The sequence below is a fragment of the Tinamus guttatus genome, unplaced genomic scaffold, assembly GCF_059628265.1.
Source record: "Tinamus guttatus ecotype Peru unplaced genomic scaffold, ASM5962826v1 Tinamus_guttatus_pri_ptg000376l, whole genome shotgun sequence".
In the NCBI taxonomy this organism is placed as follows: Eukaryota; Metazoa; Chordata; class Aves; order Tinamiformes; family Tinamidae; genus Tinamus; species Tinamus guttatus.
Genome location: NW_028288910.1, coordinates 399329 through 469916, shown reverse-complemented (window position 1 = coordinate 469916; position 70588 = coordinate 399329). Strand labels below are relative to the sequence as shown.

At 40.1% G+C, this 70588-nt stretch overlaps 4 protein-coding genes and 1 non-coding gene across 7 annotated transcripts in view; 1 reads left to right on the top strand and 4 right to left on the bottom strand.

Moving 5' to 3' along the window:
• The window catches only part of TRIM59 (tripartite motif containing 59), a 7562-nt gene extending 5594 nt beyond the window's left edge, over positions 1-1968 (bottom strand). The window contains exon 1 of the mRNA XM_088530450.1: positions 1869-1968. The gene's annotated coding sequence lies outside the window, so the exon portion shown is untranslated. The remainder of the gene's footprint in view (positions 1-1868) is intronic.
• Positions 1969-10020: 8052 nt separating this feature from the next.
• KPNA4 (karyopherin subunit alpha 4) lies at positions 10021-37121 on the bottom strand. Of its 2 annotated transcripts, XM_088530468.1 has the most exons (17): positions 36964-37121; positions 28554-28598; positions 27638-27727; positions 27524-27553; positions 27389-27441; positions 25423-25518; positions 25217-25302; positions 22413-22499; positions 21011-21180; positions 20869-20913; positions 19372-19503; positions 18990-19118; positions 17354-17458; positions 15746-15817; positions 14909-15071; positions 14006-14100; positions 10021-11951 (listed from the first exon to the last, which is right to left on the bottom strand). In XM_088530468.1, exons 2-17 carry the CDS (start codon positions 28593-28595, stop codon positions 11853-11855), a joined length of 1494 nt encoding a protein of 497 aa, XP_088386594.1. In that variant the 5' UTR covers positions 28596-28598; positions 36964-37121; the 3' UTR covers positions 10021-11852. The 2 variants fall into 2 exon arrangements, with proteins under 2 accessions (XP_088386594.1, XP_088386593.1); XM_088530467.1 differs by lacking the exon at positions 36964-37121.
• On the bottom strand, positions 18365-18682 carry LOC148593562 (small Cajal body-specific RNA 7). Its single transcript, XR_015913694.1, has one exon.
• Positions 37122-54342: 17221 nt separating the features above from the next.
• On the bottom strand, positions 54343-54942 carry ARL14 (ARF like GTPase 14). The gene has a single exon (XM_010211942.2). It carries the CDS (start codon positions 54925-54927, stop codon positions 54343-54345), a length of 585 nt encoding a protein of 194 aa, XP_010210244.2. The 5' UTR covers positions 54928-54942.
• A 3331-nt stretch (positions 54943-58273) lies between these two features.
• Positions 58274-63919, top strand: B3GALNT1 (beta-1,3-N-acetylgalactosaminyltransferase 1 (Globoside blood group)). Of its 2 annotated transcripts, none has more exons than XM_088530449.1 (2): positions 58274-58310; positions 62586-63919. In XM_088530449.1, the coding sequence occupies exon 2, from the start codon at positions 62678-62680 to the stop codon at positions 63638-63640; it is 963 nt and encodes a 320-aa protein (XP_088386575.1). In that variant the 5' UTR covers positions 58274-58310; positions 62586-62677; the 3' UTR covers positions 63641-63919. The 2 variants fall into 2 exon arrangements, with proteins under 2 accessions (XP_088386575.1, XP_010210243.1); XM_010211941.2 differs by lacking the exon at positions 58274-58310 and adding an exon at positions 60822-60860.
• Positions 63920-70588: the final 6669 nt, after the last annotated feature.

The window sequence follows — 70588 nt, the reverse complement described above, 5'->3', positions numbered from 1 at the left end:
TGCAGACTAGTTCAAAACATGTAACGTATCAAGTACGTACGGCTTCTGCAGCAAAAATTTCAAAAATTACCTTTTTTCTTTGCATACATTTCACAAGTCTGAATTTAAAAATAATACTTTAATCAGCTCAATGTCACATAGTATAATCAATGACAGTGCATTCCACACCTAGAGATCCAACCACTGTCCTCCTGACTAATTATGTTGTTTATAACTGGAATACAATGCTCAATTTAGGTGAGCAAACATCTATCTACTTTATTACAAAATCATCTCTAACAGGGTGATACAACACCGTTCTACACTGAAGGATATTAAAAACTACTACTTTTTTTTTGCTTTTGCTTGACTATCACAAAATGACATCTGTTTTCCCCTGAAATAAGCTCTATTTTTATTCTTAAAACATTTGACGCTGATCCTTTTATGTATTTATACCTAACCCCACTTAAATATTAACTCCCTGTAACACAGAAGTCTCTGAACGTCCTCCTGTACATTCACTAGCACAGGCATCCAGGTTCATGCTGTGAAAAATAAGAGATCAAATGACATGGACAGTGTTTTCTATTTACAGGTCACCTTCGTGGTGAAGGGTGACAACTTGCTCTCAAAAAAAGTGGCCGAGCTGCAGCTCCAGCCTCTGTCAGCTATTCAAAAGGGCGGGAACGTCCTGCACAGCTCTGAGTTATGACAGCTGTAACAAGATACCAGGCACCAGAAGTTAGAAATAACAGCCACAATTTAAAATGCTGTTTTCAAGTCCATTTCAGCTGGGTCGCTTATTCCACGCCACAAACATCCCACACTCGGGTCACAGTGACTCTCAGTCAGGAATGTTCTAGTCTTGATCTTGTTCTGTCTTAACAGTCAAACTTCATCAGTAGCCCCCATTCCTACCACAGCTCCTGTAAATCACCCCAGACTTTTATGCTGTGTTTTTCATGAAATGAGAAGGGATGGACACTTTCAAGGAGTCTGTCTAGCTCATCAGGCTGACCAGGCAGCTCCCTGCTTGACGTGGTTCCTACGGCTCCTCGGCTGCTACTACAAACTTGCACGAGTTACCGCATTCAAAAAAAGCTCCACTGCTCGGCCCAGGCCGCACTTTCCAGCCCTCATATCTCGCGCTCTGCCGAAGCTCTGTCACCATCCCGTATCACGCAAAGGGGCTACAGGGAGGGACATCCAACACCTCAACCTGTCACCTACCTGCCCAAGTCCCCTTTTGGCTCTGACACACCCGTGGAAAGCAGGGAGACGCGTGCCGGCACCTCCCTGCCCTCCAGCACATGACATCCCCCCGCACAGGAACGTCTCCATCAGTTTCTCGACTATTTTCGGCACAAAAACAACCCCAAACTATTGCATGCCCTGAAGACGAGTTTATGAGTCGCGTTAAGAATTGTGACTGTATTAATGGCCAGAAAAAAAGGGATAACAGCAGCTCTGAGGTTACAAAGCAGGAGAATGAGGAATATGGAATAAGCTTTTTGCTGTGTGACACTAAAGCATCGTTCATGGACACGCACGTCCCCTAAGCCCAGGTTACTGCCACTGGACCCTGCTTTACAACAGACAGCACCACGGATGAGGCACGTCAGGGCTGCGGCAGCAGGTCAAGCACTTCTAAAACACCCTTTTATGCCCCAAAACAAAGTACGACGCTCAAGGCACAGCTTTATGCGACTTAACAAGCGCGAGAGGGCAATGAGCGGCACCGACACCCAACGCCGTCCCCACAGGGGCTCCGCAGAACGGGAAGCGAGGAGGCGATCCCCGCTCAGTCCCGGCCCGGCCCACGCCTCGCTCGCCCGGGAGAACCGCCACCCCCGGGCCGCCCGCCCGCTCCCTCCTCCCTCACTCACCGGTCCCGCAGCGCCGAGCGGAGCGGAGCGGCCGCAGCCACCGGCGCCCCCCGCAGCGGCCCCGGCGCGCGGACACGCCGCGGCGCCCGCCTCAGCGCCCCGGCCGCGCACGCGCATGCGCCGCCAACGGCCACTTCCACCGGCTCCCTTCGAAAGTCAACGGGCGGGGCGGGGCGGGGCGCGCGCCGCCGATTTCAAATCCGCGCGCGCGCGCGGCCGGCGACCGTTAACGGCTGCGTGCGGCCGGCGCGGGAAGCGCCTGCGCCCCCGCGGGGTTCTTAGAGCTCCCGCTCCGCCGAGGGCACCAGAAACGGCCTCCCCGGCGCGCAAGGCCCATCCTCGGGCCCGGCCGGGACCAGGGCTGGCAGCTCTGCTCTCCCCCCTGACTTCCCCACAAGCTACTTGGGCTTTTTTTTTTTTTTCCCCCCAACAAGACACAGGTGGATTAAATATATTTGAGAGGACCCCTGCACAGTGAAGATTATAATGCACTTCCAAGGCAGGGCTCTGAGGAGGTATGAAGAGCCCCAGGAGGGGAGTATAAAGAAATCTGCATCACTGTTCTGCTTAGGGCTAGCACAGGTAAAGGTAGGCATAGCTGAATAGTAAGTCAGGTACCTGCTTCATTTACTGTAAATGCAGATGATCATACAAATCCAGAGGAGCCCCCAGGAACCCACAGGAGAAGCTTCCCAGGACAGCAGTTGCATAGACTGACTGTCCAGGTGGTGACATAAGCAGGAGAGCAGCTTTTGCCAATAACGTCTGAGTGTTTTGAAATGAATGAGCTGTAGCCCTTGAGAAACACATACTTTGAATAGGCAAGAGCACAGATGTGTTTGACTGCCCCAGCCTAACATGGACAACCCTCACTTGGTGGAGCTGAACATGCTGCTGTCAAAGGGGTTCTCATCAGGCATTTCCTACAGCTGCTGCAGGGTAGATAGTCCTCTTACACAAATCCCCAGCAAAGGTATACATCTAAAATGGTAAAATTAAGTTATATTGACAGTTATGCAAACACTGCTGATACTTACTCTTTAAAATAACACAGGAAGTAATCCATAAAACCCCAGGGCCTTTAGTGATTTTGCATTTAATTTGCAAGCTGTGAATTAGAGGAGCACATAGAGTGTCACTTCAAGTACCTACTCACTGAAATGATGCATATTTTGCCTGGAGTTTAAACTAAATATGATGTTTTTAAGCTGAATTTTCATGCTAGACAAAGAAGAAAACAAATGGTAAGAACCAGGAAAATTGCTAATGAGGAATGATTCACTTGCTGTCACCACCATCAGTAATGAAATGCAGTGCAAACAAAAGTGAAAATACCTTGGCATAATCTGTGTTTTTCTTTTGTACTGCTTCGTGTAGTTGTAGTCAACATTTTACCAGACAGATTTTTCTCTGCATTATGGAAGAAATTCAACCTGAGGCTAGAAACCAGGAGGCAGGAAGAGGCATCTACTTCAGTGGGAGAACAAACTTTGTCAGTTACTAATTACAGAAGTTCAAAAAAACGTAAGTAATAATGTTCAGTTCCCACTTACGCATATTTACCTAGTTTGGTTACAGAAGATAGTTAAGGTTGAGAAGCAAAATTGTCTTAAAAATAATTTAAAACTGGGTGGTTATAATAAAGACTATAGAGCATCTCATCCCCTTGCTAAGCAAAAAGAGAGAGTGAAAGTAATAGAAAGTGAACATTAGGATTATTCTTACTGATAGTGTGTTACTGATAGGTTACACTTGAAAATCTCAACATTTTATGTGTCAAAGTATATTTTTTGTAAAATTTTCACCTATTTCAGATTGTGTACTTATTAATTGAACTGCACTGGCTGGTTCTGCATTATAAAAGCAAATCTATGAGCAAGTATGAAGCAGTATCAATAACTTGGCAAATAGACAATAACACTATTTACATTCAGAAGCCTGCCAAGGAAAAGCACAAAATACGGATGTTTAACCTGCTACTTTTGGTAATAACAGAGCTTCAGTAATTCACACACGGAATCCTTCACCCAAGGAGCGCATCTGCGGTGACAAGGGCCGGGCGCCATGGAAGCAGCCGGCAGCTCCGCGAAGGGCCCCAGGGACCTGCAGAGCGTCTGCTCGGCGCGAGGCAGGAGGCGGCAGGGCAGCCTGGCAGCCGCCGTGGCGCAGTGCCTGTCCCTCAGCATCATGTGCACGGCCGGCGCCTACCCCAGCTGGGTCGTGGTGCAGAGCGACTCCATCCAGATCGTGCTCGGGGCTGCCTGGGCCCTTAACCCCAGGTACCTCTCGTCTCTCCCGCTGCTGCTGGGCAGGACGGAGCTCGCCCTGCTGCACCTCATAGCTCTGAGCTGCCTGCTCACCATCCTGAGCGGCTGCGGCGCCCTGCTGCTCGACTTCGTGGGGCCGCCGCGGGGCAGAGCGGCCGCCCCGCTGCTGCACGGCCTAGCTGCCCTCTTCTCTGGCGCCGCCGTGGCCATGAGCACCAGCCTCGTGACACTGATAAGGAAAAACCTCCGCATTAAGCCGGAGCTGCAGCCTTGGGGCTTCTCCTCGGACCTTGGGCCGAGCATCATCTTCTGCATCGTTGCTTTTGTCCTCGCAGTCACTGCGACGGGCTGCAGCTGCAAGGCCGTGGTGCAGGTGGATTCTGCTGCGTCCCTCTGCCATGCTGGGGTCAAGCAGAGCAGCTCGTGCCCTACTCCTGAGGGAGATGGGGATAGCAACATGTGCTGCTTTTCTTCCTCACTGCAACAAGAGACCACACTACCCATGGCTGTGAGCAGGCACTTCATCCAGGGGGAAGCTGAGCTCAAGGCAGAGCAAGGTCCCCGCTTCAAGCAAGGAGAAATTAAACTCCAAGTGGAGGAAGGCATCAGCTTCATCCACAAGGAAACTGACTTCCAAGCAGAGGAAAGTCTGTCTCCCAAGCAGGTAGAGATACAAGCCCAGATGTGACAGTATCCTTAGCATTCACAGGAATTTACCCCAGAACTGAACAGCCTTCCGAGAAGGAAAGAATGAATGTGAAGTTGAGAGAAACTCCCATTAATGAAGAAAAAGGACCCCCCGACAGTCAAAGGAAAGACTTTTTCTCTTCCTGGAGATGCCAACTACATTGCCCCATAAAGCCTGCTCAAATCAGCTACACAGACACCGAGCAGTAAGATTTTTCAAGCAAGCAGTATAAATTAAAATTTGAGCCATGGAAGATATTATGATAAATCACATCTTACCTAAAAATAAATTGTTCAAAGAAACATTGGGTCCTTCCTTACCCGAGAACAGGACTTAACATGTCTTCCAGAAGAAAATAATATATTTTCTGGAAGAGATGCAACAGTAACATGAGGAGAAAAAAAAATGCAAGTCCAAATACTTAAGTTTCTTAAAGTTAGTCTCAAAATAAGGAATATGGGTCTTTAAATAACCAGTTCAGTTTAGGTCTTAGGTTTGTATTAAAACAGTTAAAGATCAAAACAGCATGGATTTCTTATTCTGGCTGTGTTTCTATAGTGAGGCAGGTCTACATATTGGTAATGTTGCAGTAGGATTGGGAAATTTTATTTTATGTATTATTGAGAGATATGTGTGAGAGATGTTTTATGTATTTATTTTGCAAACATATATATATGTGGGCCTTTTTTTAAAAAAAACAAAATACACAGTGTATTTATTTCTCAAGCTGTGCTGCTTCATTTTATATTTTCTCAGACCATTCCATATGTCTTAAAGTAAAAATGTTCCTAACAGCTTCCATTTCACATTCCCCACCTATTGTCAAGAAGAGGTTGAAGAAGATGCTACAAGACTGCAAGTGCAAGGAGTTCTTTTGTTTGTGTCATACTTGGCCTGTAATAAAATACAAGCCATCCAGAGCTAGTGCTGTTCATTATTTTTGTACTTTGCTATGTATCAATAGAAACATAAGATCAGTTCATCTCATGCTGTTAAGTTTTATAGCATTTTAGGGTAAATAGTCAAAATTCTTTGAACTTATCCCATAGAGGAGGGCAGATCCCTACCATTTTTACTTACCTTGGCTTATAACAGTACATCCTCCATACCCTTGTATCCGATGCAGAAAGATTATTTCTTTTTCTTGTCTGGTTAGTTACCTTAGCTCTGACCTAGGCCAGAGAAGCTCCAGCATTCCCCAGCCACTCCAGGAAGGATCCAAGAATTCACAGCTGCAGAGAGAGAGAGGTCAGGACCATGAAGGCCTAACTTAGACTCTGGTGCTGAGGAATCTCAGCCTCAGGACAGAGTGAAACTAGGTTTATCCAAAGACAATTCAAGTGAAGCATTTAAGCAATTTCAGCAAATTAGTACCTTGTACATGGAGAGGCAAAGGATGTTATCACTGGGAGAAGCAATGAGGCTATTAGTCTATATGGGACACATGAAATAACTGTGGGATTACCTTGGGAAGGGCTCTGGAAAACTATGATGCATGATCAAAAAAATACTACTTGCTACCATGTCTATGATTTTTCCATGGTTTAGCAGGATTGCAAGTTCTCAGGCTCATGTTTGAAAGGTTTTCTCAGGATTCCCTTAAGGCCAAGCCTGAAAATTAAAGGTAGAAGTAACAGTAATCTTTTAGAAATATTTCACCCATTTTTCTGTCAAAAACTCTTAACCCTCAGAAAGTATTCTTGCACAACTGTTGGTATCTACGCAGAAACATCCAACTTGGGAGCCCAGACACTGACATATTCACTGCAACAGCTGCATCTTTGAGGGCTGCAGCTCCCTGCAGCATCTAAGCTGACAGTAAAGGGCTGCAGTGTATTCAAACTACTCCAATCCCTGTCTGCAGACATCCTTAACCCACCACGATCTTACTGAAACAGGTCCAACCAGCAGCATCTCAGGTGTAACTAAAAGGGGAAATGCACACTACAAACAATAGCAGTAAACATAGTGGAAATGTTAACAACCTCAAAGACAATGTGTAGCTTTCTGCATCCAGAAAGATTAGTCATGAACTCTCTAGAAGCACAGCAAGAAACTGGAACCAAAGTCCTTGAGCTTTAGTCTGTGCTCCCAGGCTGAATAGGAAGCATAGAGATTCAAAAAGTTCATCCAATCTGTCTGCTGATGCACATCAAACCAGTATAGGAGCTAAGAAACATATGTGCAGCAGTCATTATATTTAAAAATAACCCTATTTTCCAGGCCAGAGGCTGTAGCTGTCCATGGTGTTGGAATAGTCCCCCAGCCCCAAGCTTAAGGTTTAAATCAGTTTCATGTTTCTTGGAAGATGTTTCTCCCGCTCATCAATACCCCTCATTTTCGTGGTGGTGATGGGAATGCATTGCTATGTTACTCAAGGATCTAAATACACTGTAATAGAGGATCCCTACTAGTAAACACCAGTCCCTGAAAGAGAGCCCAAATAACATGGATGCACAACTTGGGAATGCTTTTGATACCCACGCTATACAAAACACAACATAAAGTGGTGTTCATAGCTTCCCCCCCACACACACAAAACCATCCTCCACCAACACGAAGGTCTTGAAGAATAAGCTACAAAAGCAGAACAAACAAGGGAGTTTTTGTCCATATTTTACAATATTAGTAACTGGGGTTCACAGGAAGAACATAAGCCATCTTTTTTTGTTGTTTGGTTTGTTTTGGGTTTTTTTTGTCCTTAAATGCATGCAAGAGTTCTCAAGATGAAGCAACATTTAATTTGAAGAAAAATGCCATTTTTGGAGTGACATTCTTGCCTCATACCACAATCCATTAACGATAGAAGTCTGATTACAGACCACCACCTACCTCTCTAGGTACAAAACTTCTGAAAAGCATTTACAAAGAGCTGGCATCTTAAAGCTTCCCACATTTGCCACTTCCTAGTTAAGTTCCAATGCTTTTTTCCAAAATTCTAATATTTCAGTTTATCAAAGGTATTTACACACAGCAGTGTCGATAGCTTGACAAAAACAAAGCTTAGCTTTCAAACACACCAAACCAGCAGAACAAATACAGGATCCCCTTTTTTCATGAGATTTACAAGCGGAAGTAGGATTTCTTTAAGCAAACTAGGATTTCAGCCACATTTGTGGATATTGAGGTTGTATTAACTCTTTCAAAGCACATTGTGTGCCTTCTGAGACTTAATTCTCGCAGCAGCTAAAGCTTATTGACTACTAGGCAAGAGTTTGTAAACTTTACACGTTTTCTGCTACTCAATTTCCTTTCATAAAGTCTATTTGATCCAGATGCATGACTTCTGTAATTGCTTCCAGCCTTGTTGACCAGCCTTCCTGCCAGTAATTTGGTGACACCCAGAATTGAGGAAACACAGTCAGAAGCTGCAAAAAGTCTAGTAGTATTGATGCAAACAGATTAATTATAAAGCAGCAGAACTAATCTAGCAATTTATACAGTATAGTATATCTAGCTAGGAGGAATTCTTAAAATACACATTTTTTTTCAATTTAGTTTGGAAAGAGAAGCACTCTATCCATCGTTTTCAGCAGGCTTTCATATCCCTTGAGGGGAGCCCTGGTTACAAAGCAATCATGTTCCCTTGCTCAAGACTTGTTTAATTGCCATTTTGTTTTCAAATTCTTGCAGGTTGTTTGTTAGCTTAACAGAAAATCCAGATTTTTTTTTAATATAGCGGGACTAGCCCTTTCACCACCAAAGCAGCAGGAGCAAACAACTTACTGCGAATGCTGGTCACCTGCCAGAAAATACATTTCTGTGAAGAGGTATTTTTCTGCTCAAATCTCCATTTATCCTGCAAATGGCAAAAAGACATGATTCAGAGAATCAGGAATTATTCCACTTACAGCCAGTAGTGGAAAAGAAAAAATGGGGCAGGAGGGAGATGTCAACTTCTCCTGTCCTTTCCTTTGGATTCAGCACCACATTCTTCCCTCTGCAGGACAACTTGCTTCCTCTAAGCCTGGTCAGGGAGTCCAGCCCTAAAATCCCAGCACAGCTGCTACGTGAACTCCAACAGCTTCTAAGAGGAAGGAATTAGACAGGAAACAGTTTACACTATGGATTAACTTTTGCCCTTTAGCATTTTAAATGTCTTTCCAGAACTCTGTTACCCAAAGTCCAGCTGAAAAGGGAGCTTTTTCCTTCCCAGACACTGAAAGGCCAGATTAACAGGCTGCCTCACTCCTAATGCTGTTCAGTGGGGATGAAATCAGCTGACAAAAGATTTATGTCTCCACTCCTAGATGAAAATCTGCTCCAAGCCTTAGAGGGAAACCCTGGGAGGGGGTGAGGAGGGAAGTGGGCAGGCAGCCTTTCCCAAAACCTGTTTTTAGGTGAAGCTGGTTGTGATTTTTATCCCATACTCTTTCCAATATAACCATAGCTTTCAAATAACAAAATATTAGACAAACTCACCTCAATTTTACTTCATAGCTCTGCTCCTGGAGAGCTATGAATGCTGCCACCCTGTGGAGGCCAAAATATTTAAGCCTCCTATGCACTGGGAGAGTAACCAAACAGAGAAGGGACCTGCTCTGAAGCAGGTGAGAGAGGGGAGGGAAAAAAGAAAAAAAAAAAAAAAAAAAAGTGCCTGGATGGCAATATGGAACAGCACAGGTTGCAGGTAATGAGAATGGGGCTAAAAAAACAAATTGCCTTAAATCTACTAGAGCAGAGGAATCACCAGGAGGAGACACTTCCTACAGGCAGCAGGGGTGCTGCACAAGCTCACCCTCCAGGGGCTTTTTTTCTTCTCAAATATACACATTTATGCAAATACATTTCTTTTGCCCATCCCCATAGCAAGCAATTGGAACAATGCAACAATTTCCTACTGCACATCCTTCACACAGATCTTTTAGGGCCTTCAAAGTTAAAAATAATTCCACTCATGGCATGTCAGCTACTGTAAAAACACCCATTTAAGCACGTTAGCTCCTTCAGAGGATACTTAGGCTTTGCATGAATAAAGCTCTAGTTTGTTTAGTGAATATGCACTAGATAATCAGGTAACGGAGTAAATATTTCATAATATTTACATCAAAATATCCTTCTCAAGCTTGCATAGCATATTGCAGTACACACAGGTACGTGGTAGGCAGCCTCAACCAAAAGACTTAGCAGACGCACAAGGAATGCAGCCTTCTTCAGAAGTTTGTGTTGGTACAGAAAGACACACTGGATACAATACTGTTGCAAGTTTTAATGTTTATTTCCCCAAGACAGCCTAGCCTGCACTCTACTTGGATAAATTTCACAAGCTAGTTTCCGCTGCTTCTAGTTTTAAACTTTAACCATGTTTCTGATGACAAGGAATGCTGCAAAAATACTCTAGTCCAACAAAGAGTTATGATCACAAAATAATCTTTATCCATTCTACAGTGTTTCAGAATTACCAGTTGATTTTAAAACACAAGGTAGATATAGATGCTAATGGTGGCTAATCTGGTATGTTTTATTATAGCAAACTGTTGTTCATGCAACACTTGTGCTCAAAGGGGAAGGCACAGCATTTCCTACAATGAGCCACCTTATAAAGAGTTCATTTTGTACAAATTTGTAACGTCACCTTTAATTTAGTGTGCAGAACCTCAAAACTGAGGCATTACTCCAATTATAAAAACACTTGCATCCATTTTATGCAAGTTTTAAAAATACAAAGTTGTCTCTCTAAAGTGGCTCAAAATAGATTGTTCATGGCTGCCTACATCTAAGATAAAAAGAGTCTAAAACAATTGGATTAGGCATATTAAAGGTGTTCAAACCATGACTTGATTTGTACATCTATTCACACCTCTTTCGGTCTTTATTCGGCAGTACATATGCACCAAATTTCATTTTTAGAAGTTTCCATATCATTTTCATAGAAAACAAAGTTTGAAAACAAGTAACATTGAAACACAGCACGGTATTCTACCACAACGGAAACATTTGATTACAGGACTCAACAAAATCTAAAAATGAACTATGCTGTAGATTACCACATGCAAAGGTCTTTATGTTGTCTTTGAAAATGAAAAGGATGAGATTTTTATTACCACATTTTACTGCTTTCTACTATTATGGCAAATTGTGTACTGCAACACAGTCTATTTGAAGGGAAATGTATGATTTTTCATGCAAAAATCTACAAATTAGTTTTGATGATATGGAAAGCTTTTCATAACATCAAACATTCATCTGGTGCAAATGCACAGGGAAGCCTTCCTGAAAATTCTGACTTTACGAACAACTAATAAGCCATACAGGAAAGAAATTAAAAATAACTAAAAGAAAAAAATAAAAAGGGAAATAAAAACAAGAAGAAACACAGGCTGCAGGAGTAAACCAGAGTCTGCTGCTAAACCGGTCTTTTTTTTTCTTTTTTTTTTTTGTCCAGTGTAAGTTAACACTTATGAACTCATTTTGATGATCTACTAGGTTTGTTATCAGCCCCCTGAAGGTGAATCAAGCTTGCATGCGTTCACATACAGCATCACAACCATTCTCTCGTACACACGCCACGCCAGGACTAGGAGGCTGCTTCATGACTGAAGAGCCCCGCGGTGGAAACGCCAGCCTGGCTCCCCAGCATCGAGTCCAGACATTCACTCAACGTTGTCCATTCACACGGTGCTTCATAGCAAGGCCTGGGCTCATTCTCCTTGGGCTTATATGGGCATCCTATTCTCTTATGCTTACAAGGCTTGATGATGATAGTACTGCATATCCCCCCCATTGCTCTAGTAAGTCATTGTTCCTTCTCAGGCACTGAAGATCTTTGACCTGTAGCCCTTTTTCTTTGAACAATCTAAATAAGCATTCAGTGTGAAGTTTTTCATTACATTTTGCCACTCATTCTCACTCGCACCCACTCGCCATCTTGACTTCATTTGGGCTTTTCTGTGATTCCAAATGAAATCTTCACATTTTCTTTCCCGATTTAATGCAGCAGCGGATCCCATGAGCCAAGATTGATGGATCAAACCTTATTTTTTTTTTTTTATTCAGTGCTGCATTGTACCTAACTTCCAAAACACCACTCTAAAACTGGAACCCTTCTGCTGGTACATTGGCAGATGAATTGAAACCAAATGTTCCGCCTTGTATTGCCTCTGGAACAAGGCTAGGATCTTCATCAATCTGTAAGAGAACAAGGAAATTAAATAGGTACAGAGTAACCAAAGTCTAGCTAAAAAATAAACTGCCAGACAATCCTAATGAACATTTCACTTCAGTTTACTACATTGCATTACATCTTCCCAATTTTCTACCGTAGCTTAGCAAAGTTTCCAAGTCCTGTAGTGGGTATTCCAAATTTAAGCTGCTAAAAACAGTCTTCTGTCTTCCTGTCATCTGAAAGATGACCGCAAAATACCTTTCTGGCATAATATATACTTCATGGCAGATAACAGGGCATCAGTTCAACCAAACTTTACCATTTTGCTATATCTGCTCTTATAAGTTCTTCAACCAAACAGAAGACATTAGTTTATGGACTCACATGTGTCTTTCTATGCAGCTAAGTTCTTGTTTAAAATGCACATACATTTAAAATAACCTTCTGCTGATTTACATCATATATTTAAACTGAAAACCAATGTTCTGGGTCAGTTCTGGGTCATTCAAGACAGCAGAGAGCTTATCAGATGTGAGAAGCCAAGTTTAGTCAGAAACTGGCAGTTACAGAACTATTTTAGGTCTCATCCTTAGGGGGAAAGGATACTAGGCTTCAGTTAGGCGTCAGACCTTCACATGCTTCGTTATGAAGCAGCAGCCATGCAGCAGGGTAACATAAGGATTCATTTTTCATCAAATCTGGTAAGTTTACTAAGCGAGTTCTCAACATCTTAAGCACCCTAAGCTTAAAACCAAATAGTACTTCGCAAAAAAAAATGCATACAGTACAGTATGCATACTGTTAAATGCTTTAACACTTTATTCTTTAAGAAACAAACAGCAGCCAGCAGAGCAGAAGTGCTCTTTAATAGCATGGCTGCAGAAGATAACACAGAGATAATGGCAGAGAGTCAAAAATCCTTCTTTCTGATATGGGGTACCCATGATGTGCATTTTATCAGCTTCCTCTATGCTGTTTTTTAAATTGAAAGTAGAATGCACACAAATAATCCTAAACGATGCACTGTATTTATCACATCATTGAATAATATTTTAAAAGATTTTAGGCACTTAGTTCATCCTGTTGGAAAAACTACACTTAAGGTACCAATGGACAATTTACGATTCTTTCGGTCTCAAACAAGAAAATCATTCAAAATCTATGATTATGAACACAAGGTCCATACAAGTGAACCAGTGATGATAAACCTCACTTAAACAGGAGTTGTTATGACAAATGGTTAGCACCAGTGTAGTTTATACTTGCTTCTTATAGTGGTAACATCTAGCAAACAGTTTACACTAAATTTTGCAATATTTTTCCTGTATCACAGCTGATAGGCATTTCCCACCACTGGGGAGCTGTACGTCTAAAGGGCTTCAGGCAAATAAAATTAAGTGAAGATATCAAGTATTCTGCCAAGCAAGAGCACAGGTTGGAAAATACTACATTTTCAGTAAAATAACTATTCCTAGAATACTTACGTTAATTCCAGATTGTACAAAATACAATCTTTAAAATAAATATTTGTTCTTTTGTAACTGTATACGCTACACTTTATTTGAACAAGTAAATCCAGTAAATAAAGCATAGGGGAATGCAGATTAGAAAATATTCACTAGAATGTATTTCTTTAAAAACGATTGTTTTAAGATGTGCTTCAAAACCTCAAAGTCTCTCATTATTGCCTGTAATGAACTATTCAGGAAGGCTGTGACACCAAGTTAGAAGTTTTATGATTCCAATAGCCCATTTTTAGTTTTATGTTTATTTACACTTATAATTAGTTTTAGAATCTGTCGGTGTTAGTCTGATGGAACTTTAATAAAGGAAGCTAGTTATGGTTTCAATGAAACAGCTCAATTATATTCACATCCCTGAAATGAAACTAGAGTTTTAAATATAAATTATACACAACAGGACTGTAAGCGTACATCAGTAAATTGGGTACAATAAAAAATCCTGAAGAAACAAAGAAGTATCAGAGCAGGCATTATTAGAGTTGCTGTGTCTATCTTGAATCGTCTTTATAAATAACCAATTTCAAAAGCAGATTTCATAGCTATCAGGCACTTACATCATCTGAAGAGAAGAACTGATCAATGATCTCATAAGCCAGTTTGTAGATGTCTTCATTTTCATGATTTTGTAGCTGTTCAATTTTCTCCAGGCCTAAAGGAAACACATAGAAGATAGAATGTAGTTAGAATTCGAAATTCAGTTAAAATAATCTTCCTCTCCCTGAGGCCCTATCATAAAGAATAATTAACAATGGATCTAGGAATAAAAGCTTCATTTGAGCTGCTTAAACATAAAAAAAAAATCTCAGATATTCAAGGAAATATATAAAAGACTGGGGCACACATATTACAACAACAACTTTTAGGAAGGAAAAAAGTCTAGCACTGATAGTATTTCTCTCTCCCCACCACAAGTGATTAAGTTAATTGGGGAAATGAGCAGAAATCAAGAGTTTCACTGATGTGTTGGCACCTGGTGTGGCAGCCCCTGTCCTCTGACATTCAAAACCCACTCACGCTGTCTGCAAAATGCACACGATCAGTTACTGACCTGCAGCTTAACTACAAACCAGAAACTCCAGTACAATAAAATTAGTAGCAGATATGAGCAAAGAACATTTACAAACATTAGAAACTTCTGGCTATTATCTTCATGTTTAAAAAAAACCCCAAACAAAGCTTTTATAATGCCTCAGTTTATCAGTGCTCTCTTTCCCTGAAGACTTTCTTTCAGACAACTTAAATAGCAGCAAGTCTAGAAAACCTGAAGCTATTAATGAATTTCTGCAGCTATTATATTTCTACAGCTTTTGTATGTAGAAATTCTTAATGATTCACCCAGACAGGAAAAGGGATTTCACTGAAAATGCTGGCTCCAAACATTTGTGCCAAGACATAGTGAAGCCCACAGAAGCAAAATCATTTCTGGAAATTCTGCATAGAAACATCAGGCATCATACCTCCACACTCTTCTATAAGATTGGCTATGGTTTCTGCTTCATCTTCAGCCATTTTTAATATATTACTTAGTCCATCCAGAACAACTTGCACAACTTGTGCATCTTTTACTGTTAGCAAATTGCAAAAGGGAGGAATTACATTTTGTTGAATTAAGTATGCCACCTAGGAAAAAAAGCAGAATTGGTTCAGAATCATGAGAGAAGCCAGCAGGGCACCACAAATGCACACAAACTACTGAAGATGCTCAGTAACACAACAGCGTAAGACTCCAGCAATCATCATTTCAGATATGTCTTTTTATGCCTCGACTATCATTTATGAGTTAGGTTACAAACACACAAGTCCAGATCACTTAGACAAGCAGTAAGTACTGTAATGTCTTCATTATTAGAAAAGGAGTTTCAATTTGATCTTCCAAGAAGGATAAGCTCCCTCCTGACACAGTAAATAATCTGGGTTAACAAGAAACTTGAGCATTTGTACTCAATGGCTTCTGCCCAACATTAACAATTAATCCCATTTTCATTTAACTTGCTGACATGCAAGAAACACTGTCTGTCTGTAGCTTCCAAACTTGTACTTTCCTCAAGGAAAGAGCAGGTCAGATGCTGAACAACCAGGAGCTTTATCATAGCTTCCAGGCCACATCAAATTCCCATTGATAAACCTAACCCACATACTTCCAAAACTGGAAACTGAAATCCCTTTACAAAAGGGGAAAGAAGTTACTGAGCAGGGGAGGAATACACACTTTGATAGTCTTGAACTAAGCTACAGCAATGCTCTCAAATGCACTTAAGAAAGAAAGATAAAGGACTCCTGAAAGTTTGACTCACTTGGTCTTTTCTTCCACTGATCGTTAAGTTGCTTATTGCCCAAGCAGCTTCCTTCTGAGTACCAAAGTCACCCTAAAATACAATAGTAATTAGAAATAATCATTCACAAATTCATCCTGTTTAATATAGTACTCTGGTAAAAGTTTATGTTTGTTACAGTCATTTCTACATGGTATCACCACATCACTTTAGCTAAGGAGGAGGTAACTGAGCACCTGTAGATGTTTATGTCCACAGTTTTCACCCCTTCCTTGCAACCATGTTCTTAATGCTCCTCTAGAGCAAGAGAAACTTGTTTGTATCCAAGGAAAACAGCTGCAGTACTCTTTCCTGACTTCTGACACTGCTTATCAATAGCTGTCATAAATAAGTGAGAGATAATGTAGTGAGTGGCAGTTTTGATAAATACTGTGCACTGAGCCAGCCAAATGAAGTCTGGCTCTGAAGTTAGCCCACTCATCTGAAGATCAATAATTGGTAGCAAAGAGCTGTTCATGAACAGCTCTATGTTATTGGGGAAAAGACACAAGTACTTCTTCTGTCCCAACACCAGCGTGACACAGGACTTGGCATTTTGCACTAGCTGAAAGCATCCGGCTGGTATTTCACTTGCTTCCACATTTCAGGAAAGCAAAGACAAGCCATGAATAAAGTAGAAAATATTTGAAAGACCAAAGCATTGCATGCTTTTCCCCTATTTAAAAACACCCTTTTAGCCACACTTTATCCTCGCAGTGGAGTTACTGTGCGCACAATGCAACTTGGAAAGTGGTGTTTTTTAAATAAATAGTAAAACTCAACAACTGAAATGGGATGCAAGTATTTGAATGCCAGCTAGATGATCCACTGGCATTCAAATTCTGGTTCTGAACGTGCCAGGAGAGGCAAAACAAGAGAAAACCTTCCAGAATGTTTTACCTGCAACTACTTCACCTGAATAAAAAAGTAATTAACCCCCCTCCCATAAACAATATTCATCTTAAAGGCTTAATCTGCCACTGAAAAGAACACATTTACACATGCATATACGCATATGCATATATGTATATGGTAAGTAACAAAAACCACTGAACACAAAAGCTACATGCTTTAACAGATACCCATTTTTGATGCAGTTTTACCAATTAAAAAATGGTCAAGTTAATAAATACCATCACTGAGCACCTCCTTATGTTTCCATGTAACAGAAGTAAAAAAAGGACAAAGCATCTAGAACAGGCAAAATGCTGGGAACTAACTTAGCACTGTTCCCATGCAGATCTCTGTACTACACAGAAGAGAAAACTCTAGCATCACTGTTTACAAGGACAGAGGGAAAAATAAGAAAAAAAAATACAGGATTTAAAAGGAAATTGGAAGGAACTTTCCTAATGCATTCAGACATACATCACCTGACAGCCCTTTACAAATACATTACTGCTGGTTCAGATATTCTTTTATCTTGCAGCAAATGGAAATGCACACGGAGCTCGTTTACCAGCTGGTCAATACCACCTCCCAGTTTCCACCCACACCAGATTTTACAATACAATGTGAAAGGTAAAGCAAGAAGTCCAACGCTACTTTTCCTACTTAAGAAAATAAACAGTTAAATCCTTGTTATCTAACCTTATCTAGAAGATGTATTATCATTGGAACAAGGTTTGCATCTATGACTGCCTGAACTTGCTGCTGATTTCCTGCAGTGATGTTAGATAGGAACCACACTGCTTCCTGCAAAATAAAAGGGGTTACTGAAATTAATTCACAAAGTCTTCTATCCCATATTCTATTTTCAGCTCAGTTAGCTTTTATACATCCACATTTTTACAATTGATACAAGAGCCATTCTGAAATACAATTGAAGACTTATTAGGTCTATTCTGTGTACAGCAGAATTCCTAATAACTGTAACTGAAAACTACTTCTCAGGAGACTCCACAGGGCTTTTTCGTCTTTCATTGTAAAGGAACTACAACCCAATACTCCAAATTTATAGATTAAAAGGAAAATTTAAAGGCAAAGTCACAAAGCTACAAACAAGCACTCAGAATGGATTCTGCTACTGAAAGGGCATGTTGGTGTTTTCAGCTGACTGCCAGAGCAGCTCCAAAATGCCTCACAGGATCATGCATTTCACAAGGGATAAATAAAAGATGTTTTTCTCCTGTTCAAAATTGTGTCTCTTTGCTAGTTTCAAATCATCAAGTAAATGCAATGCATAGTAATCAATTCAAATACACACTTTTCAAGAACACTGTGAAGTCATATGATCCATTACGATCATTCTACCCAGAAGATCACATGCCCATGACACCCTCTTTCCAGCAATAACCACTGGCAGATGCCTAGGAAAGAGTGTGCAAGAGGAGACCTTTTCCCCTGTGGGCTCTCCTAGGCCTTGACAGTTGACATTTTGAATTGAGCCAAATGCTGCATTTGGATTGATCTATAGTCACAAGAAATAATGAAAACAAAGACATAAAATCAAGTACACAAAGAACAAGCATCTCCTTGTTTTTAATCTTGTAGTTGATAAATTTCTCTTCTCCTTATCCTACATGACCTTTTGGATGAATATTTAAGTCTAACACAAGATCCATAATTTCCTGTGTTTGTGTATGTGAACATTCGAGTCTCTTGGATCAGATCACAGGTTCGTTTTCACTAATGAACCTGTTAGAGATTTTTAAGATGCCTAGGCTAGTCTGGTGAGCTTGTTTTGGGCTCTAATCATCGGCAATGTTGAAAAGCAACACCCCAGAATTTAACAACATGCCTCAGATGCACTCCGGAATCAGCACTTCATTATCAGTGCCCCCAGTTTATAGCCTTTTATATACCACACACAAACACACACACACACTGCCCTCACCCCCCAAAAGTTTAATTCAAATGCTATTTACCATACACACTCCATTCAGAAAGACATCAATTATCTCTATTTCATCACTTCCAAGAGAGTCAGCTTGATTAAAATAAGTTACATTTACCTCACATGTCAAGAACTAGCTTGCATATCAATAGGTAGCACTGCAAGATATAATTTCATTTCAAGAAAAAATTAATTTGAGTAACGAAAAACTACCATTCCTGTCAAGGACAAGTTGGTAACTCCTCAGATATTTTAAGTATTTTGAAGAGGAGGGGATTCAGCACCCCATGTCACTCAAAGCTCTATCACACTAACTATTCATGTAATTCAAAATACCCAAGTCAAACATCAAATAATCCTCAAGCAGGCACAGTCTCTGCAGTTACATACCTTATTAATTTTTTCTTTGGGATGTGTCAGAAGCGCTGGAAAATGTGAAAGAGCTTCACAATTCAAAACTACCTGTGTCTGTTCATCGGTACCAGTGACAATGTTTCCTACAGCTCTCAGTGCAGCAGTCTGAAACAGAACAAGTTCTGCTGAAGTTCTTTTGAACAAAAACGATAATTTCTTATAAACAGAAAGGACAAAAAATTTTCTAATTAAACAATCTGTACCTTCAGAATAAGAACAGTTAGGGTAAAGCATTTTAAAACGCTGCGTGGTACAGCTTTTGCAGAATATGTTTTAAAATTTAAACATGAACAATTAAAAGAAACAAACTATCTCGGCATTACACTTTAAACTTTTTCTGGTAGTTATCTGAACATACTTGCACTTTAACTTCTTGATGACTGAGAAGAGGAACCAAATGAGGGACTATTCCAGAGTCTATCACCATCTGGATCTGTTCATTGCCAGCATCCGTTAGATATGAGAGTGCCCAAACTGTATCTACCAATATCTTAAAAAAAAAAAAAAAAAGAAAGAAAAAAAAAGAAAAAAAAGTTAATTAGCACTGAAAGGTTATACGTTTTAACAAAAATTAAAAATGTATACAGATCATATTCTGAAGTCAAAGTTTTGAGGCAATGCAGCAGATTCACATCCACAACCCATTTTGTCCTATAAGTTTTGCATGTTCCATTATTAAGTCTGAAACATCTGCTATGTAAACTGTTCCCACTCCCAAAAACACACATAGAAGCAAATCAGCTGAACAGCCCAGACTGCTACAAAAAAAATTATAGATGTAATAACAAGAGAAATTCAAGACTATTTGCACATTTCATGGAGCAGTGGAGGGACAATGCAAGTTATGAAAGATCGATCCCTTGAAGGATGATTAAGTCTTAGGAAATACAGGACTGCTGGCATCTGACATGCTTGCAAATCAGCAGCCTACACTTCACATAACCTCAAGTTGTTGTTCCTAGAGCTCTGCCGAGCTAAGATAGACTTTGAAATTCTTTAGAACCTAGTGCTGCAGTGCTCCAGACTGGATTTCCTAGGGGTATGTGTGTGTACAAACATTCACACAGAAGCCAGTTAAAGTAGCAAATCAGAACATTTCAAGTGACAGCTTGACAAATTGAGCATTATTTCAGCTGACAACTCTTGACCAACTGATCTGTAAATATAGACATTTCAAGAAACTCAAAATAAGCTTCTTCATTTTCACCTTATGGAATCATTAAAATATAATCCAATATACTTATCAGTTTACTTATTTATTTTTTTTTAATTTATCAATGCCTAAAATTCAACCTTCCTAAAAGGCAGAGGTACAATCCTGAATAACTCTACCTTTTCTTTAGGCAAAAAGCTGGGCAGTTTAATGCTTTCAGTAAAGTCTCCACTTACTTCACTGTGGAAATAAGCTAAAGTTAATATTTAATACCTCATAAATTTCATGTAAGACTTGCTAGCATTTTACATTAGAACCAGTTACTCATTTCTTCCTGGATTACTGGACACTTTTGGATTACAACCTCAAACTGGCACTAGCTGTACAAAATTCTATGTTTATCTATGTCTGCAGAAATTGATACAACTGCATTTTCACTTCCTATGAGGATGAAATGAGAGCATGAAGAAAATAAGCTGATTCTCTTAAGCATAGGGAAAGCACATCAAATTGAGTACTTGCCAAAAAAGACAAAAAACATAACTGCTGCTTAAAAATATGTATCAAGATATCAAAATAGGCTTGCAATGAGCCAAGAGAAAACAGTGGGTTTTTTTGTTTGTTTTTAATGCTACTTATGATGAATCATATACTTTTGTGCTACACATGAGCACAAAACTTGCTGAAAGTGGTGCTACTTACATTTACATCTGTGTGGTGAATTAAAACGCAGAGGGCTGGAAGGATCTAAGGAAAAGAAACATTTAGTATTAAACAGTTATGTTTAAGGCATTCAGATATTCAACTTCATTTAATTACACCGAGCAGTGAGTAATTCAGTCACCTCCTGAATGGTTTCCATCGGTGGAGGAGGATCTTTGTGACGACACAAGTTGACCATGACCCAAGTAACATTTCTTAAGAAAGTTATGGGAATAGATGGGCTGATGAAGGACAGCAGTGGTTTCACTACTCCAAGACTAATGACATAATCTCTACACTGGGGTCCATCACCTGTTTAAAAGACCACACACAAAGAAATATGAAGACAAGCCATCCCATGCCCTTCACAAAAACAGTACCAAAAAACTACTCTCTTAAATTAACATTAAGCTGTGAACTTGTGCTTGAGTCTTACACTCTGTTGTATGGGGCTCAAATCTGTCCCACCTGCTCGTTCATCATGCATCCAATAAAAATTAAAACACGAATATTAACGACTACTTCGTAAATAATGCATCAAATATTCAGCACTTATAGGGGAGTCAGCCCACTATTTTCTGTACATTTAAGATTGTTTACATTAAAATGTTTACAGATGTGAAGTTAAAGATGATGAGCCAGGGAGATTCCTATAGGTAAACACAGACACACATCTATCAACTGCACATGTAGAGCAGATCTGCAGGACAGGGCAGTGGCAGGGCAAAGGAAAGGGCTGGAAGATAGTGCAAACAACAATAGCTGATTGTCCAATGCATTCCTGAAGATCCCTACCAGCAGATTAATTAGTTCTAAAACATCCCAAGAGTAGTTCAGAATTGCTTGAAAAGAGACATTGTCACCTTTTATTTGAGACTTAACACTACTGTCACTACCTATGCAGCACTACAGTTGCCTCAGACACGCCACCTAACTCATACAACACACAACACTAGGAGTCACTCTAGGCAGTTACAATACTGAACTCATTTGTTTACTTTCCAATATCTTAGAAATGCCTAGATGCTCTTTAGATTGCAGAAATCTCAGGATCTTGCATCTGATATTAGCTTTCCAGCATTGTAAGTGTAATCAGGACTATGATCACATACGCTGCAGAGCTCACAAGAAGGATCGCGTTCACACAGAAAAAGGATGATCAAAAGAATGCTTGGGTGATCACAACCAAACTACAATTCAAACACACATGATATATGTGAGCTCAGGTCAAACATCACAGATCAACAGAAAAGAAAGTTTTTATTTTAATAATCTGCATGTCTGTGTGTCAGTAGTTTTTCCGGTACCTAGAATGAAAGATCTAAGGGCACTTTTTTGTGCACAGACTGTGCGTTTGTAGACAAAGCAGGAAGAAGCTAACAACAGGGTGTAATTCTTGACATAATACCACCTCAGTGTTATCAAAGGGCTGCATTCCAATAGTTGAATATATTTCCATGCTCTAATAAACAAAATCCTAGCTATTTTACTCATTTGATTTCAAAATGAGCTTAAGTATTTTTAATAGCAAAAGTAAGACAAACCTATGATATTGCCTAAAGCCCACACAGCTTGCTCACAAACATTTTGATGAGGTGAATGCAGCAGTCTCAGGAAAAGTGGCACAGCATCTGCAAAATACAAACAAAAGAAAACAAGCCCTTGTTAAGAAATAGTTTGTCTTTGAGATAACTGACATAATCACCTCTTCCAGTCGAGTATTGATCACAGCCTTAATACTAGCTTTCTAGATGATATTGAAAAAAAACACCTTGCAACAATTATTCCTTTATTAGTTTCACATAAAAGCCTGCAGTCCAGAACACTAAGAAAGCAGCTCTCTCCATTTAATTTGCTTAGTCTTAATAAAAGTTTACTGAAGCTCATCAAAACTCCATCTTTAATTATACTAATTGGAGCAAATTTAGGAATTCAGTGCCAACTTACTTGCCAGAACTAATTGACAAGTACTATTTAACATCAACCTCACCCAGTCCCCTTTGCCAAGCTCAGGTACACCTGCATTACTGAAGACAACGTAGTAAGAGGGAAGCACATGGCTTTGATTTGCTGCAATCTTACGATTCGAGTATGCTCTTTACTTCATCATAGCTTTACTAGCTGAAAATCATGCACCAGCTAGCTGGACCTAATGCACAGAAAGGCAACTACTTGAGGACCTTCCAAGCACATTGCAAGTGGGAAGCTCCATGCAAAACTGCAGCAGATAACTTCAAACTCCCTCCTGCTGGAACCACAGCTGGGCACAGGTATGGTGACCTCCAGGGCACACAAGAAGGCAAGCTAAACGGCACCACAAGAATCCCTGATGCTGATGCAAAGCATTCATTAAGCACCAAGGCACCATGTACTTTTCCCTGCTATTTCCAGACTCAGTTTTACTAGTGTATTTTGAAGACAATCCTTATCAAAGCGTCTGCACAGCAACAGCAGCTGTTTCTACAAATCCATTCTGCTCAGTCTCCCAAAAGCTCATACAGATCAACATGAAGTATCCTTCTAGATCAGTAAGTTTTGACTCTCAGGTTGAGAACCGTTGTCTGAAATACCAGAACATTCTCATTGATTGCCACAGAGGAGATCCTTTCAAATGCCAATACACGACCAAAAAGAGAGTCAACTGACTGAGCAGTGAGAAAGGGATCCAAAAGACACACTGAACCACACAATCGTTATCCACAACGAGGGAGTTGCCGTTCTGCCCCATGCTAGGGTCAGACAGGAGATTGCTCCTAAACAGCAAGAGATACTGAGCCAATATACATCTGGATAACTCATTTAGATATTCATTCTTGCCCCAAAACTAAGGTACTTACATGACAAATTATAATCTGAAAGTAGCTTCAGATCACATGGAATTTCACCAAATACTGGTATTTTATAGATTCTCAATATATTCTGTTTTTTCTTTTTTTTTTTTTTTTTGCGCTATCAGGTTACCAATTACCATAGATTCCTTATTTTTTCTTAAGCAACGGTACTTGCAATGCCTCTATGCACTGCCTGGGAAACATTCCCAACAACTATATTAATATTTTCAGAAAGATGATTGACTATTCTTTTTCATTTAAATAAATCATTGCAAGAAACAAACCACATTTCTATAGGTTGCAACTATTAAATTGGCTAATATAGAGCACCCATGCAGGCCTGGCTACATCAGAAATCATCACCAAAATAAACTGCTCTAATAAGTGCTCAGCTTCAATCCATCAATAAGCTGTAATTTTTTTTTGCTAACTCTTTAAACCTAAATCAAGCCACATGTAGCACAGCTTATAAAAGAACTAGATTTTTCAAAAGAAAACAAGATGCAAACAGGCATCGCACAGTACGTTTTAGAAGCACTATTATGCAAGTTCCGTGCAGTATAAAAAAATCCAATACATGATCATGGATGGAGAACCTACAAAAATACAGAGTATAATTCCGTGCCTTTTCATTGTTGGAAACACAGAGCACATCCAATGGAACCAGCAGTTCAAGCTGCAGTACAACACTGAGTCCAAGTCTTAAAGCTGCTATCTCACTTAATGGAAGTTTTGTGGATTTTGTTTTTCCTCAAGTTTTAGGGAAGACTTGTTTTAATATTTGCTTGATTCTACTATGGGTCAGAAGGTCGGCTGTTTAATTTACCAAGTTCAAAGAAATGGCTGACACTTCTATTTAGCTCTGCTTGACCAACAGAAGCACTACTTCAGCTCAGGGCATGTTTCAAGCACAGACAATTGTTTTGCTTGGCAGTTCAGATTCCAAGTACCATTCCTTCCCAAACTTCAGAATCCACAAAGCACGAAGCGCAGCATTGTATCTTCAACATTATTTTGGAAGCAAGTCTGACAAGAGGCACTCTCTGAACTTGGTCCACACCTTTTCCTCCCTCTTCACAGTTAGGCAGGAAATTTCTCCATGGGAGGTTTTAAAAAAAATCGAAAATTGGAAACCAGCAGATATCATCTCTGCTAAAACAGTGAGTTCCCAGAAGAGATTACTCACCATCAGGAAACCCAACTGAATTTAAAATCTGAGAAAATGAAGAACAAAAGCAGGTGTACGCTTCAAGTGATGCTGCTTGCCAGAGAAGAGGTAGAACTTCTGGCAGGAGACTTCATGGGCAGGTCCTTCAGCGACGTGCCTGTGATTGACAACTCAATTTCAACCATCCTGGCTATCGCATGAAAGGACCAACCCTATCATGGGGATTGGTGAACATGCTTGAGACAGAACAGGAGTGTAGATGCCGTTTACAGTATCATTCAGATCTTCTTATTTTTGTGGAAGCTACTGTGCCCATTTTATCAAACATCAAAAACACTATTTGACTTACTAGATTGAACTACAGCCTGTGTTTGTTCAGAGGTTCCAGATGCAATGTTTGTCAAAGCCCACGCAGCTTCAAATTGTAAAGAAGGACTACAAAATAAGAAAAAAAAATGTTGTAACATGACTTTTCATTCAAAATCCATAGGCATTTTAACTGAATACTGAAAATTCCTGCAATAGTTAAACAATTTTAGTTATAGGAGTACTTACTTGTCATCTCTTTCAAGACAGTGCACTAAAATAGGTAATATTCCTGATTTTATTAAATCATCGATGGGTGGATTGCGATCACTGGAAAGCAGTTTTCTGTTTAGAAACAAAAAAAAGAAAATGTAAGACTTACCGGGGAAACACAGTATGAAACATGATGATTAGAAAGGCTCCCTAGAAGTCATCTAGTCCAGCCTCATGCTTGAATTACTGCTCACACTAGATCAGGTCAGTCATGGCTTCATTAGCTGGGTTTTTAAAACCCCCAAGTGTGGAGATTCCATAAGTTCTTTGGGAAACATGTTCTAGAGCTGTGCTTCCCCCAGTAGTTTTTTTCTTTTTTAAGCTGTCAAATCTCATACTCTCAAAGACCAACTAGGCTTTATTTTCTTAACGTCAGAGAGAAATAACTAAAGCACCATGATAGAAACCACTAAACTACTGAAAAATCTGCAGTTTGTGTACCATAGTTACCATATATTCTCTATTTTGGAAGAGTATCACCAGTCAGTCAGAGGCTACTGAAATTATTTAGTTACACCCTCCTGCAGCCTCTTCCTCCTCCACCCAATCGGGCAGATAAGCAGTCCCTGGCTGCCCTGACAAGACTGTCAGAAGGTTGTTTCTTCCCTCCTGAGGATAAACTGAAAGGCCAGGGGTTCACAAAGCGCTGCTGTGAAGTACAGAAGTGTCCAGATTTATCCTAACTGCTGATCCCTTTAGCTTCACCTTCCTGCAGGGGAGGAATTTAAAGAGGATGAAGAAACGTTCCCAAGAGGTCACTTGGGCTTCTTCCTAAAACTTTTACAGGTAGCGAAAACAGAAACTTTCTGGTCATCTCTTCATATTCCAATTTATTCACAAATAATAAGCCTGTCATAACAACTGCCAAGATGTGCATTTTAAACTTCCAACTCGGCAAAGCAGATTCCTTCTAGAAGTGATGACTTCTACCTATAAGTTTACAAGAATTAAGAAGACAAGATGTTTTTGTGTGTCTTGGTTTAAGTACTGCTCAATTTGTATGCTTTGGGGTTCAGTTTGGGCAAGATTTTTCCTTCTCATTCCAGCATCAGACCAAACAAAGACACGGAGTAATTAGCATCAAACTACAAGCATTTTCCTGTGTAAAAAATACTTGAGGCTCTTAGACTTCGCCAATGACAAATCGCACTGGTTTAACTTTTATTTTCAATTGAAAAAGTATTTAAACTAGTAAAACACCCATGTGGATATTTCCAGACTTAATTCAGGGCACTTCAAATTAGCTTATATCAACTATAAAAAAGGGTTTTCTAAGTGACACTATTTTGAGCTGATGCATTTTTATTTTGAAGGCCAAGTCCCCTGATGAAAAGGCATGAAAACGGCTTTAGCATTTATCACATTCAAGTACAGTAACCTCCACAAGGAACTTCCTATTCATTTGACTTCTGAGCTAGAAGTTTTCTCTTACACTTGAAACACCCCTTTCTCCTCAGAGGGAAACAAAGTTGTAGCACCCAGCTACAGCAAGAAAAAAGAGCAGCAGCTCATGAAACAACAGCACAACTGTCAAATTATGCAAACGCAAAGAAATTAACAGTATTTTTGGAATTGTACTCAAATATATAACTATATATTTAACAATTATGCAGTTCCCCTTAAAATGAGAGGAGCTCTTACAGGCTTAGTCAATGAAAAATACACAAGAGATTTTTATAGTAACTTGTTTCTGTATTTCAGATTAAATATTGTTTATAATTCTGCTAATTACATAGTACACTCCACTTGCAAGGAGCATCGTGTTATTATTTAACTAGTATTTCTTTGCACCTAATGAAATTGTGACCACTTTGAATACTCAGGCGCTCGGATCTTTTATAGCCTTCTTTACTGAGGATTTTTTTTGAAGCTTAAATAAATAAATAAATAAATGACATCCTATTTCTAAATTTAGCTGAACTAGAAGAAAAAAAAGTCTTACCTTGCAGCCTGCACAGCACTTAGCTGTATACCCTGGTTGTCACTTGAAGCATTCTGAAACAAAAGAGAAGTTAGACTTTTCACATATTTATCACCAGGTTATAATGAAGTTCAAACACAATTAAAGAATTTTTACCTGTACTATTGCCTCCAAGGAAGTATTTTGCTAAAAAAAATAAATTAAAAAAAAAAGTTAAATGTTTGAAGAGTCTTCTGAATTACTACCAAAAAAAAATGAGTTGGTTCTTACCACTCTAAAGTCACCATCTATATCAGAATCTTCACAGATATCTTCTTGGGGTACATTCCTCCTCTTTAGAAGATGCTCATCTCTTTTGTTCTTAAAGAAAAAAAATGATTTAATGTCTTAAAAACACTGAATGGGTAGAGCAGGGATAGAAGAAAAGCTTCTCTTTTAAGACAGTATCACACACATGCTTTCATCAACACAAAGTTCCAGCATTCAAGAAGTTAGAAAGAAAAGCAGAGGGAAGCAAAATCTCTTTCTAGAAAAAAGGCTTCCATCCAATTTCATTCACAGCAACATCTGTATTTCTAGAGGTTTCACATGCTCAAACTCATCAGCATTGACACTTACAACCTACTTGACAGACTTTATAAACAAGACAAGGCAATTCCCAGAATCTAGTTTTCTTCTCATCCCAGAACATCGAGATAGGATTTCTCAAGAGCTAGAGTTTTGACCATTTTAAGCAGTTTTATCTTCACACATACCCCCTCCACTACTTTACTTGCATCTCTGTTTCAAACTGCTGCTTTGGGCAAGAATATCCTTCTGCCTCTCTATCTTACCAGGAATTACTCATTTTCAAGGACGGGGGGAGCAGGGCGAGAAATGTTTTTTAAGGCTTAAGAGCCTATCTGGAGAAGTCAAAATTATTCCCCTTGCTGAATTACAAACAAAACTGTAATTCTCCATTAAAATAAATTATATTAATATGAAGTTTGCAGTTGCACATATGGTAAATTTAAAAGTTCCTTCTAAATCAAAAGCACCTACACAGAACTTGTAAAACAGAAGTGCTCAGCAGCAGTGTTCTCAGTGGCCTGCAGAACACACAACAGCATTTTTAAGCTTTAAATACAAGCTCTTACTGAAATACAGCCAACTCCCATTTGGTAAGAATAATACCAGTTCACCTTACCTTTCTCAACTCCACAACCACTTCATTTCTTTGTCTTCTCATAGTCTGAAAGGAATCAAGATCAAAGAGAATGCATTATATTCTGAATCTAGATCAAATAAGAACAGGTTTTACAAAACTTTTTCTAAAGCTTACGAACATTAAGCAGTGCTTATACACACAGGATGTATAAGTGTATATTATTAAGTGTAAAAATCCATAGGAAATGGGGATACTGTGCCAAATTATGCTCAACTATTATTTGATAGTTAAGTACAATCCCCTCAGGTCTTTGTATTGAAAATGAAAAATAAGACAGCAAACTTAATCTGCAAAGAAAAATGTCTTTTGAGAGAGGGTCATGATGAAAGAGCTGTATATGAAGAGCAGTAGTGCCAAGAAGACAATACAAATACTAGAGCCAAACCAAAAAGCATTTATTTCTCAGGTGTTTCTGATTTCTAAACTTGACCATTATTTATAACCCTTTCTTCATTCAAGTCTTTTAACATCTTTCAAACTACTAACAATATGATATTTCTGTAAAATATACAAAAGAGTATTCACCCAGTAAAGCACAGCCTGATTTACAAGAGCACAATCCTCAAAGCTGCCTAGCACCTGCAGGTACTATTAGTGCTATTACTCATCAAGTTACCTGAAGAGCTGCTCCCAAATCTAGCACCAGTGTTCCCCAAAAACCAGGCCTGGACAAGAGATAGAGCCTAAGGTCAAAGCTCAGACACAGGCAAACCTGCCACTTTATTGAGAGGCAGAATACAAAGTGCTACCTCCTTTCGGACAAGGACAGACCAGTAAATTAGGAAGCAGTAAAGCCTGGCTCAACTGCTTTAGCACCTCTCAGGATTAAGAACTGGCACCTCAGGGCAACCCGAGAATCGGGTGACTGCACAGGAAGAGGCACTAGATACAAAAAAAAAAAACACAACTGCTGAGCTAAAAAGAACAAGGCAATTATTCAAAGTAAATATATCTAGACAACACAGTGATCTATTTTTAAATCACGCCTACTTGGATTAGGCCTGGCTTCTAAGCCATACAAGCCCTGCACCAGTAAGCGTACTTTTCCATACAAGTGATGCAATTTTTTTCTACCAAATAGCCACAGCTCATGTAACAAGTTTCACACATTTCTGCTGGTCACATTCTGTTAGTGCACGAAGCAGTAGTGGCTGGTACCTTGCATAATGACTTTGTATACAAGTTCAAATGAAAAGACCTAATAATCAAAGCTGATCCACAAAAATATTATTTATAAGTGACAATCATGAGAATTTTCTACACAGAATACGATTTAGATTGTCCAAAAAAATGCAATCTTAAGTATACAGAAGTTTGTTTTACTCTGCTTGTTACCACAGTGCAAAGTATAAATCAAAAAGTCTAATAGTTTTCTCCTGCTTCAAAATCTACAGTCAGAGTAATTAAATCAAAACTAAGTGAATTTTATTGCGACTTAAGGAAATAAAAAATCCAGAGCAAAAGGGACCCCATTAAAGTAGAATACAAAGGAAAAAAAAAAAAGGTTAAAAGCTTCTCTATAGCAATAAGCAGTTCTGAAAATAAGGATTAAAAGTCAGACTTTCAGCAGCAGTCTTTTAAATGAAAACGAATGTGCATTTCATTGCAATCAATATTTTTGTTCAGTTTTCTTTCTCAAAGGAATACGCTACAGAAAAAAAGGAAGGGGACAGGAGCAGAGGTAAGTAGAAGAAGAGAGGATGACTCCCTGCTGCTTTGGAGGTAGAACGTTTCATTGCTCAAGGACCAAAATGCACTTCACTATGAGAAAAAACAGACAGAGGAAGGAAAAGAAAACAATGAAAACAAACCACCCCACATAGTTTCCCACTCTATAAAAGACAAAGCACAGGATCATACTCGACGCAGATGAAGCGCCCATAACTAGATAAGAGTCAACATGCAAGTACAAACGGCCCTACACTCGGAAGCACCAAAGCAAGTATCCAGTAAATGTGTCTTTAAAGCATGTGCTTGCAAACATAGGTCAAAGTTAAAATTAATAAAAGATCAAAGGTACTAGAATAAGAGCCCAGTGCAACTTCAATTCATAGCTTTCATCTAAAATGTCATACCCCCCCACCATGAGAAGTCGACAGCAAAAGTTAACAATGCTAGACTGCAGAGAAGGGGATTTTACCTATAAGTAGTACAGATTCGCTCTCCATGACTGGATGAGCTTTTTAAAATACTTTTCAGAACTTCTCAAATGATGAAAAATCTCAAAATAATCTATAAATTGCATTTAAGTATTGACACTGTTCTCACCAAACAGATATTCTCTGACTTATTCCGATACCTATTATAAACACATAAGCTTCTATAAATACATACGCTTATACTTAAATTTTAAATGTTTTGTAATAGTTCCAACTCAAGTGTCTTGGCTGGGGAAGAAGAAAAGTCGAAAGCAGCAAAATTTCTCTAGGAACCATCTTTCTGTATACATATTTGGTAGACATTCCAACAGAGAATCCTAGCACTGTCACCTGGCAGTTCGTGCTTCAGCTTTCAAATGTGGGCATCACTTCAGTGCCTGGGGGTGAAGTCCTTTGCCAGCAGTTGCCTGCACTGCAGGATGCTATCAATTGCCTAAGTCAGCACTAGATAATTTGAGTCGAGAAAACTGTACATTCTTTAGCAAGGACATTTATTCCAGGTGAAGGATGAACGGTAGCTCTGAAGAACAGAGCTGAAGGCAAGAAGCACTCACCAGTCATGCACCTGCGCTGGAAGGGCCAGTCCCTTTCCAGAGAAGCCAAAATCAAGCACATTAGTGGACACCACTTACCACAGAGGCACTTCACAAAGACTGTGCAACCCCACAGCTGACAGATCTGCTAGGAGCTCTCAGCCTGCATTCCCTGTAGTTTCTCTCAAGTTTATTAACCCGACGTATGCAAGTAGAAATTAAGACGAGGAAAGCTTTCATTAAAAGATTCCAGAATAGCAAGCCCCCATCATCCCAGGGGATTAATTAACCCCCTTCCAAACCTCAACTGCATTAGTTACTGCAAACTAATGAAAGAAGCACACCTAAAGAAAAGCTGCACTGCAAGAAACACTTTTTTTCCCAGACTTCAATAATGACACCACTGTTTACAGCAAAGCTTAACTGAAAAGCGCAAGACAAAATATATAGTTTCAAGGAGCAGAAGACTGATTGCTGGGGCACCAGTTGCAAATCAGCATTAAACCATAAGAGATACTAAAAGATAATACAGTTACTAGTAAGTCTGAAAGGGAATGTATTCTGACTCAACTAGAACATACTTTCAGTAGGAAAAATACACCTGCATATATGAGAGAGATGGAGAGAAAAGAAATACCGAAAAGGGCTCAGATAAGTGTTTTGAAAGTTTCATTGCCTGAAGAAAAAGCATATATACAGTCAGCCAGGCTTAAAAAAAATCTGAAACAGATCTATCTGAAGAAAAAGGTGCTTCTCATTCCAGCAGAAGACAGTCCTTCGGTTTTGATTCCTGCCTGCCTCTGAAGACCTGAATACCTTAGACTCACAACAGCCTCCTCGTGAAAGACAAGCTGGAATTACCAGCAAAAACAATTTACCAAAATAGGGCTCTTTTAAAATAATTTTCTGTATGAACAGTACTTGCTTTACAAGCTGGTTATTACTGGTTAAGTCTCTCACTTCCTCCTAAAGAGGGGACATGAACAACACAGGAAGAATTGAAATCAGCTTTGTCAACAAGTTTCACAGCATCATCACTCCAATTTGGAAGAGGAATTTTTGGAAAAACACCCCAAAAGCAGAAATCCAGATAGATGTTTCTCGGCAGGTAGAACCTTAAAGTTAGACTTTCTGGTGTAACCTTCTGCAAAGCAGAAGGTCCAGCTTGATTGTCAGACTTCTCCAAATTAACTCTCAGCATGCACTAATACTACTGTAAGAACCAATCTCAATTTAAAAGTTTCTAAAAACAGAGAATTTAGAATGGTCCTTGACAAATGCTCCCATTTAAAAATATGCATCACTTTAGCATGACTTTGCCTGGCTCTTTCAGCCACTGAATCTTCTTTTGCTACAATGAAAATCAAATTATCAGACATGGCCTGTGATTGCCAGCCTTCCATCCTCCTTTTTTCCTCAAGTATAAATACACACACAACTCCAAGTTTTATCATAAAGGAGGGCATTAAGCACTCCGTATCCCATTTTATCATTACAATGTTTCATCAGCTAATGGCAGCAGGATTCTGATACTAATTCAGTTCACAACACCAAATACAGAGGAAACACTATTTTCCACACTTGTGAGCTGCTCAGATCTAATAACCCTTTCTAAATATACTCCCATGCATCTGGAGCTCATGCTCAGCTGATGTATCACCATCCCTCTTCAAGTTCTTCCCTTGAATCACTGCTTTTCAAGATCTCAGTCCCTAGCACACACATAATCCATCTCTATTCCTTTGTGGGTTTTGCTATTATAACTTATTTCACCCACAAAGCTCTTTCTGCACCCACAGTATCAAGAGCAGCCAGTGTACAAATAATGTGAGAACTTCTCTTATGCCTCCCATTCCAGAAAACAGTTTGCAAAAGCAAATGCTCGTTGTTTCCATTGCAAAGGGCAACAGCAGTTACTGTAAAGCAGAACTGCTTGACCCATCTTCCTGGCAACTGCTGTTATGCACTGGCATAGCCAGTCTGATATAGGATTCAAAATACAAACAAGAAATAATGTGGGAGAAAAAACTAACCCCTAGTTACCTCAATCCTTTTGGGGGCTGCATGGTACATTCAATTTTTTGTGGAAAACACCACTGACTGTGGTCCTGTGCACCAGCTTACCCATTAACATTGGCTCACAAAGCACTCGGTCTGTAGAGCACTTTGGGAAAACTGGTCTCTAACCCCGAACACCCAACACGGAATACAAATTTTCCTGTGCTTCACAGAACAACAGGCAAATGAACTATAAAACAAGAAAAGACCTCCTCAGAGACACATGCAAGTCCACATTTGGATTTGATAAAAATTCATTCTGCTCACATTCAGTTTAATCAGGCCTTCTTTTATTTGTTAGTCCTCTATACCAATTCTGGTTCGTTTGCAAACTAGAACAATAAAGTTTACATCAAGATTACTGATAAAAATGTTCCACAGTTTTAAAGCAAACAATCTTTACAAGCTATCACCTAAAAACACATCTCAGCAGCTCTTCCTCCCTTAGAATTATAATGGAGACCCTCAGTTACAAAAATCAGTATGTTTCTTCCTGGAGAAGGTGTGCACACCAAATAAAAGTGTTTCACACAAAGACAACAACGTGTTTTTTTTTTTTAAAAAACATCTAAATGCATGAGCTTCACCACAGAATACAAGTCAGTTTAACAGCATCTATTTTTAATCAGCTCACAGTGGGTGAAGTTAATGACTTCTTTCACTTCCTTCCTACCTGAATTCCAAACAAACTTACTATTTTGTGTGGGAGAGTGAGTAAAGCCACTAAGTCATGAAGTTAACTTTTTTTCAATCCTCTGAAGCCTTCTTGGTGTTCCCAAATATTTTATTAGCCTTACAAGTCCAGTGAACTCCTTTGGCAACTCTTTGAAAACTCTCTGAAAACGTTGCTGGGCTGTGCTGATTTTAAAACATAGAGATTCAGTGGCTTTTCCAACTGCTGTTTTGAAGCACCCTTCTTTGTAACAGTATGGTTGTTTTATAACATGTTCCCCTCAAATACAATGGCATCTATTGGAGATATCAGTACTATAAATAATGAAAAAGGACAAAGAATCATTCAGTATTTCTGGTCACAACAAACTCAATTCCTAAGCTAGTCATTAATGTCATCTTAAAACTTACATCAGTAATTGCTCACAACTTAGCATGTTCCTGCATGCATACCTAGCCAATACTTAAGGGTATGAAGAACTTTTATTAAGTATATATTTTTAAGTTAGTGTGGGTTTGTTTTAGGACTAGATTTATATTTTTAGAAGCATGATGAACTAGAAAATAAAAGTCAAACTTTAATTTTTGCATGTGTAAAGGACTAAGCATATGCTTAGTATTTTAAAAGACAGAAGCGTAAAAAAAAAAACTTCCTGTCTTCTGAAAAATAAGCCTCATAGCCTACTATTAGGTGATAAGTCCTGAAAAGATTAGTGCAACATGACAGCCGCTATTCTTAATTATCAATGAATGGACTTGAACAACATTAAGACTGTGAACCATTTTTTAAAAAGTTTATAATCTGCAATATGATAAACCTTCATAATCTCTCAAAGTATTTATTAATTGGGCACTCAGCAAAACTAGGGTGATTTAGCATTTCTTTGACAGTCTGTGGAGACCAATTGTCACAGAAAAGAAAAAAGATCCCCATTTTTGAATAAAAGAAACTAATTGCTAAAGATGTAACATCAGCAGATGTAAAATGAGGGAGGAGTGAATAAGTCAGGAGGGAATGAGATAAAGATCAAATAGTGGTTTCCTACGTGAAATAGACACTTTTCTGCCAAAAGCAAGGGAGAAACACACTTGTCTGATGAACTAACCGAACACTCATTAGCAAGTGTTGCTGCCACCTGACTTCAAGAGGGCATTTCCAGCATCTCACGCTCTAATGAAAAATGTGGGGCATAAGCAGTTAAGCAAGAATGATAGCCATAAGCCTGAGCTATTGTATAAAAAATAACTGTCCATGGTAGTTATTTTCGGTACCAACCATATGTTCCAAGATTTGTTGGATAGATGTCAGTATCTAAAGTGTAATATTGCTCAACCCTGTTTTCATCACTGTGGAAGGACACCTAAAACGCATCAGCAATTACAAAAAATACTTGATTATCTGCTTCCTGATACACATGCAGAGGGTTCTTTATTTGTGCATGTTTTCATGTTAAGTCTTCCCTACTTTGTCCAACTTACCTTAACTCTGAGTAACACAGGCACAATCCAATCTATTCTTTTCCATATGGTTCATTTTTTAGTATGTCAGCACATACTTTACTGCACTTTCCTGAACAGTCTCTTCTCCTACAGTCATCTGTTCAGAAATAACCGAAGAACTTGAACAAAATAACACAAACATCTAAGGCAAGGCTTCACTAGCAAAGGTAACAACTCTGTTACTAAACAACAAAGCAATTGCTGCATTAATTATTGCCATTTCCAACTATTTTGGCATTTGGCATTGCCAAATTGCATATTGTACGTGATGGAAGAGCATACTGTTAACCCAATGTAACTGTTTCCTAGTAAGAACTTTCCTTAGATGTTGATTTCTTTTTTTGTCTAAGTTTCAAGGGGAAAAAAAATGCAAAATACTATTGACTTCTAGATTAGCCAGCTTCCCAGGAAGAAACATGGGTGGTATTTTCCATAAATGACAGCAAAATAAACACATCCTTTATTTTTGAAGAAAAATAAAAAGGATACTCGAACACCACCTGAGCTGCCTCGTTGTAGGAAGACGGGGTATTCTTGTATTCTACCCACAGAGACACGCACTGGGGTCATTGGAAAATGCAAGTGAGAAACATGTGAAACCTACTTCACCGGTGAGCAAGCGCTCCATGCGACCATGCAGGGGTTCCCCCGCCAGGCCTGCTGGCAAGCGCCTATGGGTGAGGCTCTGTACGCGATTTTGATATTAGAATCCTTACTAGAAAGCCCTAAATTAATTATCCCCTATGCTGCGTTGACGAAGCAGCTTTGCAGCTGAGGCAAACAGCACGCACGGCCTCCAGAAAGTTTGGAGGCTGAGCAGTACCAGTCACCACCGCTCCCACGTGCCATAAACCGAGTGCTGAAATGTTAACGCTCACCCCTCTTGAAAAATATTCTAAAAGGGCTGTTAAAAGGAGCAGGCATTGGGTGTATTAAAGATTAAGAGTTGAATAGCTTAAGGGAAGAACAGCAGAGCACACCAGTGGGCCCAAATCCCTGACTCAGGCTTTTCGGGACTGCTGAGAGCGGAAAAAAAAGGGGGGAAAAAACAAAAGACAAAAAAAAAAAAAGAAAAAAAAAAGCGGCGCCGCTAAGCGCGGGGCAGGAAACTGAGGAAGAACCACGCGAAAGCGGCACTTTTTCCGGCGCGGCGGGGCGGAAGCGCCTCGGCGAAGGGCGGTTTTAACTGCACCCAGGCGGGCCCGATAAGCGCCCGCCCGCGGCGGCGGCGGGAGGGGAGCGGGGGGGAGACGGGGGGGGCGCGTGGGGCCTCGTGGAGCCGCCACCCCACGCGTGGAGGGCGGGAGGGGGGGGTGAGGAGCGGGGGGGAGGGGCGGCGCGCGGCGCCCAACGGCCGCGCCCGGCGCTCGCAGCGCGGCCTCCCCCTCCCCCCCGCTCCGCTGCCGCCGCCGGCCCCGCGCGCGCGCTGAGGCGGCGGCGGCGGCGCCCCGCGGCGGCGGCCGTTACCTCCAGGTCGCGGCCTTGTTCTTGAAGTTCTTCAGCCGCTGGTTGTCCAGTTTCTCGTTGTCGGCCATGGCGGGAGGGGGGGGAGGGGGTAGGGGGGGGCCGCACGGCCTCCTCCGCCGCCGCCGCCGCCTCTTCCTCCTTCTCCTTCTGCTTCCTTCTCGCTACGGCGCTGCCCGCCGGGTGCCCCCTCGCTGCCGCGGGGGCCGCTGCCTGCCCCGGCCGGCGGAACGTGCCGGTAGCGACGGAGGGCGCCGAGGGGGAGGGGGAAGGGGGGGGCGGGCGGACGGGGGGGGGGGGCGAAGAGGGGAAGCCTCAGCCTCGATCTGGGCCGGCCGGGCGCGCCCGCTGATTGGTCGCGGCGCCCGCGGCCGGCGGCCAATGGGAGCGGGGAGGTGGAGGGAGGGAGCGGCGCGGCGGCGTGATGACGCAGGCGCGCGCGCGCGCGGAGGGCGGGGCGGCCGTGCGGGGAGGGGGCGGGGCCTCGGGCGCTTCGAGGAGGTTCGGCCGCTTCCCTGAGGCGCGGCGGCCATTTTGGGTGGCGGGTACGAGGGAAGCCACGGCGGGGTGGAGCGGAGCCATCCGCCTCCCCTCTCTTCCCCCCCCCGTCACTGCCGCTTAGCTTAGCACTCGCTTTGCTAAAGTCAGTGCTAAGACCATTCTTTGTCCCCTTGGGTTTCGTATTCTGTGAGCCAAGGGGGCGTCCCGGCGCCTGCTGCCTCAGGGCTGCTCTCTCTTCCCATCTTACCACTACTACTTGCCAACAGTTTGTAAAAGCAACAACAAATTACAAAAGTGTCCCAAATGCGGCCGCGGGGCAGGCCCCTGAGGGTATGTTTGTCCGGCTGGTGGCAGGCAGTGAGTCAAGAGTTGCCTCCCTTCCTTCACTATTACCCTTCTTGCTCCCAGGACCGTGGGGAGAGCTCGCCACTGTCCACCAGCCAAAACTTGACCAAATGATGAGTGAAATGGGGGTGGAACAAGCTGCTGGGGCTGTTAAAAAGTGGCCTCTAGTTTGGCACCATCCAGACGTTTATCCAATCTGATGTGCTTTATCTAGACTTGAGCTCTAAGGCATCTGATTTTGGAAGGAGGAAGAAGTAGTGCTCTGGAAACAGCAGCTTTCGGGAAGAATCAACAGCTCCCGCGTGCAGCCCCGTCTGCAGGAGTGCTGCAGTTGATGTTAATTGGCCAGTTAACTCAGCAGCTGTGGACCAAGCCCACGGACAAGTACCAGGGGCCATATTTCTCATAAGGAAAGAGCAGCGCTGGAAGCAAAATGCTTTTCCAGTAAGATTGCGTTTTCACAGATCTTAACCAGCCTCTTAGCATGATGATAAAGATAGGCTGTGCTGGGTCAAAAATAAGTTGCTGTTGTCTTTTGGACCCTCCTATCTCAGATGGGCCTGTGTCTTATTTGGTGATGACACTCAGGTTTTGTGGCAGTGAGTTCTGGCCCACAGCAATTACTGTAGTTCATTCTCAGATGGTGTAGCCGGACCGCGTTCCCAAACTAATGATGAGCTTTCATCGGATAGGCTTTTCACATTTAGGTATAATTATGAGAGAGCATTGCACAGGTTTGTTAACTCCCTGCTTCCTTCCAGGGTGCTTTGTAACCAGTGTTACCTATGTATTATGCAAACTGTGGGGAGTTAGAAAAGGTTGTTCCTGAATTAGTGTTGAACACTGGCAAAGGGAGTGGTATTATGAAAATTCCACAGTGGTGCTTTGCTTGAATATAGCTCAAGGCACTTTGTTTACACCAAAATGTGGAGCTTGAAGTATGTCTTTGTTTTAGTAAATCCAAGTCAACAAAATGTCTTAGGAATGCAGATCTGATACGCTATTGCTTGCTAACAGTGGCTCTTCCAGAACATGACACTTTGACTAGATGGTTATTTTTGAGGAAAAAAAGCTTAGAGTAATACCAGTTCCTTCTAGTCTTCCAGAATTTTAGGGAAAAAAAAATACTGTCCTAATTGGTTAAGCTAACTTTGCTCATTTTGATTAAAAGGAGATAGGAAATTTTCGGGCAATAGGTATGCTTGCAGAGGAAAGAGAATGGTAAGCTCTCTAACTTGATCCGGAAAAGAATATGAGCAATGATGGAAAGTGCAGTCTCTCAAGCAGATAAGACAGAAATTTATGAGTATTAGAAGAGAGAGCCTGATTTGAGTTTTGTGCTCAAGAAAGCACAGGGGTGGTACCCTCGCAGGCTCCAGGCTTTCCAAGAGGTTTTTCAGAGCAGGAGTCTCCATTCCTAGATAGAGTTGTAAGCAAGCCTGAAAGGGACAAAAGTCACAGAGTCACCACAGCCATGTTGATTGCATAAATTAATGTGGGTAGGGTCAATTAGGATTAATTAATGCAGGTGGCATTACATATAGCCATAGCTAGCTGTCTATCAATACATTAACTATCTTATTCAAAGCTGACTTGGGTACAGCTACCCCCCCCCCCCCCCCCAGGAAGACAAGATGTTAAAACAGTACAATCATTTCAAAATCATACCTCACTTTTTCAAGTTTATTGTACTTTTAAGTTTTTTTCTCACTTCAAAAAGTCCTATTAAACAAGAAAAAAATTAAGTATTTAAAAACTAGAAATGTATGATTTTTGAGAAACAAATTTTATCAGCTTCCTCAGTTTTAATTCAGCTAAATAAAATTGCCAAATAATTTGTCATCACACTTGCTATTTCAGTAAATATTCAGTAAGTAAAATATTTTTCATTGCCAAACTTTATTTTTATTTTTATTTTTTTTTTTTGCTGTGGCTTTTGTTACTATTAGTTTCCATTCTAACCTATTTACACCTGAACAGTTTTAACTAACTGAAGGGAAACTTCCTCCTTTTGCTTTAATTTTCAGAGATATTTTAATTTTGCTTCCTTTCATGATTAAGGCTTGCATTGTGTTTCACTGCGATAGTGAAACAGACTTCATCTTTTTTATTTTGTCTGCTTTGAAATTGCCCTAGATGAACATAGGTTTTGTAATCTCATATTTGATATGATGGAAATAGTATTACACTGTCAACTGTGCACTAGTACTTTTTGCTGAACCATGGTTTGTTACATGTTAAGGGTATGAAAACCAGAAAGAGAGACCTACAAATAACAAAGATTTACCTAATAACCATTGCAAAAGATGTGAAATTCAGAATGCAGCACTACAAATCTGTTTCTGTGACTGGCTCATGCAGATAGTACCTTTAAATTTGAGCTCTATCAGAGGAAGTTGTGTACTGAAAGAAAAAAGAGATGAGAATTTTAAAAGGCCATTAGCTTTGCAACTTTATCTAAAAATATAATCAGAAACATTGAAAAATAACTATTACAATGTAGCATGAAGTCATTTGGCTCAGAACTAAAAGGTGACAGGTATTTTCCAGATCTGCAAATATCTTGCTGACTGGTTTAACGTCACTTCCTTTGAGAAGAGATCTCAGTGTCCCTGAGAAACATCTCTGCAGAATGTTTTTTTTTTGGTTTTGTTTCAAGATTTTGTGACTCCAAAAAGTTTCCTTTATGTAGCAGTGTCATAAAGCAGAATTGAGGTTCTGGCTCTACGAACCATAGTTGTGTATAATGAAATCGGACAAAATACTGGAGTGTAAAAGTCCTGGCAATATCCTGAGATAACAAGTAGACAGGTTATGAAAGTTAAAAAGTATATGTGTATATATAGTGTTTAAGACCCAACTCAATAATTGTCTATGAAAAGGAGGGAAAAAAAAAGTTCCCTCACAACATTTTTTCTCGACTGCTTTTTTTTGTCTTTTCTAACTCAAATATTATCTGTGCTCATCCCATCTCTACCACCTCCTGCTCTCACCAACCATAGCACCGCCTAGCATATGGTTTGGGAAGGTTGGAAATGGTAAGACAGCACATTTTTTAGTGACCAAAAGTGACTCACTATTGAACAGTGACCTCTAATGAAGTCATCTCTCTTTTGACCCTCCCTCTACATTCTCGGAAAAAGGTTCACAGAGACAAGGGAGTGAGCAGTATCTCATTTTATGAGTAACCATTTGAAAATGGCTGAGAATCACTGAGTTAGTGTTCCTTGGAGACTATTCCGTCAAATCCAGATCTGTCTTAAAATCACATTACTGCTTGCATTGTCAAATCTAACGTAACGTTTTGGTGCGTATGTATGAAATATAAGAACATGCTTAGTTCTTACTAAATTATGTATGTTCAGAGGAATACTACCCTTCAGGAGCCTTTGATCTGTATTTCTGGCTTGGTATCATCTGAAGAATAATTTATAGTGTGACTTCAGTGAAGACATAATCAGAGATTAATCAAGTGCATTTTGTTTAACTGTGGTCTAATTAATCTGTTTAGCTCTCAGTGGGACAATTATCATGTTATTTTCTTACTGGCTTGATTTTTACCTCAGATCTGCCGTGCTGATCTCCCAGCGCTTGGATGTCTAGTTTTGAAGAGCAGACCAGTTCCCTTCTGAATTCTTGATCTTGTGGCATGGGCTGTCTAACAACAACAACAAGAAAAGCTGACATTTTGATTATAAATTGACTAAATATAGGTGCCTACAACATAATGAATTATATATAGTATGCAAATTAATTTGGTATGTTAATTTTAAAGCCTCTCATGATACTACAATACAAAGCTGTGGTAACTTTTTTTCTATTTTTGCATATTTATCAGCTTGGAAGATGTAAAGAAATAAGATTTTGCTCCGATTTTATACCTTCAAGCAATAAAAAAGTGACACTGAAAGCTGGCTTACTCTCTGGTTACGTTAGCGTTAGTGTTTCTAAATTATTTGATCGTGGCACCTGAACATAAAGTTGTTGAGATGATCAGCAAAGTCAGGGTAGCTTGAGAGTGTTACAATTTTGGCAGGATTTCAGCTGCCTCTGCCTGGCAGTGTACAGGAGCTAGAAATGAGTTACTGTTTGATGAGGAAGAATTTTTCTTCACAACACGAATTTCCAGTTGACCTCAGCAGGTGATTTTGTCACTTTTCAAAGTTTTTGAGACAGAGGATATCTGCATGGGCATCACGCTCCATTTTAGGAAAGTTCTGGCCTGCAAAACAGCTGTAACATAGGGAGGACATTCTGACTTACAGCTGTGGTCATCTGGATCTCTGCAAAATATGCACAATATGTACATCTGAAGTGCCTTTTAGCCACTGCTATCCCTTTTGTATGGATTGTGGCTTGTGTGTCTTCTACAGAGTTTCTGCAAAACTGATTCTGCTATTTTAGTATTCCAGATCATTGCATGAGCCTCCTTCATCTCAGATGCTGACATAACCAGCTAACTTACGCCCTGGTCTCTATGTCCCTGGGCAGTATATTTTACTTGTCACAAAACTGTCTGCTGTGCAGTCGTGCAGCCTCTCTTTTCCAGCACCTTTTCCTTGGGGTTGGAGCAGGTGCCAGTGTGAGAGCTCAGCATGGTCTGGGAAGCTCCCTTGCACAGGCAATACTCGAAGTACTTGCCGTTTTAAAACCTCTTTAGTCTCTCAGTCTGGCATCAAAGTTGTGCTTTAGAAAGCTTGTCTGAACAAAAGCTAAACATTGAACCTCAAAATATTTTTATATACTTTATTTCTTCAGCCAAAAAATACCATTATACAGTTGACTGGCATTCATATATGTATATGTAGATGAATAATTCACATTTACAAAAGTGTAACTTATTTTTTTCATTTGTATTTTTTGCACCTGATTAAACAGTGAGAGAATGTCTAGTTATAAAGTTTTCTTGATAATCTGTTTAAAGTAATTACGTGGATTGAACTGAAACATTTAGTAATATATTTTCCTCTAAATATTCAATTATGTAAAATGAGTTAACTGAGAATGCTTTTTCATACCTAGTAAACCTATCTCCCCAGTATAAAAATACACAGAGCTGAGAAGATTTGTGTTGCGCATAGAAAAATTCTCATTAATCCTGGGGCTTATCTGCCCTTTCAGACTCAAAATGGAATAGCTAGTATTAAAAAAAAAAAGTGGACCACTGGATTGCTGGTAGGATGTTTTATAATAATCTTTCATCTGGTATGCAAACACAGCTACTTGTTTTCATTTTGCAGAGAGCATCCAGGTCTGGAATTCAACTCCACTTGGCTGGACACTGAAACACGCGTATCAAAATAATTCCTAAACTTAAACTGGGATGAGCCATGATTAACATTCCACAAAATAAGACATACAAAACCAACATAAATAACAAATGATCAACTTCTGTGTAACAGGGGATTTACTTTAAAAAGAACATAATTACAGAAAATATACTAAGTAGGATAAGGATGAATTAAAAAAGCACCTTGGGCTTTCTTGGGCCACATCAAGCAGCTCAAGCTTTCGTGCACTTGTTTTCACTGTTCTTCGAAGTGCTCTGCTGTAACTTGTTAGTATAGAAAGCCCCTTTTAGAAAGAGCTGGAGATGTTCGTAGAGTTTTCCGAGCGAGGTATAATGAGTGCAGAGGCAAGTCAGCACAGGACCCTCCGCGTGAGCGCGAGCAGTGTCATACCGTGCAGCAGTAGGTCATGAGCAGCAAATGCCACCCTCACATTTCAGACGCACGTCACTGAAGCGACGACAACCGCCGGCTGCTTTCGGGGGAGCCAGCTTGAATCATACTTTAGCAATATACAGTGGGGTTTTAAGGTTAAGTATAGGAGCCAAATGGATTTTTATTCTCTGAATGCCACTTTCCCATTTTGTCTCCTCTTACGTCAATGTGTTAGAACCATTTTTCCATTTTTTTGGAACTGCCACTAAGCAGTTGCTACCTCCAGGATGTCACCTTTTAGTACGGCACTTGCTTTTCGGTGAGCCTCTCAGTTCTCTCTTCTGCTCTTTGCTTATTTTACCCATTTGAACTGCTTGAGCCAGATGATTTTTTTTTCTCTTAAAAAATGCTTATGCAGAATTCTCATTCTTTCCTGAGCTGTTGCTGTTAGCTGATTCTTAACTAGTTGCTTACATTTTCTTTGCGCAGTTTCAGGCCACTTTGCAATAGTGTATGTCAGGTTTTGAAGCAACTACCAAAAATCCAGTAGATTTCATGCTGTCATCATCTTCACTCTCTCAGGAGGGACCTTCTCTTGTGAGTGGGACACTGCGCAGTTCACTTCTGCTGTATTCAAGAGATGTTTCCTGAGCGTGTCTCCTTTATTTTCCAAACTCTTAGTTGCACTGTATTTAACCTTTTTTTTTTTCTTGTGTGTCTAGAAATACCTTTTCATATTTATGTTTTTGTACTTAGACTCAAAAAAAGACACATTGTAGAAGTGTGGTTGCTAATACTGAACTGTAACATATTTGCTAAGTAATGAGCTGCACATAATTGAAAAAAAATAGTTAGAAGTATGCTAAAATGCCCAAAACTTCATGGGACTCAACATATTTCTATTTATAACACTTTAATCATGTTGTACAAGACTGAAATTACAGAGAGATGTTCTTGAACTTAGTCTCCGTGCAGGCTCATATCAGATGTTAGTAAAGTCAAAGGCCCGTTGATGTCACTATGCCAATTTAGTTTTATTGCTCTCAGTCATTCAGCGCTGGTCCTTACCCAGCTTTTTTTCCTGTTCTTATTTAGGCCCCAAATATCATAGGTACCTGGAGAATCTCCTTCCCTCCACCCGTGTTGCCTGTTTGAATTTAAAACACTTCATCCTGAGCAGTGCTGTTTTAGTTAAAGAGCCGTAGCTATTTTCTCTTTCCATTTTATGGAAGCTACTGGGTGATAAGTTATAAGATAATGCACAGTATCCTTTCTTCAAACGGAGAGACTGCAAAAACAGATGGTGCAAATTAGAGGTAGTTCCTCCAACTTCAGGGGCGGTTTGCTGATTCACATCAGCTGAACATCTGCTCCTGTGATTGGAAAATAAACATAGGACTCCCACATGACTGCAGACACTAAGCAGCAGGCAGTCCTGTTAAAATTTCCGCAGTTTCAAAGCTGTTTCTGAAATAGTACATGAGCCTAGCTCTAACCTCGATTATTCTGATTTAATATAACTATTTATTATAACCTGTGGTTTTTGTTAATTTACATTGGTGATTTATTTTCTGCACTTTGGCCTATATGTATTGTTTTGATGCATTAGATCAGAGTGTTTAAAAACAACCTGATAGATCAGGAAATGACCCTTGCCAAAAGGTTTCTTGATAGAAGAGCTTGAGTTGATCACAAACTCCATCAGCTACAAACAGCCTAAGAATAGGGATTTGCAGATCTTTAGGATGCACTTTTATTTCTTTGTATTAACTACTCTGTCCTTCAAGCAGAACACATTCCTATTAAATACCAAAAGTGAGCACATAGTTGATGAAATGAGCCATTTCAGTGTTCCAGGCAACATTCAGGAATATATTTTTCCATGCCAAAAAGAAAAAAATCCTTCTTAAGAAGCCCTTGGAACAAAGTTATCCTTTGGTAGCTTCACTGACGGTAACTCAGAAAAAATATTTTCTGTTGCAAACAGTTCTCTGTGATTCTAGCTTGTTCTTAGGGGAGGTCCATAATGTTTTACAATAGAGGAAAATTTAGTACTCTGATGATAGGGTTGGGAAGACTGAAAACTGGAAAACTGTCCTACTTGAACACTGTCTGCAATAAAAACCTACCACTTGCCATCTTATCCTTAGTTTTTTAGCCTTTCAAATGCAAAAAATGATCCTCAGAGCTGTATTTTAAAAATTTATATATATATAATATGCTTAGATAATTAAATACTAATGTGAAGTATTAGGTAATATAAGTTTCAATTTGCATGGAGGAACACTAATCAGATCACAAAGCTAGAGACTTAATGGGAATATCTAAAATTTAAGATACCTTATTTCTGGCTGTTAACACTGCCAGTGGACAGAATTTACATATAAAATGTCATGAAATCCAAGGTGCATTTTTTTATGCCAAAAAACCATAAATGTCTGGATGCAGATTGCTGTTGTCAGTGCTATATTTCAAGCTAATTTTGGAAGAAAACTGAAATATGCAACTAAATAGAGGTTTTCAAAAGGCTGAAGGATCAAGATTGAGAGGTACAGTATATTAACTATGCATATCTCTTTGTTATAATGTAATGAAGAAAATGATTTATAGCAGCAGGCCTAACAAGACCTAACAAGGTCTGCTCTTTAGAAGATTTTTTGAGATTTGTCTCTGTGTTCTCATTGATTTTCTGATATCTGATGCAGGGGAATATTCTTATTTCAGCTTTTCTTTTTGGGGAGGGGGGAAATAATGGCCATGTGATTTTCTCGCATTACATCTAGAGTCTTAGTAACTTCAAGAGCTGTCTACCTTTGTCAGATTTTATTGATGTTTACTCCAAAGTTGAAAACTATTAGGAAAGCATAGAAAAGAATGATACAGAGGGTATGATTTTCTAAGAAAAATTACTAAAAAGGAGGGCAACCATTAAGTTTCACAAACTTACTGGGAAGTATTTCCTGTTAACCCTAGGAAAGCAACACTTTTCTGAAGGCAGATCTTCTGTAAAGTATCCTCCAAAATGTCCAACTATTTTAATGCATAAAAGTTAATTACATCCAGGGTAAATTTTAAAATATTTATGCTAGCGTTTCCTATTTTTTTTCTTTTTTGTTGAGAAAAATAATTTTGACCAGAATCAGAACACTGTAAGTTAAAGGTATATAAAGGCCTGTCTGGTGGGTGCAGTTACTTCTGTTTTCATTGTCCATAGGGAGTTTGGGGGATGTCTTCAATTTTCTAGACTTGATTTCTCATCAGTTAAATACTGAACATATCACATGCAGTCATTATGTCTTTGGCAATGGACAGCATCTTTCACACACACCAGATTATGATTTTAATGTAGGATAAAGTAAATGCAGAAAATGCAAATTATTGGGTAGCATTTACTACATGTTTAAATGGCTATTTTCTGCTTTATTTTCCTCTAGTATAAACTAAAGGTAGGAAAAGGAGGGGAAAGGAGGAGTGAATCCCATGGTGGTGGCAATAGCTTCCTGTGAGGACTCACCATAAGGACAATCCCAGGATCATGAGTGTGACAGCCCGAGGAGGGACACCTGTGTGAGTGCCAGGAAATGCTGCCCCCCAGCTGGGGCAGAGCTGCAGAGGGAAGACTCCAGCCTCGTGCAGGTCAGTTGTACAGAGTGTTGGCCGTGCTGGGTAGGCTGGGATAATTCAGAAAAGAAAAAGGGGAGGTCAGAGGCCCTAGTGCTGTGGTGCCTTTGTCGCTATAAGAAGCTTCTTCAAGATGGGTTGCTACTAGCAGAGGAACTGCAGGTACTGATTCAGCTATGGGTCAACTAGAAAAATGTTGTCTCTTTTTTATTTAATCAAAGACTGAAGTACCAATGAATTGGGTAGGAAAATGTCAGGAATGATTTTTTCAAAATAATTTGGTCTTTTGGGAAATCTTTCCTCAATTTTTTTTTTGAATATTTTATTGCATAGATGTTCATGCTGAATTAGCATATTTACATTTTAGGTTACTGCAAACAGCACTAGTTTGGATAAGTTGAATAAAGCATCAAAGTGCCTTTTTCTGTTGAAACACAATTCCTTAAAGAAACATCAGCTCAGACATGAGTCACTGATAGGGGCTGATTTCCCTGCAGGATGGCATCTCCAATAATGCAGGACCTATATTGCTCTTAAGAGTGTTGGAGTCGTATGAGTTACGGAATTTACAGTCCAGCGAAGGTAACCAGCCTGAGTTTCCATAAAGCAGAATTTTGCCACTGTGGGTCATAATGCTACTTATCTTCTATTCAGCACTATTTTTTTTCAGAGGAATTCAAAACAACAATAACAAAAAAGGCCATTATCCCTGCTCTACAGATGGGAAAACTGAGGCAGAGAGAATATGAGTTACTCAAGGACATAACGAAGGGTAGTTGCAAAGCCTGGAGTAAGTGCGAGGTTTTCCAAGCCCTAGACCTATGCTCTGGACACTTAAATATTTAGAATAAGGCATTTGGTTTAGTTAAGGAAGTGGTTAGTTAAAGTGGAAAGGAAATCAAACAACTAGATTCCGGAAAACCGATGAATTTAATTGTAGGCATCACTGAAACTTTGAATTCCAGTGAAAACAATTTGAAGCTTTTATTCCACAGAATGCTATAATTTTGAATTATTCATCCTAACACGGAATGAAAACCAATGCGAATATTTATTAACTGCAATATATCTAATATGCCACAAGATGTCTCAAGCTGAAATACTAAAACATATACTTTTTATGATATTATTTAGATAAGGATTATCCATATTTGGTTTGAGTTTTCTGTAATATTTAGTGGGTACTTTTTAATACCATCTGACAAAGAAAATTGTATACCTACTATACCCATAGTGTAGAGAATAAAATATTTTAAATGGTCAGTGAACCCACTGGTTCCTTGGAAAATGTTAATATTCAAGAAGTATAGGTTTATAGCATTTACTAAATAGGTGATGTCTAAGAACTATGAATATTTTCCTATGTTGATTAAATGGATGCTTTTTTATTATTTTGTAAACAATTTTAACTACAGTGTTTGATTTCTATAACATTTAATTGTAATACAATAATATTACATATTTTAATTATTCATACTCACTTGGGATTGTTATTGTTTAAAATTACCGTTAGGAGTCAGGCAGTTATTTGTATAACATTGTCTTTAAGGGTTCTTTGTCTTACTAAAATCCAGCAGTGGATCCCTGGGCATGAGACCTGACAGGCTTGTACAAAGATGAGGAGTCAGCACTCATTTGTTTACAAAATGCAATACATTTTTTCCTGAATCAAAATGAGATCAGGGTCTGTTGCGTAAATTTATGATGATCCTAAACAAAATTAGAATTTTAGAATTATGAACGCTAAGAAAATGTTGAGAGACTAACGTTCTTTAGTGATTAATGTGTGTGCCATAGATAAAGTAACTGCAAGCTATTGATTGAGGCACAGTTACCCTTTAACAGTCAAGGACAATTGTTAGGGAGATTAGCCTTTCTCTAAATCAATGAGGTAGTTGCTCATACTCCCCAGGTGTGTTTTCTAAAAATAAAGAACACACAAGGCAAAGGTTTCAGAGCTAGATGATTAATTTAAGATCACAAAACTATTTATTTTAGCAGATACTCTATGAGATTTGGGTTGCTCTAAGCACTAGTATAACATCTAGAAACCTTTCTCATCAGTTTATGAAGCACAGAACAATAAGGTGATCTTTGCACCAGAGAATGCACAGTCTGAGGCTAAAAGGCGACAAATAAATAAAAGAGGGAGAGTACAAGGAAATAATAAAAGAATGCTCATGAGAAGATGTAGTTAGGGGCCTGCTCATAAAACATGTAACAATATATAACAACTATAGTCGGGATTGTTGCATACATCATGGGAAAGGAGCGCTATAAGGAAGGAGCTGAAGGAAAACAAATGATTTTGTAAATGTTTGTGGACAATTGCTTCCAGGTATAAAGAGCCAGCAGGAAAGCAAGCACAAAAGCACTCGATGAAAATCTAATAAAAAAGACCATGGAAACCAGCATGACCATTCTGAAAATCAGTGAAGGAGAGGGCAAGTGAGAACAGCTCTGCTGTGCAGACACACACGGCTGCAAACGTGTAAGTGGGGAGGAGGAAGGGACACAGGGGGGACACAGGGCATGGGGAGCTGTCCCCTGGTGACAGCCTGACTAAACATTAGATACTGCACCGTGTGAAACTGCCCAGCAAATAGACCATGGACCAGTGTGAGTACTGCAAAAATATTCATCGCAGCTAAGAAGGGGGGTATTGTAGAGGCCAAGATAATGCACAATGTGTTGAAATCATATATATTCAAAGAAGTGTTTTCAGACATGATACTGTTTAATGGGTATGTATTTGCAAATAGAACCTACAGTACAGTAGTACGTGTTTTATATATAGGGCCTCCACCCTCAAGACTTTACAACCTGAATTGCAGAGACCTAACTAATCTAGACTCGGTGATCTGTTGAAGCATATATCTAGAATCTGTACGTCTGTGCTTCAGAGCTCAGTGTAGAATAGCAGTGCTTGAGCTAATTTGAAATGTAAGAAGTCTAATTGTTGCAGCACAGAACTTCGCATGGGTGATGTGCTTTGCCAAGAAAGCCCATTTAAAATGCTTTTATATACATGCAGTGCTTCAGAATTGCTGTCTTTAGGTGTACTGGGCTTAGAGCTTATGTTTTAAATAGAAAAATCTATTGTTTGAGTTAATTTTCAGAAAGGAGGAGGAGGTGGCACCAGAGGCGTTTTGAGTAATTCACAACTGTAAAAGCTCCCATTACCCAGTGTTGTAAAAGCTTTGCCCTGCATCCGTTATACTAAGGTGAACACTCATGTATTCCTATACAAAAGGAATATGTTCCTGCATTTTTGTTTGATTCACAGAGTATTCAATTACTGAGAGAGCTGTGTCCAAGGGAAGGGTGCAGTGGTCACTGTCCAAGCATGCAATGGACTCTTGTGCTGCTCCCCGCCTTCCCTTAAAACAGCCTTAAAACTTACTGGGCTTATTATTGGAATTCTTATTAGTTCCACAACAGCTATTTCAAAACTGAGAAAGCTCATCGTGAGCTTATGCTGCAGTCATCTTATCAGTGAATGATCAGGAAGACCAACCCCATGCTCCAGATTTGTCAGCTTTTAAACTGTCATACCCAAACACGTCCAGTGGATAGCCTCAAATGGGGGCAGGACACAACATGCCTCACAGATCCTGCCCTCTCTGTATTTCAAAATCTCTGATATATGCCATTAATTTATACATGGATGCCTGCTCTGTCAGCAGAAATAAACAGGTACAGCCAAGCACATGTAGGAAACATTAGCCGACACTGAAGGACTCATCCAGTTTAGCTACAGTGATTTTACAGCTTTTATTGAGATTGCACAAGACTGCCAATATGCGTGAATCAGAAGTGCCAGAAACACTAGATTATGACTGTTTGTCGCTATTTTGTGACTGAGGTGTGATTTCTTAGGAAATTTAGTGAAAGAAGCTCCAGAACCAGAAGCCACATAAGCAGCTGACCATGATTTAAACTCCCCAATGGCTTCCTTTCCTCCTGTGCAAACGTTTCAGCTTGCAGATCACTGCATCTGCTGCTGTCAGTGAGGCTGCAGGCCATGCCACTCCAGCCTTGGTTCCACTGCTGAGGAAGGCAGCACTCTTCATATTCTGATTTATGTCTTTCTCAAAGCACCCTGAACCATTCAAAAATCCTAAAACTTTTTGGTAAGTGGCCTGTATGAGTTCTCACAGAGCTGTCATCTGACCAAAAACAGGCAATTGTCCAGGAATGAACGATGCTTTCAATACAATGGATTGTATTTTTAGCTCAAGTAAAATTCCACCTTGTGTTGACGAGAAACGTAAAGGTGATTCTGCTCATGATATTGTTCAGCCAAGGAGTTAAAAGTTTTAAGTCTCTCCGCAGCAGGATTGAGTTGTAGAATGCCTTTTAAACTCGCTTTCTATGATTTTAACACGTAATATATGATGGGACCGGATGTCAGGCAATTTCTAGGCTTCCAACCAAACGGTGCCTGGCAGGGGCGCCAACCAAACGTGAGGGCAGGGACACAGGGCTGTGCTCCTTACCAGCGCTGTGACAAGTGGCCTTCCTCCAAGATGACCCCCGCGTGGCTGCGGGCCTGCCGCAAAGCTGCTGCAGGGATGCTCTGCTCTTTGCTCTTGCAAAATGTGGCCAGAAGTTCCACGTTTTCGGCATCTTCCTACCTGTACAAGGTGCCTTTTAGGGACTCTTCACAAAACATGATGAGCGCTCAGGGAGATGTTTTGCTTCAAGCACGGGGGAAAACAAAAGGAAGTTTTGTTATAGTGAGTTCTCTGTCTGCTAACTCCTCATCCTAAAGAAGCCTCCAATTAAGCTATTTATTCATAAAATACAGGAAAAAAAGAAAGCAACTACCTCCAGCAGCAGCAGCAGAACCATTTAAATCTGGGTTCTCTGGATTTATGGCTGCTTGCTGGCTTTCTTCTGACTAAAATGGAACATTTATCTTCCAGGGGATTAGTCTCTGGTACCTTATCAGCCTTCTCTTCAATGAGGGCAGCAGTGTGGTCACCTTTCTCTATCTCACTGCTCTTCACTAAACTTTTAGGCATGTAATTCCTTTGAGAATCCTTTTTTTTTGTCCAAATTGATTGATACTTAAGGCTGAAAAGTTATCAGAAAAGTAGGGGTCTAGATGGACAGATAACATGGCCAAAGTGATATTTATTTTGCACACCAGGCTCTTAGAAAAACGATTATTTAATACATGATATTCTGCAGAGTAAAGGGAATAATTTTACTTCCTTTGAAGTATAGTGGAAAAAGAATTCTTCAAATCAATGTGAGTATCATTTCATCTAATTTGATAACCTGGAGAAGGAATTGTGTGCCTGCAAGCTTATTCACTTTTTAGCTATATTAGCTAGTCTGTTATAATACAATATTTCTCCCTTCAAAACTTGCTTCTTGTCCAATTAGAGACCCTGGTGCCTTCTCATTAAATCTCCCAAGGAGTATTTCTCCCTGAGGAAGTCCTGAGGCCAATGAACTGGATTTAGATTTATAATAGATACAGGATTAGATTAAACTAAAGAGAATTAAATATGTAACATGCAAAATGTTTATAAATGTATTAATTTAAAATACTACATTATTTAACATTGAATCATTGGGATTAGAAAAATAACATTCCCATTTCTCAGTCTGTTGCAGACTATCTATTTTTTTATCTTTTTGTGGACAGATGATATTTTGTATTAACCCTAAATTGTCAGACTGGGCAATGACAAGTCTGAATACTTGCCCTCCATTTAGAAATGTAGTCTCAACATGACATAGGATCTAGCCCACGGTATTTACTGTCAACATTAATAACTGCTGTTGAGAAACCCTCCTTTGTTTACTATTTCAGCAAATGCACCTGATGACTTTTCATCTTTGAATAATACATGCATGAAACAACAGAGTATGTCTGTTCTGCCTTCTACTTCACCCTGCTATAACTTGAAATTCCTGCTTTTTATTAATAAGAACTACCTGTAAATGTCTCGTGAATTGCTGGGCAGGTAGCTTTTGTCACAGGAGAAAGGCACCCACAAGCCGACCTGTGCCACAACTTTTTTGGGAGGGTAAGTGGCAAGGACCTGCCATGGCACAGAGGGATTAAGTGACTAGCCCGTGGTCAAAGATTGTGGTGCATTTAGAGGAAAAAAAAATGTACAGCTACCTAAGCAATCATCCTAACCACTGTAGCATCCCTGCTCTGCACAACTTGCCCAAGGAGGCAAAAATAAATAGTCTGCATTTGCTGGGAGTGTTTAGCCAGTAATTAGGTGGTCTCTTTTCTCTCGCTTTTAAAAGAGAAGGCTCTATTAACTTTTTAGCCCTTGCATTTAAACTGTTTTTGATGGCTGATACAATTCAATTAGTCTTGTTCTAGTTAGCGATCTATTGTTGTCTTAATGGCATTGAGAATACTAATTCACACTTTAATGAATCAGGAAATCTGAATGGAAAGGTTCATTTAGAAAAGTTTCTAAAAACTGCAGTAATAAGATTCCTTTTTACTTCAGATTTTGCCAGGACAAAATTTACCAGTAACAATCTCAGGTGGCTTCAGGAAAGGCAGGACACGGTCCCTCAAGATCAATAAAAAACTTAGGGAGCAGCCTGCATCCCTGCTCTTCTGCGACAGCACCGGGCACTGGGGTGCATGGATCAACCAAGTGACACCAAAGCTGCGCCTTACAAATAACACGTGAACTATTGTTTTTTTCTGTGTCTTGAAGACTTGATCCCGATTGTGAAAATCAGTGTGGAGGAACAGGTGCTAAAACGCAGTACATTTGCACTTTCCATACATTTGAAACAAGTATTTCAGATTCATAAGTTCACAGGTACATAGCTAAGAGTTCAAGCTCTAAAATAACTGTATTTTTTTACATGAGAAATACATCCGCAGAGCACAACAACATTGAAATGACATTTTATCCCTTGCTTTTCTTGCTGAATTAACCCCTTTTCTTGGCTATTGAGCTTTTTGATAAGACACTTAAGCATTTAAGCATTGCTCACCTATTTTGTTTCCACTTGCTGAAATTCAGAAGCTCAACTCTGCCTTTTTTTACCATCCAACTGCCACATTCCTGCGTTGAATAACCCCAAGCATGCTGTTGATAATTAAATTACTGCAGAATAGTATATCAGAAGCATGTGTACGTAGAACAATATGAAAGTGCTTTATAAATATTTATTTAGAGTTTCTCCAAGAACGTCCATATTTAGTCTGTGCAACAACGTATATTAATTAACATTCACCAGAATTTGATAGAAATTCTTAAAGTTTTTCATTTTGCTTAAAAATTGTAGAAGTATCCTTTGATTTCCTGTGTATTTTTGCAAATGCAGTTACTCTTTTGAGAGCTTCTGACAAGCCTTCTCCCGTGATGGCACAGCAGGGTTGTACATACCAATTTCTGTCACTGCAGTACTTCTTCATGTTGAATCTCCTGGTAACTTCCTCAGCATTCAAAGCTCCAGGCAAATCCTGCTTGTTTGCTAGCAGAACTACTGGTACGTTTTTTATAAATTCACTCCTTAAAACACGTTCAAGTTCTTTCTTCGATTCTTCCAGCCGTTGATTATCAGCACTATCCACAACATACAGAAGCCCATCTGTATCTTCCATGAAGTCACCCCAAAGCTGCCTCATTTTTTGTTGTCCTCCAACATCCCAAAAGGTTAATGTAAAATCTTTCTGCATTTCAATCATGTCGACGTTAAAGCCAATTGTTGGAATTGTTAGAAAATCATCATTGTGCTTTAACCTGTACAATAGCGTAGATTTTCCTGCATAATCAAGTCCTAACATTAATATATTGCCTTTTTTGACTCTGGAGTCCTTGGTGTGGTGGAGGCCCATTGGTGCTGTGGTTTCCCGTATTAAGCCCTCAGCGATGGTATTCAGTCTTCTGTGAAGCCAGTTTTTGTCACTAAGCCTTCTTTCTTCCTCCGTGAGATGAAGCACAACGCATAAGGAAGAGGAAGAAGCAGCCTTGTGCTATGAAAAATAAACAAAAGCTCTATATAAATACATTCTGGCTTTTATCAACTCGATAAAAAGCAAATGATATTTATGAAGGTGTAACGTTCAGTGCCAAGCCTGTGGGTGGAACGGCTGTGAGTAATGCTCCGATTGGTCACAGAGCCCAAAGGTTGCAGTCTTGGAGCGTGTTTGAACAGTGAACCATAGTTACATGGTCGTCCTTCTCTAAAATTTAAGAACTGTTTGTCTATTATAAAACTCTGCATGCTGAACCAGCAGTGGTCTGGTTTTACACAGTCGTTAAGGAGGGGAATTCTTAAAGGTTTGTCCTTAATTAACAATCCATGAAATGACAAAGTACATGGATTATCAGTGTTTCGTCTCCCAGCAACAGATTAATTTCAAGTGGTTTCTAATATAAATCTGTATAGATACATGGACTCAATCAACCACAGCAGAACCTGATTTAAGCGTTTTCCTGCTCTAAAGGTGGTTAACGTTTCCTTCCTGCATATTCTGTGGCAGGCTGTCTGCTTTAGCTGTGCTGTTAGAGGTGGAAACTAGGTGAGTTAGGTTTTTATGAAAATGTTTGTTACCTGCACTTTGCACACTGGAGATTAAATAACAGGCCTTACAATCTGGTCATGCCTGAGATCCAGCTACCTGAACTTAAAAATGCCTATTAGTGTCATTATGATGTATTCTCTGTTGCCTGCTGATATTATGACCAGGATCTTACCAGACAGTATTAAGAAAAGGGGAAGTAACTGAGTCTCAATCCGTGGATCATTTTTGGCAGCATTTGAAGTAGCAGAATGATAAAGAGAATGAAGTGAAAATTGAGCCTAATATTACTTAATATACACTGACTCCCAATTCTTTTTGACAGCTAGGAGATCCATGTAGGGCTAGTATAATGTGGACTGATTATTTTTGCCATACTTATTTGCCTTTGCGCTCAGATGGAGTAGTAGTTACTACTGCCACTTGTCTTTGCTTCAATACTGACATAAAGAGCAAAAACATGCAAAGGCTACTGGCCAAGTGAACGGCTCACTGATAGGGCAGTCATTTTGCTAGTTATGGCACTGTATAACATGTATGGAATATGTATAGGATTTCTTTCAAGAGAAGATCATGATATATTAAACCATGGAGGAAAGTGTTTGCCTCTCTTTATAAATAATGTATATGAATGAATTGAAAGATGGGGAAATGGGAAGCTATGCAAAGCACATTGTTAGTCAAATGAATCATAATTCCCTGCAAATAGCATGTCATTTTCTTTGAAATATGGTTATCTTGGTAAAGGGCAAAACTTCCCTCTGCGCAAGCTGTGATGGAATGGATGGGTTATCTGTATCTTGCCTAGTGCTGTGGTCTAAGGATGACTTACATTTCTCTGCTGTTTATGTCTGCTCCAATGTTATTTGATATTTATGGCCTCAACTATTATTTTGTTAAAACAGGTATCACTTCGAAGAAGCTCATTAAGCAATGTCTGACTACTGAATGAAAGGACAGGACAGCTAATTTCTAAGAACACTGTTTTTGCAGTTTTTAACTGTACCCAAGTCAAACATCAGTTACCTGGTTCAGAAACAGAGTTTGTCTTTCTAGTAATAATAACTTTTAATATTAATGCCCTCGACCTGCAGCAGGCAGGTCTCTGAGCTGCCATTTGTGAGGCCGACTCACTCCTTGCACTAAAGCAACCAAGAGCCGCAGCTAAACCACATCCAGCCAGTGGCCAAGAACTGCGGGTTTTAATTCGCAATTGCTGAACAGAAACCTTTCTGCAGACCAGACGTAAACCCAAGCTATTTGAGGAAGGGAGCAGGGAAGCAAAACCGTGGGGTGTATTGAGGACAGCATCCTTTGTGAGTACTCTGCTACACTACCACAGGGACACATCTTCCAGCAAGTCACATGCACCTTTTACCCGTAGACACATCAAGTGAAACTTGAGGAATAAATTTGCAGCAAACTGTTCTCAGACATAGAGCAGGCCAGGTGGTTCAAACCATGAGGAGTGATCTGCATTTGTAGAAGACAAGTGTTTGAGAAAAGGAGAAACTACCTTTGACTCGTCCAAAGGTGAATTTACTTAGTCGGGGTGAGGCTATTTTGCTTGTTTTTTTTTTTATTTATTTTTGGTTAAAAAAAAACAGTAATAAAATTGGGGTAGCTGATTTGCCACAAATATAATCCAAACTCAGAAGTCAGGGAGGACACAGACCATGCTTAGGGGGAAAGACAAAGTGCCATTTATTACCCCCCAAGACCTGTGGTGGGCCCTGAGGAGGAGGAGCAGAAGCCCTTCTCTCTCCGTGCTAGCCCCAAAGGCCACTTCCTATCCTGCCAGGCACCTGTCCTGGCTCTGCATCTGCCCTAGCCGGGCTCTGTAACTGCCCCCGCTCAGTGCTCAGCCATGGCTCCTTAGAGAAAAGCAACTGTTGCGCGCGTGAGGCGCGAGGCGCAGTGACCCTTGTGCATGTGAGGCGCGAGGGGCAGTGACCGTTGGGCACGAGGCGCAGTGACGGCTGGGCGCATGAAGCGCGAGGGGCAGTGACCCTTGTGCATGTGAGGCGTGAGGGGCAGTGACCATTGGGCGCGCGGTACTGTGACCATTGGGCACGTGAAGCATGAGGGGCAGTGACTGTTAGGCACGTGGTACGGTGACCACTGGGCACGTGAGGTGCTTGGCGCAGTGACCATTGGGCATGTGAGGTGCGAGGCGCAGTGACCATTGGGCGTGTGAGGCGCGAGGGGCAGGGACCATTGGGCGCGTGAGGCATGAGGCGCGAGGTGCAGTGACCACTGGGCACGCGGTACAGTGACCGTTGGGCGCGCGGCACGATAACCGTTGGGCGTGTGAGGCGCGAGGGGCAGTGACGGTTGGGCGCGTGAGGTGCGAGGGGCAGTGACCATTGGGCGTGTGAGGCGCGAGGGGCAGGGACCATTGGGCGCGTGAGGCATGAGGCGCGAGGCGCAGTGACCACTGGGCACGCGGTACAGTGACCGTTGGGCGCGTGAGGCGCGAGGGGCAGTGACGGTTGGGCGCGTGAGGTGCGAGGGGCAGTGACCATTGGGTGCGTGAGGCGTGCAGCGCAGTGACCTTTGGGCACGCAGCACAGTGACCGTTGGGTGCCTGAGGCACGAGGTGCCGCAGCTCCGCCGCTCGCCCTGCACTGCCCAGCCCAGCCCTTTCCGTTGCCGCCTACGCCAGCAGCCCGGAGGAGGCGGCGCCGGACATCACGGTAATGGCGCTCGTGCGGTCGGCTGCGGTTGGGCCGCCACGGGGCTGCGGGCAGCACCGCGGCAGGCGGCGAGGGGGGCCATGCGGGCTCCCGCCGGGGCTCCCTTCGCTGGCACCTGGGCGGCTCTTAAGGCGCATTTAACACTGAGGCGGAGCGGGGGCAAGGCTGCTGCAAACTCGAGCCGTAGCAGGAAAGAATGGCGGAAAGGGCCCCCCAGGGCGGTAGAGATGTGGGTTGTCTCCTGTCAAACGCGGAAACACCTTCTAGGCCAAAGGGTAGTAACACGGGCCCTTCAGCAGTAAGGATAAAAGCACTGGTTTAAATCATGCAGTAGAGATAAAAGCTCTGGCTTAAGTTGTGCGCAAACAGTTTTCAGAGCACAGTTTGCAGAGTTTCTGGAATATTTGGCTTTGACTGGGATATCCTAAATAAAGCTCACATTAAACAAAATTATTTTAAGAACTCAGTGTACTTGAAAAGCCTTGCTGTTAAATAATTTTGTCTCCTACTTTTCGCTGGTCTATTAACTGCAGAGTCCTTTAGCATCAGTGGCTCGTGCAGAACCAGGGTGTGTTGGTAAAACTGGGCTGCTTGCAGTTCTTCCCCATAAAGCAAATTCAGACTTAAAATACTCCGAGATAGAGCTAAGGGAAAGGAATATATACCCATTCAGAAAAAAAAAAAAAAAAGAATTTCACAGCCGTGCAGTTATTAATAAAAAATAAAAATAATAAAAAAATAGCTCTGAAAACTACATACCAAAGAAAGGAAAAACTAAATCACAGAAAAGGAGGGTGAAAGGACTTGGCGAACCTTAACTCTGCACCGTCCACGCTGCTCAGTAGGAGAACAGAATCATCTTCCTCCTTCCCTCCCTCCCTTCCTTCCTTCCTTTCGTTTTTTTTCCTCCTGTGTTAGAATAAACTGATTTATAAAGAAAATTGATTTTTTTTCTTCTCCTGTTTTTATCTTTCACAGGAATTGAACATTGAGCTTAGAATGATATATATGCCCAGATGCATAGGTTGGAATGATACTGCTTCAGAAACCTAGGGTATGAATACAAAATATTCTATTACCATATTTTTTATTCTTTTAATATAAAAATTGAGAAGACTTTAACTCTTTTGTGTAATCTCAGCAGGGGGCAGTAGATTTTTTAATTCTACATTTTGGGCTGTTTTTTCCTTAGTTATTCCACATGTACCGGAAAAATGCCTAGAAAAGAAAATGGAGATTGATTGGACAATTTGAAGTGATAACAAGTCATTTTTAAAGGTTATTTAAAATATTTTTAAAGTGTCATTGTACTAATATCCGTTAAACTTAGCTAACCTCATAGCCTAGCATCATGCAAAAATACCTCCACCTGCTATTGCTAGTAACACATATGAAGAAAACAAGAGACCAAATACTTTGATACCTTTCCAAATGATTTGTGGCTGAAAATAAAAAAAAGATTTAATTTTTTGTCTGTATACATCTATCATTACAAATTTGTATATATATATATGTAAAATCTTTAAATTAAAATATCCACTGGTAGAATTTAATGATTACAACAGTTTGCCACCTTTTTCCTCACAAGAAAGTCTGCACTAGATATTACTCTGGCTATAGCAGTGTGAAGAATGCATCTGAAATTACTAAGGAGTGTGTCCAGTGCATCTTGCCTTAAATGTGATTGTCTTAGAATTGATCTGTTTGATCTGTCAGCATAACCTCAAACTTATATTTGAGTCCTGCCAGCAAGTTGTGAACTAACAAGCAAATGAAGCTATTTATCTGAAAACAAGGTTTGAACTGTTGTTGCTCCCTGCTGCCTCCCTTATCATATGACAGTATAACTAGAAAGAAAAAAAAGAAGTATAAAAGTAGTAGAGAACCTGTCATTGGCCTGTCTGCAATTTCTACAACTTTACCACCTCCTAGCAAAATTACTAATGGACCTATCAAATGGTATCAGCTCTTTGGAGAACCCTTTGGTTTGAGGATTTGGAATAAAAAGAGATGGGGCTCTTTTGTTACCTGCTGTGGTTAGGATTTCTCGTTTTATTGGCATTTTTATTATTATCTGTGTGTACTTGAAGTCCAGATGCTGTGCTTAATGAGTTTGGAAGGTGACCGCCCTTACTGTAAGTTCTCAGCACTGAACTAAACAGGTAATGTTTTGGGAGTATAATTTCTACTACTTTGCCATTATAAAAGCTCTATTTTGGTGAACCTGCACTAGCTCGCAAACAGTTGATCTTATCACAGAGCTACATTGGGGAATGCATCTTTATGTAACCAGGAAGTGATGCGTGCATTGTTGATCATCCAGCTTTTTTTTTTTTTTCAGTCATCTAATCCTACCATTTGGTGCTTATTACATGAGATTGGTGCTGCTGCCCTCTGCTGTGTGAATGGCCACTGATCGTCTGTTGGAAGAAACACTTCATTTACTGGTTTCCATTCTGTTTTCTCACCTTCGCAGCTGCACAATCAGCAGATTGGTAGCTGTTGAAATTCACATGTGCAAGAATTGCCAGTTGCTGTATTTCCAAAATGGTAAGACAATTTAGCAGTGGTGTTTCTGAGGGCAAGATGGTGGAGAGGCTGAAAAGGATAGTGGGGATTTATGGGACAGAACAGCAGCGTTTGTGGGAACTAGACCCTGAACTTTATGTTTTTATAGCAGGGTTTCTAACTCCTTAGGATTTACAGAGCATAATACCAAGTATTGTATAATGCTCGTTCTGGATTCCAGGTAGTGCAGACTTTTAACAAAAGTCTGATAGCTCTAAGACTGTGTTTTTTCTTGTGTGGGCAATGATTTGAATTGCTTAATTATTGTCTTCACAGATTTTTTACTGCTTGTTAGACTGGGCATTGGTCTGTAATCCTGTTGTTCACATTATCATTGTATTAGACTTCCTGTCAACAAGTAATTGAAATTGAGTTTTACTTTTGATTATATATATTTAATCCATGTGGAGGTAAAACAAAAAAAGAGCTTTTAAGTGTTTTACGGACTGTGGAAAAATCATCAATTATTTTTAGAAGTTCCTAATGAAACTCACTTGCTTGTCTGTAATTATATGAGATACCTCCAATGAATAATTTGAGTCCTGTTAGCCTTATCCTTTCGAAGGAATGCACATTTGAGGAAGATCGGTGTGAATTTTTTTCTGTTTAATAGCTATTTGTGTAAAAGAGTCGTAATCCAATGTAAGTGGTGCATGATGCATCACTGATGATAAATAGGATCCAAATACTTGATCATTTATTTAAGATCAAAGTGTATGCAGAAATAGAAGGCAGGAGGGCTCCAGCAACTTTCTTTGCAACTTAAATACATAAAAAGGAGGATTTTGTAGTGATTTGTTTATTTAAATGAGAATCTTAGAAGAATTTGCAAAGCTTATTTAAGGCTTGAGCCTCATCTACTGCAGTGGATTTGCTGCTGCTCCCATTGTGTCAATGCGAAACTACTGAGATAAAATTGGTTGCCATGTCTCTTTACTAAATCACTTGATTTAATAAGCACGAAATAGAAAATAATTGCATGTTGTATAATGTTGCACATTGTAGAAACAGCCATTTCTTTGGGCACTGTAATAGCTTGGCCTGTCTGACAAGGTACGTTTGTGCCTGCAATGCTGAAATAGCTTGGGATTGTGTGCAAGGCAGTTATTTCTTCTCTCCCCAATATGTATTCAGCCAGTTCAGAATCTGTAGCTAGATGTACAACTCTGCTCAGCCTTTCAGCAATGGAAGATTTATTTGCCTGTACTCTTTCTATCTGCTTGCCTTACTGGTTTGTTCTAGTTTATATAAACTAGTGCTTTCTTTGAAATAAACTACAAAATTCTGAAGTCTCTGAATAACTTTTTATTGAGGAGTTGGTAGCTGCTATATTTTGTGTATTATCTTCCTTCCTCATGGTTTAAATGAGTTGAAGACATCATGCTGAGAGCCTTCAACTTTCTCCAGGATCAAAATGTCCTATTTTTGATCCTTTATAGAGATCAGGTTTATGTAGGGTAAATTTCCAACATGAAAGCTATAGGATTTTGTTCTCTACCATATTCAGTAGCAGCTCAGTATTCTACTCATGATTCTTTTGAAGATATAGTGTGGATTCATGGGTGCAGGACACAATATGCATTAGCTGAACCAAGGATTCTTGGATTTATTTTTACTATAGAAGACTTTGAGCTACCATTTAGGCTGAGAAGAAGATAATGTGTGAATAAAAGCATTCTGAACACTGCTCTTTCATTTGTTTTTCAGTAGGACATGTGCTTCTGAACTTGTGATCCAGATTTTGAAGGTCACTGACATTTGACTTCTGCAAGTTACTTACTGCCCAGTTTGTTAATGTCATGTATATGAGACAGTTAAAATGGATTTTTTTGTTCCTCCTTTTATTTTCTGTCATAGCAATATGGTACATAACTCTTTCCACAAACACCGTCATTGAGCATACAAACTCAATATATTTTTATGAGTATGAACCAGTTTACAAGCAGCACTACCTCTTCACTTTGCGCGAACGCTGGAAATGCGAAGACATAAATCCATTTCTAGTCATCTTGGTATCGTCCGAACCTAGGGATGTGAAGTCAAGGCAGGCCATAAGAGCAACGTGGGGATCTAAAAACTTCTGGTGGGGACAACGAGTTCTAACCCTTTTCTTGCTAGGGCAGGAAGTTCACAGCGATGGCAATGCTGCGGTGCTGTCAGCTGAAGATGAAAACATTCTCTATGGTGACGTAATTCGCCAAGATTTTATGGACACGTATGACAATCTTACCTTGAAAACGATCATGGCATTTAGGTGGGTAGCTGAATTCTGTTCAAATGCTAGGTTCCTCATGAAGACTGATGATGATGTTTTCATCAACACTGGTAATTTAGTAAAATTTCTCCTAAAGCTAAATTCCTCAGAAAATATTTTTACTGGTTATCCTCTTATAGATAATTTTGCCTACAGAGGCTTTTACCAAAAAACATATATCTCTTATGATGAGTATCCTTTCAGGCTGTTTCCTCCATATTGTAGTGGCATGGGTTATATATTGGATGGGAAACTTGCTCTGAGGATCTATGAAATGATGAGTCATATCAAACCTATTAAATTTGAAGATGTTTATGTTGGAATTTGCCTAAGTATGCTTAAAGTGAACATCAGTATTCCAGAAGATAAGCAACAATTCTTTCTTTATAAAATTGACTTTGATATTTGTAAGTATAGACATTTAATTGCAGTACATGGTATTACATCAAGTGAATTAATCAGGTTTTGGCAAGTTTTGTCATCAGATTCTTCACTTAATTGCTTTTGATATGAATCATCTTAAATCTTTGCATTTCAGTGTAGAAATGTTTAAGATTTAGGAAAAAATGAAACAAAACCACATTTTTAGATATGACTGACTGAAGGAGAGCTACATTTCACTGAGGCCTTGTAATAGCTTTAAATGAAAAGTTCAGGCATTCCCAAAACACCTTCCCTGTATGCATCCTGTGCATGTAGGATAATTTGGAATGCTCCATCCCGACTCCCCCTGACACTTCACCATGCGTTTTGCTGTAACCATTAGCTTTTTACCTCAGTCTCCTGGGATCTATGAAGTCTCACCCACAAAAGTTTCTTCTGAGACCAGCTTTGCTGGTGCTTTCCAAGTCCCTAACTAACAGGGCCTTTTTGTTATTGCTGTTTTGTTTTGTTGTTGTTTTGCAAACCGTCTTCCTTTGCTACACTCAGAAACATGTTTGTTCTCTGCTCAGCAGAGGACTATCTTCTTATTGAAGCATATCACCTTGGTAATGCTTCTGAGTGTTACAAGACTTTGGAACATTGGGTCTTACTGATATTCTGAAATGGGGAATTCTGAAAAATAGAGTGTACGCTGTGTGTGTTTGTATGTATCTAGAAAATAGAATGCTTTGATGTCTTAAGCTGTGTTAATAGTCACAGACTTTGAAGGCCAGCTGCAGAAGTCTGCATGCAGCTTAGTTAATATATTATCTCTTAATATAGCAAAATCATGCATATGTGTGTCTGCTGATGCATCCTAAGAGGTATTGCAGCCCATGCAGGGAAAATAGAAGCAGACATACTGAAATTGTGATTGTTACAGGTTTTTCTAAAGTAGTTTTCTTGGTTCAGATTTTACAATTTAAGAATGAAAGTCTAGGAATCTTAAAGAAGACAAATGCAATTATATCTGTAAAGACGAGCATTTTAATAACTTTATTCGTATCAGCATGGCTAAGTTTTCAGTAGCTTACACTTCTAATGGACAACGATACAGAATCTGTAACTGCATTAACATAATTATTCTTGACACATCTACTACACACTGAAGATACTAGAGTTACTCCTGTACATCTGGAATGACAGAGCGCTGCCACCTTATTTGTACTAAAGCTAATATATTATATTTACATTTGGCTGTCTTTCAGATATGTAGTCTCTTAGAGACAAATTAGAAGAAATGCAGAAACCTCTAGTACTAAGATTGAGGTTTCACCCTTTTTTGTTACAGTGTGGTTGTGGTCAGTACTGAATTTTGCTGCCTTTTCAATAACTGCACATAGTTCCATAATGGAATTCCAGGACACATTGTTTAACTGTAACAGTGAGGCTCGAGGGGAGAACACCGTCAAAATAACCACTTCAGATGGCAGGGTTGGTGAATGTATGTTAGGAGGGTCAAAGTCTTTCAATGATTTTTTTGTTGTTACTAAACTACACAGCTAAAGATACAGTATTGCATAATTGAGAAAGTAATGTTATTGTAGCCTGAAAACAGAGGTAACGCTACAGCTGTTCTTATGGTTTTAGGAACTGTCTTTTGATTATTTTACTGTTGTGGTCAGACCTGAGAGCTCTGTGAAAAACGGTTAACCTCTGATTGTATATACTTTTTTCCTTTTTAATTATTTTTTTTCTTAAGTCTGCCATGATGAATGTTTGGATATAATTTTATTTGGAAATAAGTAACAAGACCACTGAAACTACAGCAGAGTTTGTATTACTTTTTCAAAAAATTATGTTATGATAGGCTATGTAATTTTCAAAAACTGGGTATATAAAGCAAACAGTGCTCCTGTTGAGAAAATACTGAGTATCACAGAAGAATTGCTGCGCATTACTGCAATAAAAATGCAACTGTCACTGAACAAGCTAGTTTTATATTCGCGTCCCAGAATGATAACACTGATCCTAGATTACAAGGCTTTTGTTTCCACAGATGGAGGTTTATACACAGTGATCTGTTTATGCCACTTGAATTTGTAATGTAGTGACATACATTTTGCAAGAAAGTTACATGTTCCTGTGTCTTTTTTAGGACACTTCCAAATCCAGTTTGTATTTGCATTTGACCTTATTATTGCTTAAAAGACCCTAAAAATGCATAAATAATCCAATATTTCTACTAAAAGCAAGTGTCTGATAAATCTCTAGTGTATGCAGCAGAGGTTCAAAAGCTTAAATTGTTTTAAGTCCGTGGCTTAAGTCCGTGATTATCAGTCCGTGATTTTTAACTTAGAAATCATCTAAGTTTTACAGCATGCGCTTAACGCTATTTTAACTAAAAAAAAAAAAAAGTCTAAACCACGTTAAGATTTTTCCAAATCCTAAAATCTTTCTTTTCCTAGGAAAAGTAAAGCAAGTAAATGGTTGAGAAAGCCAGTGGGGAACTGTTTTTGGGGGGGAACTATTGCTGGTTGGATAGCAAAAAGGAATGAACAATGTTCATGTTGTCTGTATATTACTACAGAAGTGTTCGGAAGTCCAGAATGTTTCAATATTTTGTGTGCATTGCTAAACCATTAAGAATGCTATTTGCTATTCTAGTATCAGTTCAGCATCATCAGTAAATGGACACTGAGGCTTTAGACTATTTTTGAAGTCGTCATATGCTTTCTAGCTACTATTAAAATATCTCAATGCAAGTTCATTGTGAATAACACAAGGATGTCTGGATATACAATAAATAATGTCACTTATTATATTTCCTTCAAATATAAACTAGGAACTGTTTGAGGCTTGGCCAGCAGAATATGACAGAGTTCTTGATATGCCTGGATTGGACACGTTACACATGCTGACGAGTGTAGGAGCTAAAGCTTTACTCTCTGACCAGTGTGTAACATTTTGGTCATTAATTAAAAGTAATTTACCATTTGCTTACGGTCGAGCTTGTCAAGGGGAAGAATGGGAACTTAAAGGACATTTAACACTGCACTTGGTTAAATAAGCTTGTCAAGTTTTAATACAGATTTTGTATATTGCATCTTATTAGCCATATCAAAATGCAAATGTTACCTTTGGGAAGGAAAGTAAACAACCTTAAAATGAAGTTAAGACTTTGTTGTTTATTTTTTCCTGTAGTGAATCCACATTTTAAATATACCTAAAATAAAAACCTAAAGACAGTCTCTTTTAAGGGATTAACAAAAATGCAGTCTTGGAGATGCTTCTATTACATGATTCTTCGCTGATGGCAGTATCGTCCTGAAACTCAGCTTAGGAAATGAAATCTCATTATAGTACAGTTAGTCTCACAACTGCAGTGAGATGTAATTTTCCTCTCATAAATAAAGCACTTAGAAATACAAAGTTAAACCCAAGTGGTGTTTATTGATACAGTTTATATATCTGAGCTCTGTTTACCTCTAGCCTTCTGACAGTCGCTACATAGCACATTAATTTTTCAAGATCATATTACTCTAAAAGAGTTTTTTTGAAGTTTATGCTGAAGGAGGATGGTCTGTAGATGTCAAATGCATCCAAATTCACTATCCAGGCTAGGCTGGCATTGAGCTTGATGCCCCGTCCCCTCCGCTCAGCAGCGCTCAGGACGGCTGTGGTGGTCCTCAAAGCAGTAGTAAAGTGCACTCTCCCCTGAGCTGGCAGGAACGATAAAACCTTAAAAACACTCTTTGTGTAGAGGAAAATGTTACAACGGATGCCTGAAGAGGCTCATATCTAAGATAATATAGCAATGTTGAACGAAATGGAAGTTGTGAGACAAATTAAACGTTGTGGCTTTGTTATTTCCATGTTGTTGAGGCTTTTAATAAACCTCTGAACTGCTCTTGGAGAATTCAGAACATGCACACTTCATGATCAGCTTTTCTCAATCTTTTTAAGAGCACTTACAAATACACTAGGCAGAAGTGGTTTTGCAGTCCCTAATACACTAACACGCAGTATAGTTTTTTAACTGCTCCTCATACCAAATTAACAGTTACATGACTGATAGAAGTAGGTGCAAATGTTGAATTCAGCCCATGTTAAAGGTAGATGGGTTTGAAATTTATACAAATGGACTTAATTTATAAATCCAACATTATTAATCACTTTTTAAGCTTTGTATCTGGCTAATGCAGATACAGGAGGAGTTACATCAAAGGACAATGCAGTGATTCAGTACAAAGTGAAACTACCTGCAAACCACCAAAGAACCTCTCCCAGTTAGACATACTTTAAATGGTTTTTAGCAGAGGCTGTGAGTCACACGCGGCCGCTCTCAGTGCTGCTGTGAAAGTGGTGCCTGGGCAGCGGACGCAGCCAAACCAGAGCCCCTGCATTGGCACGGGGGCACCGCGCTGCTCCCGGCCAACCCGGCTCCGCGCGGCTTCCCGGTTCGGCCCGACCGCCCTGCGGCTGCGTGCGCGGCTGCCTGCATCGCGCTGGCAACCCCACGGCACAGACACCCCTCGGGAGCAACGTCACACAGCCCTGCGGCCACAGCTCTAAAGCACTGCAGCTCATTAGCCACAGGCTCTTAATTGGGTCTACCGATACAGGCTGAAGTAAAATTCTGGGCTTCTAGGTCCCTAGGAATACTAAGCATCCCCGCGGGCTTAAGGGGATACAGGATTGGTCTTTTAATATAGAGGGAAGTCTGTTATTTCCCTATTGTTAACTATTTCTAACTTTTTTTTTTTTTCCCCAAAGACTCAGGAGAATGGACAAAAGAACTGACCTCCTAGAAGAGGATTTCAAAATTTAGGGATGTCTCTTGATGTGAATCTTGTTATTTATAGCTGCAGACAGGCTTCGGTTCCTTTGACTACACATGTTTTGTTTAGCAGAACATCTAATATATCATCTATGACTGGGGACAACTGATAACCTAGAACGTTGAGTTACTTAAGGGAAAACTATATTTAAAATAGATGCTGAGCTAAGCCTGTCAGTACCATATAAATAAAACTGAGTAATTCAATATTCAAATCAGCATTCTTAACTTAAAGGTAGCTTTCTTCCTGGATATTAGTTCTCATATTTAGAAAAATAACTTTATTACTGACAACACTGAAGGGTAACAGCTCTGTCCCATGCAGTTGTTAAAATTTCAGCCGAAATTTCTAGCTTTTTTAATCTAGTAATTTCAGTTCTGTACAACCAGATTTTGGGATGAAGGCATAAAAACTTACTGTTAAAAAAAAAAGACAGACTGGTGACTTTTAAAATATAATCACTAAATATTTTTATACGTAAAGTAAGTATTTAACCAATACTATAATAATATTTTAAAGCAAGAATGTCGTGTATTCTGAAAGACAGCTGAATAATAAAACTCCTTTGTTTTCAAGATGCAGCATTAACACTGTGCAGCATTAGCGTGCACAGTTACTTCAGGCTAACCCAGTGTATTTACTAACCTCTGCATTCTAATTTTTAAATGGGATAATACTGCAATACCAGTAGTTTTAGCTCTGATCTTGTCTTCAAAAGCCTGTAGATGGTATTTCATTATGTTAAATGACATTTATTTTATTCATAATATTTATCTAAGTTTTCTATTTGGTAAATAGAGTTAAATCATTTGAAATTCTGTGTTTTCAGACGTTTTAGGACTACAGGACTGACAAGGACCTCAAAATGTCATCCACGACCTGCCCTCCCCAGTGAGACAAGACAAATATGCCCAGGCTATTAGCACTGAGCATCCCAAGAAAAGAAATGGCTTAGGTTTTGTACAAAATAAAATAGCAGATCCTGCCATCCCTGAGACTAGCTGCCAACTGTGGAGTCCTCAGGCTTGACTGCTGTAGTCTAAGCTGCCCTGGCACCAACACTTTGCTTCCGTCAGCAAATGGCAGCGTTCAAAAGCTTTGGGAAGGAAACGGCGCCGCGGTGCGTGCATGCGTGTAGGGTGGCAGGGATGCGGGACAAGAGCGTTATGTGCCAGACTCTTGCACACCCATTCCTGGCAGTAGCTGAAATCCGGCGTGGGAGCAGGGCCCGCGCGCGCAGCCCCGCGGGCTCCGGCAGCGCCTCCCGCCGCGGCGCCGAGCTCCGGCCCTGCAGCCCCGCGGCCCGGCCGAGCCGCTAGACGGAGCTCGGCGCGTGCCAGCCAGCCCGAGAGCCCCCGGGGGCTGCAGCCCTCTCGCTGCACGGGCAAGCAGCCTTTCCAACACCACGCCAGCATATAACCAGATGCTAGAGTAAATATGAGTGTCTTTCGTGATTATGTGCAAAAAATGTACTGACTGACTCCAGCTGCTCATTTCTAACACCACTGCTGGGCAGAGTGAACTTAAGCACTGGTGGAGATGACTAACTACAAGGTACACCTTGCATACGGGACCAAACTGAAGATGCTCTTTGACACCACCTTCATATATCACTTTTTTTTACTGTTAGATGCTCTTTCTCGGTCACAGATGTGACTGATGAAGTTAAACTGGCTGAAACAACAAAATTGTTCCATGAAGGTGTAAGGCAAGAAAGAGGGAGTCCTCAGATGTGTGTAGGTCTGTGGGCCACTCTAATCACAGTGCAGCTCCCTTCTTTGGACAGAGCTGAGGCAGGAAAGCGGCACTGAGGACGGCACGCGGGGAGTGTCCCACCCTGCTGGACGGAGCACACGCGGGGCTGGGTCTGCTTACGGCCTCTGGCCCCTCTTTCCAGGTGTAGGATTCAATATTAAGGCAGTGGAGGATCAGACTGTAGCTCTTGTAGGTTACATAACCTATACATACATCTCCTTGATCTTGTCATCCAACAGCCGTACAGATCTCTACAGAATTTGGCACAAATAAGCATGACTGGAAAGTTTTAGTTACAGAGGACTAAAACTGGACTAAAAAACATACTAGAAGGCTTGTAACCAGGGAGCTAGGCAGGCACGGTGCATGTTTGAGGCAGATTAACCAAAGTCTGTAATTTCCATTAGCCATTGCCATCGTAAACCCTAGGGTAGCTGCAACTAAGTTTTAAAAATAATAAAAACAAAAGTCAGCAGCCTTACCAGAGATCATTGGCA

Bases quoted from the DNA above. Each gene is read 5' to 3' on its own strand.
- B3GALNT1 (XM_088530449.1), top strand. From the start codon at position 62,678: ATGTATATGAGACAGTTAAAATGGATTTTTTTGTTCCTCCTTTTATTT.
- ARL14 (XM_010211942.2), bottom strand. From the start codon at position 54,927: ATGGGCCTCCACCACACCAAGGACTCCAGAGTCAAAAAAGGCAATATA.
- KPNA4 (XM_088530468.1), bottom strand. From the start codon at position 28,595: ATGAGAAGACAAAGAAATGAAGTGGTTGTGGAGTTGAGAAAG. The intron at 25,303-25,422 runs GTAAGTACTCCT...CTTATTTTGTAG, and splicing joins TGTCTTGAAAGAGATGACAA to TCCTTCTTTACAATTTGAAG. The intron at 20,914-21,010 runs GTGACTGAATTA...TCTTTTCCTTAG, and splicing joins CGATGGAAACCATTCAGGAG to ATCCTTCCAGCCCTCTGCGT.